Source organism: Lethenteron reissneri, chromosome 27 (genome assembly GCF_015708825.2).
Source record: "Lethenteron reissneri isolate LAM-NWPU_2019-01 chromosome 27, ASM1570882v1, whole genome shotgun sequence".
NCBI lineage: Eukaryota > Metazoa > Chordata > Hyperoartia > Petromyzontiformes > Petromyzontidae > Lethenteron > Lethenteron reissneri.
This window is the reverse complement of record NC_083805.1, coordinates 6,306,848-6,373,651: the sequence shown is the minus strand read 5'-3', so window position 1 is coordinate 6,373,651 and position 66,804 is coordinate 6,306,848. Positions and strand designations below refer to the sequence as shown.

The 66,804-nt window shown below is 45.2% G+C and overlaps 2 protein-coding genes across 3 annotated transcripts; both read left to right on the top strand.

Moving 5' to 3' along the window:
• The first annotated feature begins 11,374 nt into the window (after positions 1 to 11,374).
• BICDL1 (BICD family like cargo adaptor 1) lies at positions 11,375 to 51,769 on the top strand. Its single transcript, XM_061561261.1, is given in 11 exon segments — positions 11,375 to 12,118; positions 12,120 to 12,209; positions 18,229 to 18,444; positions 35,999 to 36,115; positions 38,018 to 38,164; positions 40,340 to 40,492; positions 43,475 to 43,807; positions 44,512 to 44,643; positions 45,732 to 45,862; positions 46,397 to 46,517; positions 49,002 to 51,769. Coding segments are annotated over 11 exon segments (1,752 nt in total). The 5' UTR covers positions 11,375 to 11,953; the 3' UTR covers positions 49,149 to 51,769.
• A 3,380-nt stretch (positions 51,770 to 55,149) lies between these two features.
• Positions 55,150 to 63,762, top strand: XBP1 (X-box binding protein 1). Of its 2 annotated transcripts, none has more exons than XM_061561259.1 (5): positions 55,150 to 55,838; positions 57,642 to 57,738; positions 59,049 to 59,162; positions 59,261 to 59,424; positions 61,206 to 63,762. In XM_061561259.1, exons 1-5 carry the CDS (start codon positions 55,393 to 55,395, stop codon positions 61,399 to 61,401), a joined length of 1,017 nt encoding a protein of 338 aa, XP_061417243.1. In that variant the 5' UTR covers positions 55,150 to 55,392; the 3' UTR covers positions 61,402 to 63,762. The 2 variants fall into 2 exon arrangements, with proteins under 2 accessions (XP_061417243.1, XP_061417244.1); XM_061561260.1 differs by having other exon boundaries at positions 55,154 to 55,724.
• The last annotated feature ends 3,042 nt before the right edge of the window (positions 63,763 to 66,804 follow it).

The window sequence follows — 66,804 nt, the reverse complement described above, 5'->3', positions numbered from 1 at the left end:
CACACGACCAGGGGAGAGAGAACACGCAAACTCCAATAATATAGGCGTCAGGGTCGAGGTCGAACCCACGACCTCCTGTATACCAGGCGAGGTAGTTAACATCTCGCCACCGTGGCGCCCAAATGATTGCCCGCATAGATTAAACACTTTTTTTTACAAATATGATAGGTGACGTGTCGAGCAAAGGACCTGTCTTTATAGCTCCTGTGCTATAAAGAAAGTGCAATTGCATAGATAATAGGCGACGTTTTGGGCAATGGACCTTCCTAGATCATGCCCTGTGGGATCCAGCATATATGTAAAGATATAAATGATTTACGATGTTTCGAGCAGTGGTTCTTCTTTATAGCACATTAGCTTATATTTTCATTTTAAGGCAGTGTGTATTTACGAATGTGTTGAATTGTCTATGCTATTTGTGCTTGTGCACAACTGCCAACGCAGCACCATATATTTGGCATGGAAGAATAAGGAGCTGTGAATCAATGCCTTGCCAAGCCATCGCATTGAAGTTGTGTACGGTATCGTATTGCAAACCATAGGTGTAAGTACAATGTAAGTGTATGTATTTTGTCTCATCTTTCCTCCTGGCAATCGGTGGACTAAATTTATAAGGTCACTTGCAAATAAGACTATCCTTGTCGATTGATTCTAAACCCAGTTAAACAAAGGAACGAAACTGCCTTGTGATCAAATCATCCAAAATGCGCCTCATTTCGTCAGATCTCGGAACAATGGGCGACCATTATGCATAACAATTGGTAATATTGTCTGTTCAGATAAATTGTACACCTTTTTCGATTTAAAGCTTTGGTGACTGCAGGGATTCATCTTCTTGGTTCTTTCGGTAAAGTCACGTAGAAGGGAAATAATAAAATAATAATAAAACATAATAAAATAATTCTCACGACGTTTCGGCCACAACGCAAGCAGCCGTCCTCAGGTGAAGAACAGGTCTGTCGAAAAGACAGCGTCTGAATGAACACCACCAGGCTTGGCAGCGTATATTTAAGCTGGGTTGGAGGGGGAAGAGCGCCTTGACAAAATAATTTGCATATCAAGAGGAATTTAGCATATTTATGGGAAATGCAGATATAGGATTAGTCACTACTTGTGGAATGCGTAGTCTTTCCGACAGACCTGTTCTTCACCTGAGGACGGCTGCTTGCGTTGTGGCCGAAACGTCGTGAGAATTATTTTATAATGTTTTATTATTAATATTTAATTATTTCCTTCTACATGACTTTACCGAAAGAACCAAGAAGATGAAATTGTACACCGTTGTGCAATACAGTGCTATGCTCGTACCCCCCCCTATGCACCCCACTTTCACAGCCCCCACTGACCAGCACGAACTGTCAACAAATAATGCGCCTCAAGCGGCGCGGCGTGGGGGTGACACTCATCCAGCAGTGGCACGACAATGGGCTACACATGTGCATGTTAACACGTTGAAAGAAGAGCAGTCCATCTGGTGGGACTCGTGGGAGCCACACAGAAATGCTGGCTTGGGGACGCAGGCACGCCCGGACCCCACCCGCCCTCACCAATCGTAACGTGACCCCAAGCTCTCCCCCACCCGAGCCCATCAACCTACTTACAGAGATACAATGGAGATGGCGTGCTTCGTGAACACAGAAGATACGGCTTGCACTCCGGGAGATCCTATTTCACAATTTAAATGTTCAAATATATACATTTTATATGGAGGCATTCGGCTATATAAAAAACAAGAAAAGCTTTAACTTTGATTTAAAAAAAAGTAATACCATGATATGCCTTCACTAATTCGTACTCACCAGCGTGAAGTGGTCTAAAAACCCCAATACGACAATATTGTGCCACATTTGAGTTTATACCACAGAAATACATCCAAAGTACGGTACTATGCATACTGTTCTGATCACAGACTCGTTTTCCGCTTCTCCCAACACAAACGTAAATTTTTGTTTAGTCCATAAACATTTGTGTTTCGCGTATAAAATGTAATTGCTGCCCAAATAATACTGTGTATTTGCAAAAGTCCTTCCCATATCAGTCATGGAGTTATATAAATATATTATAACCCGTCTCGTTACTTCCGATTAGCAAGGTTGGCTACATACAGTGCGAAATAAGTTAAACATACATACATTACATTTTCGACAGTAAACCTTTCCAATTGTACAAATTAATTTAGAGCTTACTTGACATCACCAAATCCAACTCCCCAAATGTATTCAACCCATAAAACGGTGACAGGTTGCCTTAAGCCGGCCCATAGTCTAGCACGCCGAGCTGTATTGATTGTTTAAATCTCTCTCATAATAATTATTTAATAGGTTTTTGCGCCCGTTGCCCAAAGCGACCCCGTCAGAATTTCCATGCGGTAAAACCCCAGCGATCGGCTGTACTCTTGTGAGTTGAGAAGCAATCAGTCCACACTCCTGTAAGGCAATTGAAGCACCCTGAACAATTGAGTCGGACGAGCCGGACGGATGAGACGCCCTGCCATCTGGTGGACATCTGGAAACGCCACGCCAAGCCACGCCACCACGCAACGCCGTGGCTGCGTTATTGCCGCAGAAACTCGTGGTTCTAACGCGCGCATTTAGATGATCAATGTATATGTGCTAATGCGCTATGAGAAGGGCCATCGCTCAAACGTCAGATATTATATGTTTGTTATATATCATGTTTCTTTGGACTTTCCGTGTAACACACATTTACTAATGAAGCGATTGTTACTCTTTGGTTCTTTCGGTAAAGTCACGTAGGTAGAAATAAAATAAAATAAATCACGACGTTTCGATCGCAAACCAAGCAATCATCACCAGGGGATTGCTTGGTGAGGATTGCTTGGGTTGCGATCGAAACGTCGTGAGTTGTTTAATTGTATTTCTACCCACGTGACTTTACCGAAAGAACCAAAGAGTATGGATTCCTGCAGTCACGAAAACTTCAAATTAAGATTGAAGGGAGTGTTATTTACGAATGTATTTTTTTAATGAACCACGACCAACACTATTAGATTAAAATTTAGCTCACTTATATCTACAGATGACTGAATATTGTGCAAGCAATAGCTTCGTGTCTTGCATAGGAGAGTGCTAAAATCTTAAATACGTGCATTGAGATTCATGGGAGACATGCAGAAGCTTTGAAATCAACCGCTTTGCTCTATAGCAGTGGTTCTTAACCTGGGGTGCAACGCACCCCCTGGAGGTGAGAGACGTGCCAGATTTTATTTTAGAATTTAAATCATCGAAACAAAAATGAAACCTATGTATTTATGAACATTATGAATGTTTACGATTAAGAACCAAAGGGGTGCAGGCTGCAGTTTAAGAACCATTGCTCTATCGACGTTCTGTCGATTACTTTAGAGGGGTATTTATAAACGGATCACCACAATAAAATAGTCTATGCATGGTATGATGCACCATTCAAGCTGTTAAGAAGAGTAAGTGGGCTTGAGCGGGACATGTTGCGAAGAAGGGCGATGTCCCACGGTCGAGAATAATCCAGGGAGTAGCAGCAACCAAGAGACGGAACACCTCCGTTTGGACGTCAATTGAGAAGCTGAAATGATGAGATCAGCTCGTTCTGCAAGGTATTCCGTGGATTATTACAGCACACGTTCGTGAGAAATTGACGACTTTGATACAGCTTGATACAAGAATATATTCACCATGGCTGACGATAATTTACAGGCCAAGGGGTCCGTTATTTATAAATAAACCCCTCTCTTTCTATGCGGCCAAATGTCGGTGCTGCGCGGCTGCTTATCAATCGCACCGGTGCTGTTCATATCACTCTGCAGTTGTGTGTAAGTGCTATGGGGGGAGCGGTGGCGTAGAGCGGTTAGCGCGCTGCGCTACGAACCCAGCGACCCGAGTTCGATTCCCGCTGACGGCCACTGAACACCAGTGACGATTATCTGAACCGGTCCTGGGCATCCCCTAGGTTGACTCAGCCTCAAGTGAATACCTGGTGCGGTGTGTAAACATCAGCACTGATGTTTACACACCGCACCAGGTACGGAACTCGTGTGCCTTGCCGGCCTTCATAGGTGCTCGCTAACAGTACTTGCCCCAAGAGTCTCTTACAGTCTACACGAGGGATCAAATTATAAAATCGCACCTTCACCACCGGATCCCCACCACCATACCTCGCCTTGCACTGAAGGCTCACGGTAGAACCCTACGCAGTAGCAGCAGCGTCACTAAAAATCTGCTTCTGACACCAAAGATCTCGGGACTGTTACAGCCTCACGTCGGGTTTTCTGCTGTCGCCCCCTCGGTGTGGAGTTCTGTCTCTGTGCACATCCGCAACATCAGATGCACTCTGACCTTTAAGAAACATCTAAAGGCTGTGTTGGGTCAGGGCTTTCGAGCAGCCCGGAGCTTGCCTCTGCGCCTCTGAGTTATTGACCTGTCGGCATAATCTTGCGCGTGATATCATTATTATTAATTTTATAGGTATGTGGCTGATTGCATAAACTGCCTTAAGTGAAAATGGCCCTTAAATTAACAATTAATTAGATTGGAAACTGTGGGGACATGTTAAGTTTAACATGTAGGCGTTCGTGACCAATATCCATAATACAGGGTTTTTTTGGGTTAAATCGTGTAAATATATCAATGTGGCTTGGCTCTCCAACACACCGGTGTGCTGTACTTTAAACGAATTACCATGTTCTGTTTACGTGATAACCCTTACTAATTGGCTGTGTCGGGTGGTGGCGGGTTTAACGACACATTTATATATTTACGCGATCTAACCCAAAACACCTAGATTATGGGGACATTTTAACTTAATTTTTTTATGCAAGACGGATCCGATTAGTCTCGACCACTGGCCACCGTCACTTGAAAGCGACATATCCTACACAAGCCCACGAACTTTATTTTTTTAAACATTCAACATATCTCTAATTTCCGTATGCTCTCCAATGTACAGCACGTGCCCATGGGCATTGACGAATAATTAACCCGTAAAAACAAAGTTTTTCACTATAAATCCTTTATATGCGTGGCATCGATTTTATTTTATTATAAATTTCTGTTTTTCTTGAGTAAGAGTTTCATTTTTATCACATTGGTATTTTAAATTAAATTAGAATTTTATTTTTCCCTAAAAAGTGGAAAATTTTGGAAAAAAATTTTCACGAAAATAAATTGTCACGCACAACGAGTCTGTGTGCAAAATGTCAGCTCGATTGGATCACGGGAAGTGGGTTAAAAAACGACCGAAAGATTTGCACGGTCGTAAGCGCGCAAGCAAGCAAACAAGCAAGTGAACTTAATATAAAGGATTTAAAAAGACGGAACGACGATCGTGTGGGGCTTGTTTAACCATACTTTACCACCAAGTTAAGTGTCGAGTTTCTGAATGATGTCACACTCCACTGATTTTAGCCATGCCCGGGAATCGAACTCAGGTTGCCGATTTAATCGTGCAACACGCCAACAACTGTGCCACCTCTTCACCCCATAACGTATTGAACTGAAGCCATCTTGGGCTTATGATCACGTCCTGAAACCCTTCGCAACGCCTTGCGCATGCCTATACTGCCTATATCAATAATTTATATACAGTTTCCCATGTGATAATCCGCTTGCCTTTAAGTAATGGACACATTTACTGGGATTCAGCTTGACTTCGTCTAAAGGAGTTTGCTTATCTATGCACGGTAGTTACTTTATGTACATTATCATGCTTATTTCGTGTTATCCATATATTAAAGAGGTATTTATTTTATATATATAACAGTCCTCCTGGAATAATGCACTCCCACAAGGTCTTGCTGCTGTTGGGCTGTGTAAAAAAAAAAACTTTTATTTTTCACGTGGAGAGACATAGATATGAAGGAGACATATTGTCTGCTTTTACCTATTTTGTTCACTACATGTGAGGTCCTCCAAATGCGGTTCGGCTGGTCATTCCGGATTATGCGATGACATTTCCACCGGTTCCCCAAATAACTGTCAGAAATTGCGACGTCATTTTCTAATAATGACGAACGCCTGCAGCAAAGACTTAAAAAAGCGGGTTGCGATGGACATAATCGTGCTATATATTAAATACAAATGTCATTTTTAAACAAGTTGTTGAAACTCGTAAAGATATAGGGCAATGAGATGCCGCTATCGTCTTGCAAAATACTTGGTTGCACGTCCCATATTATTACACGCGTTCTTTTTTAACTCACTCTGTCTGTTGTTGTCGTTGTTGTATCCTCAAATCTTGTAACTCAATTTGAACCCACTTTCCAATGTGGTATCGACTGCAAACTTGCTATACTTTTGTCATATTGATGACAATAGTATATTCTATCATAAAAAAGAAAGTTTGTATTTTTAAACATTCTTTTTTATATATTATGTTTCGGCTTGGGTCTAATTGTCCACGGTAAACTGGCGTTGGCTGTAATTGGCCACGGTCCCTTACGTTATGGAAAGCTTCGGGGCCACTTCCTGGAGTCGTGGAGTTCTGCCATTACTAGTAGGGTACATTTCATAAAAGCGTGTTTTTAAAAAAGTATTTTTAAATATTACTTATTTTAGTGTGGTCACAATTATCTTGTGTTTAGAGGTCGTCGGGAAGTGCGTGACAGCAGCCGCAGCGGCCATGATCAATCCACTCGTGGATGAAGACCTCAAACCCTCACCGTACACCACAGTCTTGCAATGTGGCAATTCATCTAGCACCTGCACACCATCTGAATCAATTGCGGCATCATTCTCTGCAGTGGACGGTCCCTCTCGGTTGCCTTTTCTCCTTTGGCAGCCACTCTCCGACGCCCGTCTTGACCATCGGTCGTTATCCATTCGAACGAGGTGTCCTGCCCAACCAATGCCACTTGTTTTTCTTAGCAGTCTACATGATGTCTTTAGCTTGCGTGTGTTCTCCTACCCACGTTATCACGGACGTCGACAAAGTAGGTGGAAGGAAAACTGATAAGTGCCCAAATAAAACTCAACACATTCGTCAATACCCCTGCCTTAAATTGAAAACAAATATATAACATGCGACGTTTCAGGCAATGAACCTTCGCAGCACATAGAGGCCAGAGAAGTAGCGTAGATGCATGGAAAGGTTAATGCTTGGAAATTACATGGAGAGAAAAATGAAGCACGCATATATACCCCCTGTTAAAGAAAATATCCAATGGACTCAACGAGAAAATGGAGTATCGGGATTTCTCATCCACCATGCAGTAAAGAGCTACACCTCACTTATACTCCTCTATTTAAGGAACGAAACAGGAGGACTTTTTCACAAATGAAGCTAGTTCTAATTACTGGCGAAACGTCGTACTCAGATTGGAAATGTTGTGGCTTTGCTCTCCAAACGGAATGGCATGTTCTGTTTACATGACAAACATTACTAATTGGCTGTGTCGGGTAGTGGCGGGTTTAATGACACATTTATATATTTACGCGATCTAACCCCCCCAAAAACTGTATTATGAATAATATTGGTCGCGAAAGCCAACATGTTAAACTGAGTAAATGAGCTTTTTAAGCACAATCTTAGTGCACTGGTACAGTGAGGGAAAAAAGTATTTGATCCCCTGCTGATTTTGTACGTTTGCCCACTGACAAAGAAATGATCAGTGTATAATTTTAATGGTAGGTTTATTTGAATAGTGAGAGACAGAATAACAACAACAAAATCCAGAAAAACGCATGTCAATAATGTTATAAATTGATTTGCATTTTAATGAGGGAAATACGTATTTGACCCCCTCTCAATCAGAAAGATTTCTGGCTCCCAGGTAACGAGCTGAGATTAGGATCACACTCTTAACAGCGATTGTACATGAAATGAGTGACGATGCACGGTGACCCGGATCTGTGGAAACAATAACGAGCTTCAACAGGGTGCACAGACGTCAACACCATCATTATAAACTGGGTACAAAAGTCCTTCCTCGAATCTCTACACTCGGCAAGGGACGTGTGCGAACTTCATTATGCACATTATACACCCACAACCCTACGTGCAAACAAGGCGATTAGGAAAATAACATAGAGCAAGAGAAGAAGAACAAATAGATGGGGCAAAGCTGCGAGGTGACGAGGACACGAGAGGGAAGTGATGAGGGTTATCCCCCCCCCCATTTCCCACCACCTTCGAATGAGTGCATGGTGGGACTTCACTTGCTTCCTCTCACGGGCAGCCCGATCGCTGATTTAATGGTGTTGGCCAAACTTCCCAACGTAGCCAGGATCCCTTCCAAAGAAGAGCTTTGAAACTCAGTGAGGGTTTTGTTTTTCTTCTTGGTTTTTTCGGTAAAGTCACGTGGAAGGGAAATAATAAAATAATAATAATTAAACAATTAAATATAATGTTTAATTTTTATTATCTATTATTATTTTATTATTTCCCTTCTACGTGACTTTACCGAAAAAAACCAAGAAGATGAATCCCTGCAGTCACGAAAGCTTTAAATCGAGGTTTTTGTTTTTAACAGGTAATCGGAGTTCATAGTACTGCGTTGGTTGATACGCGCCCGGTTTAAGCTGGTTATTAACTTGTTTCGATACTAGGAGAACCGGCAAACTTTAAAATCAGTCAACAAACGCAAGTGCGCACATTCTTATTTTATTTTTAGAAGTTTCTTTTTTTAGACGCACCGCGCGCAATATCACCTGTAGCGTGAGTTGGCACGCCGTTTTATTTCGGGTAAGTTCACAAGGAAGGTGTGATTTCAACATAGGTCACCTTCGCCATTTCAAGTTGGGTCTTGAGCAACTATTTTTAGTGCCTTGTTCTCAAAACCTTTAGACCTTACCTACCTGCAGACACGCCCACAGACACACACACACACACGATAAAGAGCCCCTGTATGACCCGAACAGGTTGTTGGAGGAAACAGCCATACACCTGTCAACCCATACGGTTTACCCCGTGTTCTTGTGCACGGAAATTGAGTTTTCAGGTCCATACGGCGTACAGCGTTTCAATACGGGCAAAACATGTTTTTTTGTCTATTTCTTTGTGTTTCTCCCTTGTGATGGGATTTCGTAGGATGAACGTTGAGATTTATAAGGACACGGGGTGACCAATAAGGTCTGAATTGGTCTGTAATAAGATAGGCACTGATAAGGGGTTGACAGGTATGAACAGCTGTTAGCGAGCACGTATGAAGGCCAGCACGACACATGATAGATTTGGTGGGCAACACCACGCCCGGCCGTCTTTGTCTCCCTACTGCTGATATTTAAACAACACCAGGTACTTATCTACTTAGAGGCTGAGTCGACCTAGGGGAGGCCCAGGACCGGTTCAAATATTCGCTGCTAAAATTTGTCGTGAGCAGAAATTGAACTCGGGTTATTAGCGCAGTGTGCAAACCACTGCGCCACCGCTCCCCACAACACAAACACAGATATCCCCGTATAACCTTAACATACTGTTGGGCAAGTGCTGTTAGCGAACACCTATGAAAGCCGTAACGGTACACTAGGGGGTTTGGTGGCCACCAACACCGTGCCCGACCGCCTTTGCCTCCCCAGTGGCGATGTTTATACACCGCACGAGGTACCCATTTGAGGCTGAGTCGACCTAGGGGAGGCCCAAGACCGCTAACATTGGGCGTGAGCGAAAGTGGGGGTCTCCGGTTTTTCTTGTTTGTTGGCGCAGAGTGCGGACCACCGCGCCACCGCTCGTACCACGTCCACAGACAACGCGGGGCGAAGTCGTTGCCATAACAAAACGACTGAACATTGCACGCGAAGCACCCCAGGAGGTGGGGGAGTTGTTGATCCCACGCACCTGGGCTCGGGTGCTTTGCCACGGGCCAATCACAGGGGCCGTTCATAAATGACGTCACGCACCTAGGGGAGAAGAGGGGGGTGCAGACATTTGTGACGATGTATGACGAGGGGGGAGGGGGAGTGTGACGTCACGTTAAAATGCGCAACTTTAAATAAATATAGACAACGCGTTCTACTTAATTAAATCGACTTTTTAATACATGTTTTCTCCTACAACATCAGAGTGCAGCGCCACATTAAATACGTACTACAATGACAATAGTTTAAAGCGATTGAAGCAGGTTTTCTTTAAAAAATGGAAATATGGTTTTGCGGGGGGAGGGGGGGGGGCAGAGCTTTGTGACGTCATATTTGACGGGGGTCTGACTTTTTGTGACGCCGTGTGACGAGGGGGGGGGGGGTAAAAAAATCGCGTAACGTCGTTTATGGGGGGGGGGGGGGGGGTCCGGATTGTGACGCCAGTAGCCGAGGGACAGACACGGTGTGTTGTGGTGCCCTGTGTCACTCACGGGTGACAGGGGGGGGGGGGGGGGGTTGGTGTATGGGGAGCGGTGGCGCAGTGGTTAGCGCGCTGCGCCACGAACCCCTGACCTGCACAGTTCGATTCCCGCTCACGGCCGACGCCGGCGACGAACAAGCTGCAGCCGCGGTCCCTGTGCCTCCCCTGCCCCCTAGGTCGACTCAGCCACAAATGAGTACCTGCTGGTGCGGTACACATCAGGAGCGGGGAGACAAGAGGAGGCCGGGCGTGGTGCTGGCCTCCCCCCCTCTCTCTCGCGTATCGAGCCGGCTTTCATATGTGCACCTCGTTAACAGCACTTGCCCCAACAGTCTCTCGCTTCAAGCTATACGGGGATGAGTGCGGCGGGGGGGGGGGGGGTCTTTGTGTGCGTGGAAGAGATGGCGTTGGCAGTGGCTCCAAGGGCCGAGTTCGGGGTTGTGGACGGCACGTGGCGTGCGTTTTGACGTTTCCGACAGCGTTCACCTCTCCCAGAGGCGAGATGACCATCGCGTCATCATTCGATTACTTTTTCTTAGGTTTTTTCGGTAAAGTCACGTAGGTAAAAAAATTTAAATTAATAAAAGTAAAATAAAAATAAAATAAAAATCACGTGACGTCGTTACTTTTATTAATTTTATTTTTTACCTACGTGACTTTACCGAAAAAACCTAAGAATATGAATCCTTGCAGTCACGAAAACTTCAAATCTAGAATCGATTACTTTTGTTTTAATAAACAAGACAAACCACGAAGAACACAAACACAGAATTGTAACGAGCGCGGCTCGAGACGTAACCCCCCAAATGCTGCCTTTTCGTAGCTCTGTCCCGTACGGTCTGTTCCTTTGATTTCGTCCTCCAAAAGCCGTTCAAAGGGGATGAGCGCCGCTCATTTGTAGGCAGGCACACTCGTGTTGCTGTCGTGGTTATTAGTGGGAGCAATACTCGTAGTCGGAGCAGCAGCAGCAGTAATTATTCACGCAGAACAAGTTTCCCTCTCCACCCTGCACCCCCCCCCCCCACCACCACCTTATCAGCCGGGGCTGGTGGGATCGTGACGCGCTCGGCTCTGCGCAATCATTGCCCAGCGACTGCGTACGGTGAGGGCTGAACTTGTCACCGCCAAATGATCCGCGGTCTTCCAACAGCAGCAGCAACAAACTCATCCTCCTACTCCTCCCCCGGGTGGTGTCCGGGTCCTCCTCCTCCAGCCTCTCTCTTTCTCTCTGTATCTTGGTCCGCGTATCATTCATTCATTTGTTATTCGACAACTGGGTAGGAGGAGGAGGAAGGAGTGAGTAGCAGCAGCAGCAGGAGACGCGTCCGGCTTTTCTGGTTCTTTCGCAGCTTTTAAATCGAACACAGGACTCGCTGCGTGGACACAGCGCAGATTTTGGTGGTGGTTCGTAGAGTTTGGAGGTTTCAAGAATTTTTTAAAATATTTTTTTTTGCCTTTCAACGATAGCCTGCGCACACGTGCACGTGTTCTCGCGTTATTGGAAGCGCATTGAAAGCGTTAAGAGGTTCGGAAGGCAGGTGTGCCGGGAACGACGCAAAGGCAGGTAGTGATAGGTGGGTAGGTGTAGCCGGTGCGCGTACACGTAGTCACCGCCGCTCTATATAGTAGCTGGGTAGGTGTATACTCATCCGTCTTGTGCTAAATAAACTCCACCGCTGAAGCCGAGATGGCAGAGACCACGGCTCCTCCGCGGCGAGACGAAGTGGGAGATGCGAAACACAACCACCAACACCACCATCAACAGCAGCAGCAGGAGGATCAGAAGGGCGACTGCAGCGAGCAGGAACTCCTTGAGCTGCTCCGCCAGAAAGAGTCGGAGCTGGTGATGGCTAGCCGAGCTGGGAAAGGCTTTGCTGGAGAACAACCAAGAACTTCGCAGGACAAAGGAGATCCAGCAGACCGAGCTGATCGAGAGGATGGAGGTAATTGTGTGTGTGTGTGTGCGACACAGCGCACCGTATGTTGTGTGTGTGTGTGTCCACGCAACAGACTCACAGCTGAGCGAGACCGCACGGTCAAGGTATTGATCGCACTTCACAATGCAGCTTCCGATGTGTGTTGGGATATTTGTGTATTTTTATATTAACGGTTTAATATATCGGTCGGTGACAAGTAGGGCTTGGCTATCTTGAGTGAGGCGCTACTGTCCATAACACAGGGAACCCTGTATTATAGCACTTTATACTTCGATGGCCCTATGCTTATGTTTACAGGGATATAGGGTAGAATGAGGACAAGATAAGGCAACACAGATTGTGCCGTGCCAAAATAACCCCAGTTCATGCTGAAATTAAGAACTGACCAAGACCAACACAAGCTCTTAAACGTCAAAATAGTTCCTGCAATTGGATCTTTGTAGTATTACTTCTTTTTAACTGTGCTCGATCTCCGACGTGTGTTTCGCGGGTTGTTGCTCGCCACAAATGTCCGACGTTTCACGCCACGGTACTGGGAGCTCATTCGGGTGCCAAATGGGGTAAGCGCGCATTCTCCCTCGCCGCTGGTGTTTGATGCAGGGTAGACAATTACGGTCCATTCACCTGCGCTCACAAGCTCGGTGTTCGTTCATCATTGTCTTGCTCTCTGAGGATACTTGGGTATGTGTACTGTAGCTGCATTGGAGAACACCCGTCGCGCATGCTAGGGTGAAGATTCGAAGCTCCACACAGTCCGGGTTCAATAACCCACTTCGTGCGCTGACATATGCTGGCCATATTTGGGCGCCATGGTGGCGAGATGGTAACTACCTCGCCTGGTTTGCAGGAGGTCATGGGTTCGATCCCGACCCTGACGCCTGTATGTTGAGAGTTTGCATGTCTCTTCACCCATGGTCGCGTGGCTTGTTCTCCATGTTCTCCGGTTTTTTTCCCCCTCCACGTTTAGAATTAACATGCGTTTCGAATATTTGGCTGCTATACAGTTCCGCATGATACGCTACTCCGTTGAGCTATCATTTCGGGGTAGGTCGTTTCTGAACAAGAGCCATACAGTATGGCTCAGTGGGCTTTACCTGGTAACATTTCTTCCTGACACACAAATCGGGCCATTGCCTGAAACGTCGCCTGTTATACTGTATAGAACCTGAAGATGGTTTTATTGACGAATTGTGAGCTTGTTTGTTGCTTTGTCAATGTTGCTTGTGCGCACTGCTGCCAACGCAGTATTTTCCAATCATTGGTGAAACCTGGTTTGTTGTTTATTAGAGTCGGGGGGAGATGGGGGGGGACAAGTAGCCATGGGAGCTCATGAGTGGCCAGCCATGGGAGAGCAGCAGATAGCTGACCTCTCTGTCAAAGGTCACGGGGGGGGGGGAAGCTGACCCCTCCCCCCGTCGTCCCCCCACTTGTGTTCCTACTGGCCATGACATTACCCACTTACATACCTGTAAACCCCTTGTCAGTGCCTACCTTTATTACAGACCAATTCAGACCTTATTGGTCACCCCGGTGCCCTTATGGATCTCAACGTCAATCCTACAAAGTCATATCATAAGGGAGAAACGCGAACAAATAGGCAAAGAAAAGCTTTTGCCCGTATTGAAACGGCTGTACGACGTATGTACCTGAAAACTCAATTTCCCTGTGTACAAGAATACGGCGTAAACCGTATGGATGAACAGGTATGCACTTAAAATTACCGAGTGATACCAACCAAATTCATCTGTTCACTCCTGTCGTGTTGTTGTATCGTCTTGTTCGTTGTAACTTTGTGACCCGCCCCGACTTGACATCCTGTGAAAAATATGCGTTATAGCTCATCGGATTCTTCCACTTTAAATGAAGATTCTGATCATCACCGTGAGCCACTGACTATCCACTGCTGGATGAAGGCCTGTAATGGCCATCCATCACAGTCAAGTGCTGCTGCCACCAGTCTCACTCCTTGCACATGAACTGATCTCATTCATCGCTCCATGCCCACGTTGGTCGTCCCTTTGGATGCGTGCTCTCGTTTGGCTGATTCCAGCAACATCAATACAGGAGTTCCAAACATTCATAATACTTCTAGATTGAATACGGTACTTCTACATGTGTTTATATGTGCTTTTTTAATATACAGAATTTTTATGCTTGGTTCTTTCGGTAAAGTCACGTAGATAGAAAATAAAATTAAAGATAATAACATTAAATGAAATAAAAATAATAAATTGATAATAATAAAAGCAAAAAATCCACGACGTTTCGATCGCAACACTTTACCGAAAGTAAAAAAAGACAGAATTTTGTTCGTGGTGAAAGTGACTTAATAGTGACCAACCTTAAATCTATTGGTGTTTTGAGCACGCTAAACTATTAGAATAGTTTTTATTTTATTTTACCAGGTAAGGCCCACTGAGCTGTAACGTATTGTCTAGAAGCGACCTGGCTATCAGAAATGAGAGCTCAACGAAATGGCTTATCACGTGTGGAGATGTATTGCAGCCAAATACTCTCAAACGCACGGTTCTGAACATGCTTCGTCGTTACGTTGCTACCTTTCTGCCTTGTGTATTTTGTATACAGTGCCTGTAATTTTAGACGGGCTACGCAGCACAACGTGCCTCTGTCAATAGTGTACACAGCTGTGTAGAACAGGGACCACTCGTTTTAGATGATGGTAACGCTTTACTGTAAATACATTTCACGGACATTTTAAAAAATTTAGATGGGATGTACACATTTTTATATATTGCACCTATATTCTCTACTGTGTACTCTGGCGACTGCTTGGAAATTCAACTGAGAGAAGGTTTAGAGAGCAATTACAAGTTAGAGAGACGTGACGTTGACTGTAAAGAAAGTATAAGGTTGGGTTTCGACAAAGAAAGACGCGTCGCTCGAATGGATGATGGGCGACGGTCAAGACTAAGGACAGAGTGGCAGCCACAGCAGGGCACAGGCCCCAGACGTTGTTTTTACCCACGAGATGAAGCAATGACTTCTGCTCGTGTGCCGCAGCTAGATGTGGGGGTTGGTAATATTCTTAGGTTTTTTCGGTAAAGTCACGTAGGTAAAAATTTAAAATTTAAATGAATAAAGTAAAATAAAAATAAAATAAAAATCACGACGTTTCGGAGGCAACGCAAGCTTCCGTCTTCAGGTGGAACCGTCACAGCACAACCCTAATTTACATTTTTTACCTACGTGACTTTACCGAAAAAACCTAAGAATATGAATCATTGCAGTCACGAAAGCTTCAAATCTGGGGTTGGTAATGTTGTGCGACTGAGTAATTGCAACGGCTTGGGGTGGCCGTCATCCTGCAGTGGATAATTCGTGGCCAATGAAGGTGGCCGTATCGTGTATTCTGGATGCATTACATTGTACACAAGTAATGTCGTCCACGTACATTCGCGGATGTACATTAACACAGTGTGACGTATTCTCCTAAAAGAAAGATGAACCTGCACGCATGTTCCCCGGTTTCTATAAAGTGTACTAATTTGGTCTCGCACACCAGATTTGTAAAGTACACCCCCAACGTTTTGCTTTCAAATTCAGTAAGGGGAGGGTAGAAATGTGGTCTTATGCAATGCGCTGTCCACATTAAAAGTGTTACATTGTGGGCACGTCGTGCGTGCCAGGGTACGAGTGTCGTTGAGTGTTGTGGTTAACATCCCAGTTGTGTCAGTCATACGTTGCCTCTGATAGGCTGTTGGCTTTGCAGGGAAATACGGTCTTCAAAATTCCTAATAACACTGAGATATGCACCTGCGGTTCACACAAGGAGTGCCTGTGAAGTTTCATGTTGCACAAGGGCGACTGACAACCTTGACAAGTAGATACGTGTGAATGTCTGGTTATTATTAAGCCGAGTGGAGCGGTGGCAACGTGGTTAACGCACTATACCTACGTGACTTTACCGAAAGAACCAAAGAGTACAGTAATACATATCACTAAATAACCTATTATGAAAAATGTTAACAGACTCATGAATAATGTTCCATACCCACAGCTGTACCCCCACTAGAAACTGGCTGACTCACTTTGGATAGATTTAGTGTGAGATGGAATGATTTGCTTTGCTGACACAATCTGTCATTAAGATGCATTATATTTCATGAATCTTTGCCAGTACAGTGAATTAACATTTTTTACAGTCCATCATTGTGTAAAGGCTTTGTGTTGCAAGGTATTCCCCCGGATCTTCTCAGATGCCATTATAAAAGCATTGCTTAAGTTCAATGGGCATTGCCTGAAATAAGTTGATCTACTTCCTAAAGTTGGGGTAATGTTTTACAAGTTGCCTTCGTCATCCAGATTGTTTTTCTTTATCTGAATCTTCCGTTATGACAGTTTAGGGAATGCATTATGTTAATATGATTAACTGAAATTTACGAACCAATGGGCAGCTTCTCTTAGTTTGTAATTAAATAACAGCGTTTGCCAATTGAAAATACTTTTAAAAAATGTTAATTCCTACTTTTTAACACAAATTGCAACTGGGTTAGTAAGCACTTAATTCCAGGGCAGAAACGTTAACTTACATCATAGATAACTCTTAAAAATACCACTGAACTGGAATAATGTTGAGCCCTTTGTCAATCGACTACAATACTGGATTATGACATCGTCATGCAGGGCTTCTTGTGGAAGTTGTTTGACCATACTTTACCACACTGGTCAGTGACGGTTAGCTAAGTTGGGGGCATGAGTGGGGGAGGTCCCAGGTAACATAACTTGACAACTCTTGAAAAAAACTAAAATCAACACGACACTTTTTGAATCTCTGATTGAATTTCAGATGAAACGAAAGCTAAAACCCACATCACCCCGTCTATGAACCAACGTAAATGATCTCATCAAATGTTTGGCATCCGTCGATGTGCATGCACAATGTGCTTACATTTCGTGTTTTGTTGCTAGTGTGTGTGACGTGTGTGTGTCAGATGGGCACTGGATGACACAATTTTGCTTGGTGCATTCAATCCTTCCTTTGACTAATGAGCTTGGGCGTCTTTGGATCAAAGCTGTGTACTTCCTCCTGTGTGTGGGTGTTTACCGTGTTAACAAATGCACCTCCTGAGGGATAGTCAGAAACGCTGAAAGAAGAGGTTAACAACTGGTTTCGAATCGAGGCAACATTGCCGTGTAAACATGACATCGTCACTGTAAATATGACTGAGACTTGTCACACAAATTAACATCCTCGGTCTCCTATATTGCAGCCCTCCGTGTTCGTCATAAAATTGTGGTTTAGCATGTACAGCACTTTGTGCGAGGGAATCTAGCCGAAGATGACAAGATAGTTTTACAGTTTGTTCACGATTGTAACGTCTGCAATTGAATATAAATCCATCACGTGTAACCTATTCAAATTAAAATGTATTCACTGCATCGATAATTAATATTTTTTGAAGTACAATATATAGCGGACGTACTTTTGTTCGTCTTATCAGGAGGATATGTTCTTGGAAGGACTTTTTTCATCTGTTTATTCAAATTCCTAAAAAAAACTTCTATTTGAATAAATTATCTAGTTTTTCTGATATTTAAAATTGGATGGTAAACCGGGGAAACGTTCTGTAATTGTAGCCTTCAGATGGATTTTCGGTTTTGTACCACGTGTTGTTCAGCACGATGTCTGACGCTTCGCTCCACGTAATGGGTGCTTTCTTGAGGAACTGAAGTCAGCTCCTTGCGAGAAGAATGCATGCAACGTGGGTGTTGCTGTTGGTTCTCTCCCTGCCTTGCTGATGCTTTGACGAGCACTGCTCATTGATCATCATAAACCCCCCACCCCCACATTTCTTCGAGAACTAAATTCCGCTTCCGACGAAGAAACTAACCAGCGTGTGGAGCCAAACGTCAGAGGCCACGCCGAACGACAACCTCGAAATACAACGGAAAGCTTCACAACGCAAACCGCGAAAACTCCTGCGGGGAGTTCTGAGATTGCCACGCGACTCCTGTGAGTAATTTTTGCAAACGCCCTCCCCCTGTATCCCGTCGACTTTCCCAGCGCCTGGAGCAAGAGCGTCATGGAGCAGTGAGGCGGCTGGAGGTGCGCGAGAGCGAGTGGGAGGGCCGCGTCGCCGAGCTGGAGGTGGAGCTGACCCACGTGCGCCAGGAGCTGGACAGGAAGCAGCAGGGCAGCCTGGAGACTGACCGTGAGAAGTCGCGGGCACTTCGCGAGCTCAGCGAGCAGAACCAACGGCTCCTGCAGCAGATCGTGGCGGTGAGGACCTTGGCACGGCTATCGGGCCCGCGGCCACTCTGGCTGCACTTGGGGAGCTCGCGCGGTCCCCTCCGGCTGCTCAATAATTTTGGAATAGGCGTGGAGAAGGCCTAATATTATTCCAAGCACCAGGGGCCCATGCCAAGCTTGTTTTGGCTGACCATCGAACAAAGATGGTCACTGCATCACGTGCTCTCAGGTGTGCTTCTACGGCCGTCTGGAATGCCCTTCCTTTCCGATATTAGGAAGCCACTGGAGCTATGCACTTTTAAATCTAGATTCAAAACTCATTTCTTTATAACTGCTTTTTGTGTTTAGTTTGTTGTTCTTCCCCCGCACCTCCGAATAGCACGGTTGGTTACGTATGGTGCGAAATAAGTTCATACATACAAGCTCGCCACACCAGTGCGTGAGATCATCCTGCCGTCTTTCTCTCCCTTGCTGCCACTTCTTCTGGCTGTCATTCCTTTGCTCCTTTCGTAGTTGCGGCGGTGCTTTCCTCCAGAGGGGGCCAGAATTGACGTGCCTCCAGTGTTTGTGTCAAAGAGAACGGGTGCAAGGTTTATGTAACCATGCTCCCCATAGAACCAAATCAACTATGCAGTAGAACTCGTCTTATTCGCCATGATGTAAGGGTGCAATTGACACATTCTGTTATCCACAAATACCCATGAAAATAAAGAAGTAGAGCACTCCGGTGCTGTGTAGATGTAGGGGTGTCAGAGGAAGGATTCCCACCAATAGAAGGGTTGGTGGGACGGTGACAGGAGAAGGGGGAGGAGCAGGTGAGGAGATATAAGGGAGAGAACGGGCGGGAAGAAGGGGTTGGTTGGCGGGAACGAGATTGGGACGGCTGGGGACAGGTGTGGATGGGAGAAAAGGATTAAAAGACGAACCCCCTGCAACCTTGCGTCGGCTCTTCTTTACATAGATGACGGCAAAAAGACAGTGCATCAATGTCCAATGTATTGTAACCTCCGTGCTCCCATCTCTATGCCCCTCTGGCATCCACTAACCCGCACCAAGGAGGGTGGTAAAGTATGCTCAACTTTACCGAAAGAACCAAGAAGATGAATCCCTGCAGTCACGAAAGCTTTAAATCGAAATATGCTCAACAACTGCACGACCTGCACATAGTGGGGAGGCCCTCATCCAGCAGCGGATTGACAAAGATGCTGTGCGTATACAAGTACATGAATTAACGTCTCGTACAACTTGCCTTCATTAGTTGCCGGGGCTAATTTAATCGGCAGTTGAAGTCTTTAATCTTCGCCTCGTCGATGGCAACCTGCGGAATTTGACTCCAAGTCTGTGGATTTCATTTCGTCAACATTTTTAAATTTTAATGACTAATTTAAATGCTGAGTTGACACTGGGCGCTCAAATTTTTGCGGGAATGTTTTTTTTTCATCTTCATGGCAAAGACTCGACCCAAATTCCGCTGGCCATCGTCATCATCGACGACGACAGACCAACCATAATAACACCGTGCCCTTTTGCGCCTCGCACCTGGACTCTTCTCCAAGGCACACTGGGTGCGGAAAAAATTTGGCGAATGCAGCAGCCCACCTTGGACGAGGGCTGAACGATTTGGGGAAAATATCTAATTGCGATTTTTCTTACAGATATTGCGATCGCAATTTGATTTGCGATTAAATTTTTTAAAGTCAAGCTTTAGTTCAAGATTCACTGTGATACAATCAAAATATGAACTGCTCTATATATGCTAATGCAAGGATAAAAGCTTAAAATATATTAATTGCTTCCAACATGTATTTATTAAAATATTTTAATTGAAATAGAACAATCAAACATAGAACAATTGTTAAGTTAAATAAATAAAGTTATAATAATAGAAAATAAAAAAGTCCCAACAAGAAAGTAACAGGACTTTTCAAATCGTAAAAAATCGCGGCCTTTGCGATTTGCTCACCGCATTGTTTTGAAATTGCCATTTCGATTTGAAATCGATTAATCGTTCAGCCCCACCTTGGATCCACTGTGCCACCACCATCTCTGTGGTTCGTCCCCCCCCACCCCCCGTGCAGTCGCCACGCAACCGAAGCCACTCACGTTTCCTGCCTGGCTTGGCAGCGATCCAACCACTCAAACCGGCATGTGACGGCTGCCTTGTGTAGTTTCGAAGGGAGAACGGTCAGCGAACCACGAAAAAAACTAGGGGGGCTCTAAGCACCTCAAGGTGGGCGGGGGGCATGGGGGGGGCGTGCGGATTGATGAAAAGAAAGGTGCACGAAATATAATCTCAAAATAAAGCCCTCGTGAACGTGAAGGGCACAAACTCCCCTCTGTCTGCATCTCTCTCCCCGCACCATTGTTTCTTGTTTGCGTTCCTCTTGTGTCACTCCATCTACCTCTCCTTTCATCTAGGATTTTAGAAATTGCAAGGGCACTGCCACCTCCCGATGGCCGCCCCCAATGAGCTGGCAAGCCTACTCGCTGCTCAATTGAGGACAATATGTAAAACTACTATTGATGCGCTTGTATTGAATCGGGTCCCGTCACGTAATGATTTCCTCTGAGTGCCGCAGACGTGCCCCCTGCAACGCTATACGTGCGCGCCTATGCATTATGCACCCGCTGTGCGAACTGTCACGTAACGCATTCTTGCGGACGTAATTACGGCATTACAACACTTTGCAGGCTAGGTAATGGCTTTTTACTTACTGCTCATGTGCAAACATATTCAGGGTTTGTATACGAGTCATTTATATTAAACGTGTGATGCGTCGGGCCCGCTTGAAAATCTGAGTGGTTGCGATTGAACTATATACACACATTTTTTTTACCTCATGGCTTACAGGGGTTATGTCAACCCATTCAATCCAAAGTACGTATACACAGACACATCGATTCTCACACGCGCGATTTGATTTATGTTTTCCGTGAGCTTAAACAATCAGGTCAATTGATTAATTGCTGCGTCGTTGCACCTTGGAGTACGGCATAGTGCCGCTCCCTGCTTGGGGTAGGGTGGTTGGGTAGTGTGAGTGGCATGAGTGTTCGCACACTGCGCTGTGAACCTGGCGATCCGCGTGCTCCAACATCGATCGGCGAGCGATGTTCGATCCGCTCCCGATTCCACCACCCCATGTAGCCAACCTGCGTAGACCCGTGCGGTGGAGTATGGACAACCAATACACCCCCCCCCCCCCCCCATAACCAGCAAGGGGTGTGCGGGAACGTCTTCGTCCATAACTCGTCCTTATGAGGCACGAAGGTCAAATACAGCTAGTTAATGGGAACATTCACGCAAATAACGATGCGTGGTGGTGGAGGGGGGATTAATTTAATGTTATTTGAAACTGGGCAAAAAGCACAGCACGCTTTATTGTTTGCTAAAAAGTATGGCTTGCCCCCCCAGCATGTGCTTGAAACTAAGGTTGACTATCTGTTGTTCAGCAGTGTTGGTGATCGCAACACCTGTCTTGAGGCGATAAAAGCGCGTTGTATTATTATTTTTACTTTCAGGGCCGTCTCCTATTAATCTCCCTCCACTTATTTTTTCGCCTCTTGGCAATCGTTCGCTCGTCAACGGATGGCCGCCGGTCGCTCCCTTCTGGTGTTGGTTACGGCCGAGTTGCTTCAGCTCGATGGCACTTTTATGCGAAGGCTTTTACGCACATTCCACCTTTCGAGCGTGTACCGTTGGCGCTGACTGAGAGATACGTTTTGATTTTGCATGCACGCCAGTGGATGTTCGACAACAATATATGTGTGACGATTTCCCCCACCTCCGATTAGCGCTGTTGGCTATGTCCGGTGAGAAAAAAGTTCAACATACATGCATACAATGTGTGACAATGCACCAATATTGTCCCCTATGTAATTATAATTTTCTTGGCGTCTGCAGAAATGTACGCACATTCAAATGTTATGATTGTCATCCTTGTGGCAATGGAGGGTCACGATTAAATTTGCTTGCCGATCCCACTATATTTAACAATATATAGCAGCATACAACTTATACGACCCTAAGCGGAGAGATTATCGTGGGTACGATTCAATGTTTTGTTGTTTGTGAGCTTAATATGATAATTTCCACATCGTTACAATCCATTGCATGGGCACAACGTGTCTTGCTGCCCGTGCATTGTGGTTCTGCGCCTCGCACATTTATTCATTATCGGTAGGGTATACCACTTTTTCCAGAACTATCGTTGTAATGTGTTGCTATGCTTCCACGTCTGTGCTCCTCGCATTGACCAGCGTGGTAAAGTATGGACAAATAACACTCGTGACCTGCACACGCTTAAGAAAGGCCCCCGTCCAGCAGCTAGTTTTCTCAACAATGACACAGGGTTCTCTTGGCAGATGGAACAGTACAGTTACGAGACGATGTGAGGAGCACGAAGAGTAGGAGCGGTGTGCTAAGATCCTCGCTCGTGCTAGATTAGCGTCATCTGCAATCCTCTTACGCATCAAGGGGAATGAGCTTCTCAGTAGATTCACTGACGGTAGCAGAATTAGTGTTATCCTTTGCACGCGTCTGTATACGCTGTTAGGGCTGTTTATCGCAGTAACCTAATGCACGTTGCTTTCTTTAAAGTTGATGACATAGCCACCGTTTTTCTGGTTATTGTCGTTTTTCGTGTTGTTATTGTTTGCATGGATGCAGGGTGACATGGGAAGTTCCATATCTATGGTACTTTTTTGCCGGTATAAAAACTGATAAAAAAAATAAAAACAGGCTACCCTTCCTGGCCATGAAACAGGTGTTAAGATTTTTCAAACACCACTTGGCTTCAGAACAATTGAAACGCGCTTAAAAGGCAAAATACGTTCCAAACATGTGTCTATGCTTAGTATTGGAAACAAAACCACGTGCATATTGAGCACTGTAGGTCCTCGTTGTTTTTCAGGAATGCACATAGTTTATCGTCATTATTGGCCAAGGTCAGCCCACTGCTGGATGAAGGCCTTCCCAAGCCACCGGAGGCACCAAACATTACAATTCTGAGATTTAATTGCTGCATCTCCGCGATGGACATCTTCTCAGATGCGCCTCATTCTTCGGCTGCCACTCCATCATTAGTCTTGACCGTCAGCCATTAACCTTTTTTTCGAGCGACGTATCCTGCCCAAGTCCCACTCGTTTTTCTTAACGGTTTGAATGAAGGCATTAACCTGCCTATTCGACACGTAGGCTTTCGTGACCAATATTATCCATTGTATTATCATCTGGCCTTCGTACCTGATTGGCTCGCAAGTGCCGACGTCACATTTATCCCTCGAAGACCGAAACAGGAGGATTTCTCCGCATCTGTGGCTATCGCCTGATGATGCAAGTTGTAATTACTGGCGAAACGTCGTACTCTAATTGTAAATGTTGTGGGTTTATTCTACAACACACCTGCGTGCTGTACTAGTAACGAATTGGCATGTTTTGTTTACACGACAAACCTTACTAATTGGCTGTGTCGGGTGGTGGCGGGTTTAACGACGCATTTATATTTACATGATCTAACCCCAAAAACCTCTTATGGATAACCTGCCTACATTCGCCAATCGATGCGCTCCTCTTTCTGCACAAGCCGTCTCCACAGTTCCGCTCTCTCTCATAAATTGGACATTACGTTCACAGTCTAGATGAGCAGCTTAAGACCGACGTACTAATTCTCAGCTGTGGAACGTGTCACCATATATATGCGCACTTTATTATATTATTCCCCTTTCTAACGGTTAGAAGCAAAAGTGACCACAATATGTGCAAGATGAGATGGCGGCGTTTGTGGAAATTATCCGTGCAAGGTGGCACAGTCGACGCAATGGCTGCAGGTTACGCGAGTGCTTTATCTCAGGGGAACTGTGCACCGGGTTAATGAAGACAACGTCCTTGCGATCATGGTGAGACCTCGTTATGGTAACAACCCCTTCAGGAGATGTTGACGCCACGTATGATGTCACACCTCTGTGCCACTCCCCAGCGGCCTTGTCGTGTGGCCCGAACTGCAAAGTCCACGTCCACACGAGAGGGCCGTTCGTTATCGCCAACGGCGTTCGCTCGGCCTCAGCACGGGCAGTCGCGTCTCTGGCACGAAACGTCCCATGACACAAATCTGTAACAAGGCAGAGAGATTGGAATTTTTGCTCTACGTGTTGGCACATTGCAGTTGTGGCAGAGTGCCCAGATATGAGAGTGAGCGAGGGCCCCTTTGTTTTGTGCTAACCTTGTCACCAGGCCCCCCGAGAAGACCGTGGTCTCCCTCCCTCTCTCTCTCAAGTGAGCATTCCTGTTGAGAGAGGACAAAGCCGTTTTTAATAAAGGAGGCAGCGTGGACATCGCTATGGCGGTGGCGCAGGGGTGAGCACACTGCGCTATGAAACCCGGTGACCTGAGTTCGATTCCCGGTCGTGGCTATCATCAAGTGACAAGTGTTTGTGAACCAGGGGGGGGTCCCCACCCAAGACCTCCACTCAGGCCCCCCACCCAGGAACCCCGCCCCCCCACCCCCCAGGTCCCCCCCCCACCATTACCAACCAACTTCACCAACCTGTCACTGATCAGCGCAGTGAATGTACGGTCAAGCGAGCACCAATCACGACTGATACTTGTGGGCACGAGTTAATCCATTTCATCCAGCAGTGGAGTGATCGATATCGTGACACCGCCCCGCGACTGGAGGATCATTATTTGCATCGCCATGACGTGCAGGGCCCCCGTACCTGCCAGGCAGGTTTTGTCCATCCGAGTTCCGGTTTGGCGACTTCTGCGAAGGTCAAACGCTTCCTCCCAAACATGTCTGCCGGGGCGTTTTATATTAAATATTAAGCAAATACAAAACGCGCAAAGTCGCAACAAGCAAAAGGTGCTGCTTGAGACTTGATTAATAAACGCTGGCACGCTCGCCTTGACCTTTGATCCACGCTGATGTCTGCGATCAGAGTGGTGGATGGGCTGGCTGATTGGCATTAACTCGCCTCGCTTTTTTTAATGGACTGGTCCGGATTGAATTGAGGATCTTTATACTGCACGAGCATATCCCCCCCTACACACCTGCTGGCATTGTATCTGTATGCAGGATTTATGACGAAGTAACGTACCTATTGTGTTTATATTTAGTTCAGTGGTGTCAGTGACGCCCGTACAATGTGGCGTCTGATCGAGACAATGGGTGTGTCAAGATTTGATGACAGGTGATGGTATGACACCTGACTCACTGTAACATTGGTTTTGCATGATGTATCAAAACAAACGCTGCCAGTAAAAACACCTGTCGTCTTGAACAACACGGCCTCCATACTTAGGTGTGTTTTGGTTCATACGCAGGACTTGCAGAAGGGCAGAAGATGATATTAAAAGTAATATTTAAACAAACTTTTATTTTTTAAACACGCTTTAATGAAATGTACCCTACTCGTAATGGCAGAACTCCACGACTCGATGAAGTGGCCCCGAAGCTTGCCATCACGTAAGGGGGCCATGGTGATTTACAGCCAACGTCAGTTGAGCGTGGACAATTATACCCAAGGCGAAAGGTAACATTTAAAAAATAATGTTTAAAAAAAACTTTCTTGATAGAATATAGTATTGTCATCAGTATGACATAAGTATACCAAGTTTGCAGTCGATACCACATTGGGAAGTGGGTAAAAATTGAGTTACAAGATTTGAGGATACGACGACAACAATTAGAACAGAGTGAGTTAGATAAAAGCGTGTAAAAAGGATTATTTATTGTAGCATGAAGGTTATTCAAGAGCTATGACAGTGTAATATTCAAACTTTAGGCAGCCGTGGCCACTTAGCTCTTCTATACAGTGTAAATGTCGTGTCCAGTAAACACTGTCAAGGTATTCACCATCAGTGTCGTCAGTGGACTCGCCATGCCTACTACATCTGCCCTCTCATCTCACCCCACTTTTCACACCTCCGATTAGCACGGTTGGCTACGTACCGTGTTAAAGAAGTGCAGCGTACATACATACATACTCCTTTTCACACTCCTACCTCTCCATTCTCATCTATGAACTAACAAGTATAACCCGTAAAAACAAAGTGTTTCACTATAAATCCTTTATATGCGTGGCGGCTAGAGTCCTCTCGTCCTCTGGCTTGAGATGGCTGCCACCTATGGGTCAGATGATTGCATGGCACCATTAAGCAATTGGTAATTAAATATAATATTTTTGTCCTAAAAATTGTAAAATTTTGGAATAAAAATTTCACGAACATTAATTGTCACGCACAACGAGTCTGTGTGGAAAATGTCAGCTCAATTAGATCACGGGAAGTGGGATAAGCAAGCAAGCGCGCAAGTGAACTTAATATAAACGATTTAAAAATGAATTTTTTTTTCCATTTTAACAGATAAGGCCCACTGACGTGTATAGCTCTTTTTCAGAAGTGACCTGCCCACAAATGAATGCTCAACGAAGTCACCAGTCGAATATTTCAAACTCATGTTTTTTTTATAAATGTGAAGAGAAAAACCTGGAGGAACCGGAGAGAAATCTTTGCGATCACGGGGAGAACACGCAAACTCCAAATATACAGGTGTCAGGGTCGGGATAAAACCCACGACCTCCTGGAAACCAGGCGAGGTAGTTAACATCTCGCCACCACGGCGCCATTCAACTTCCCTTCATTGTACTCTCCCGACCCCCAGACAATCTTCACTCAGTGGGAGGTCGCCCATTGTCTGGAATTCCCTTCCCATCGCCGTCTGTGCTGTCGACTCTCCTGCCCCTGTTCAAGACTTTCCCCTTCTCCTCCCCTTTGCCTATGACTGAGCGCCTCTCTGCAGTATTAAATAGACATGGGCTCGCCGCTTCTGCACGACGTCGTGAGATGCGGCCGCATTTAGATGCCATGTAAAATCCAAACCTGTATTGCATTCGTCAAATCGTGGCAGTGAGGATGTGAGACACATCCTGACCTGATGTGACCTTGCACAAGGTCTCAGTGTCTTGCTAAGGAGCTTGATGCTGGTCGGGTATTGTGCGGTTCTCGTTTGCGTGTGTCTCCCCCCCCACCGCCACCCCCGGTCCTTTTGTGCTGTGCTCAACAGAGAGACGGAGAGAGCACACGGGCAGGGCGATTGCCTTCACGTTTCTCCTGTAAAGCAGTTTTAACGCACACGCAAGCAAAAAAAAATTGCACCTTGACTGTATCGTTTCGGGCATGCACGGATAAGGCACTTCTAGAACCACGCTGTACTTGCGTGCCCTTTCGCTGAACGCGCACGATTCCATCGATTTGCCATGAAAAAATGTCATCTAATCTAAGACATTTAAAAAAAAATCTGTTTTCTTTTATATTTTCACTTTTTTTTTACATGTACAAGGCTCGCGTTTGTGTGGTTCTTGGAACACCACCACCCTGCCCCATCAATCGGCGTGCTCCATAAATCTTGCCCTTCACTTTTTTACCGTACTGTACTTAAACTTCTTCACAACGCATAATTGCCAACCCATACCTATTGCAGCGGTAGTCTGCTGACTATCTTGTTTTAAATACTGTTTACCGCAATTAGATTTTTCACAGAATCACATCGGCAATTTTTATTTACTACATTATAGTGGCACAATTAGCTTTGAAAGTCGGTACGTGGTAAAAAAAAATAGTTTCAAAACCGGCAGCTTGCTTCCTTAAAGCTGTACAGTTGACAAGTATTATGATAATGGATCTTTTTGTAGCTATTATCCATGACTATTGCATTTTTAAAGTTTCAACTTTACAGAATTGTAATGCGGTCTCGTATCTCTCAGCTGACAAGAGCGCAACTGCGTGACATTACAAGCTGACTGTGCCAACCTAAGGCTTAATTGTTATTTTTTTCCCATCATTGAAATTTTTTTTTTTTTTTTTCAAGCATTAATACGGTTATTGTTGTATTTATCGTTGAGATGCAGTAATATACAATGGTGAGCTGTGGAGGATGTTCCACGCGCAACTGATAAGAGAAACATTCAACATTCTCTGCCTGTGACTCAAGCCCAATTCCCCCATCAGCATTTCACACGGACTGTATCCAAATGGGTGAAGCTGATGGTTGAAGAAGAGGTCACATTCCGAAATTTGTATTTTTGACACAGATGAATGAAAGGTTTACAAAAACAGTCGGCTTATACTGGGCATCAACCTCTGAATGATGTGCTATCTAAAAAAGGCAAGCTATGCGCAATGCCAAATCCTGAAAAGATGTGCGGTGTTAATGGCCAAGTTAAACAAGTACACTGTAACAAACTTGACCTTTTTCATTGTATCAGATCTAGCATCAGATGATATTGCACTAAAGTAAACAATTTTTTTATTTTTAAGAAGCGACCTGGTCACAAATGATAGTTCAACGAAGTGGCTTATCATGTGGACATTTATAGCAGCCAAATACTCTAAACAAATGTTTCTAAATGTGGAGGGAAAAACCAGAGGACGCGGAGAGAAATCCATGCAACCACGGGGAGAGAGAACATTCAAACTCCAAATATACAGGCATCAAGGTCGGGATCGAACCCACAACCTCCTGTATACCGGACGAGGTATTAAACATCTCAAACATTGTGGTGCCCATTGCTGCTTATCCCACAGCAAAGCCACTATCCAGCCACAGCAGTGAATAGCATCGATGCAATGTTACTGCAGCCGAACCTGAGTCCCTACAGGAACGAGATGAATCTTGAGAATTTTCATCATCAACGTCGGCCATGACTAATCCGCTGCTAAATGAAGGCCCCTTCCCAAAGCCATCGCTGTCCCTCACGATCCTGCGCCGAAATGATAGATCTAGCGCCTGCACACGAGTTGATTTCTTCTCCACGTCTCTGTCATTTCATAAAGAAGAGACTGGGGGCAGAGAAACACAAGGAGGTTTGATACAGGGTGAGGGAATTGGCAGTAAAAATTATCACCCCGTTCTGCCCTCTGCCTTCTTTGCATTCTAATAACATTATTTTACAGCGATAGGAGTTGAAAGCAGAGCTGTTTTCCTGACATGCTGCTGCATTGTTTACCTTTGCTTTCGATTGCGTGATGAATTTGCACGTATTTGGTCAAGCGGTAAGGAGTTAACCGCCTCCATTCCACGCCTTTTAAATAGCATGAAAGGCTGCAGAATTTGATTTTGAGATAAGGGAATGTTTTACCCCCTTTAAAAACGGTCTCGATGACAAGAAAAAATACAACTCCCACAATCCCACAATCCCCCCACCCACCCCCTCGCATACCACATAGCACTAGTTGACGTTCCCTGTGATTATGTACGTCGTCGTCATTGATGGAAGTCATTTCATTATTGCAAATTCACGCTTCAGAACATTTAATAGATGTTGGAGTGATGCACGAGAACGGGGCTTGGCCAGTGGGAGTTCAAGTGAAATTAACATACTGTACTGGTGGTGTTGTATGTATGCATGTTGAACTTCTTTTGCACCATACGTAGCTGACCGTGCTGATCGGAGGTGGCATAAAATGGGGTGGAGAAGTGGCGACGCAGTGGTTAGTGCATTACAAAGTCAAGTAAACTAACCAATTTTTTAAACCATTTTACCAGGTAAGACCCACCTGAGCTATTAGCTGTTTTCTCAGAAGCAACCTGGCCACAAGTGATAGCTCAGTGTAGTGGCTTACCACGTGGAAATGTATAGCGGCCAAATGCTCTTAAATGCAAGTTTCTAACATGAACCTGTCAACCTGAGTTTAATTATTGTGCTACGGCTAACGTCAGTGGTGAGGCGATATCTGAGCCGGTCCTGCGCCGGCCCCCTCTTTCTTCCCCTCACCAGCTGACATTGACCACGGCGATGAATAATGGTATTGAAACAAACAAACAAATCCAACAATGGGTTAACAGAAGGACATTATCACGTGACCCAACCCAAAAAAATCTATTGTGCGTCGTAATAATGGGCTGTGGAAATATAAGCGGTAAGACTTGGTAGTATTTTTTTTATTACTTTGGAGAGAGTATTAACCTTTTTTTTCTTACCAAAAGGAAAATAGCCGAATTTTGTTGTCGACACATCACTAGATGACTGGCATTGAGCAAATTTCAAAATTTTTGTGTTTGGGCTGTAGTGGGTGAGGCTGCGGGCGTTTATGTGCCTAGGCAAGTGTGTACTTGTTAGCACTCAGACACACTTGTCCAAACATGCACGCATGCATGCCCAAGGTTTGTTTAAACGTATTGCATGATTTCCCAACAACTATTTTACTGCTCAGCTAATTATGTAAGTACTTGATTTGGCCTAGGCTGCGTTGGCAGTGGTGCACAAATTTAAAAAAATCAACACATTCGTCAATAACATGGTCGTAAAAATATATATTACACAATCTTTTACGTTTCGGTTAATGGCCCTTTCTTCATGGCCTTTCTTCAGCACATGTGCGATGAAGAAGGCCCACTGACCGAAACGTTGCCTGTTGTGTATTTTTTCCTTCTTTAGGGCAGCGTTATTGACCATTGCGGCCATTTTTTTTGTAATTGTGCAAGTGCTCTTTAAGCCACAGTGATTCACAATGTATTTTACGCCTTTTTAATTAGCAGATGGGGTAATGGAGCAGTGGGTGTCAAACCCGGTGACCTGAAGCTTTCATTCCTGGCCAACATTGGTGGCGAGTGATATCTGCCGAGGGTCTGGAGATCATACCTACCCCACAGGAGACGTTGTGAGGGAGACCTTCATCCAGCAGTGGATTGACAAAGGGCTGGACTTGTTTAATTAATTATATGCGAGGCCTTGCAAGTAACATTTCGTTGAAAACTGCTTCTATCAGCGCTTCTATTACCTGCAGTTCCTATCAACCACATCACCGGATCGATGCACTAACCTTTTTACTATCCGCGCATAAATGTCTCTCACCGTATAATCTGCACTTTGCACGGATAAGAGGAATAACATGGCAGTGTGTCAGAAAATGTATCCTATTATCCGCATTTGCCCACGCTTCTTCCTGATACAAGCGGATAATGCCCGCCCATAGTGTCCACACTCTTCGCCCGTATCATTACGGATGAGAGGAATTTCCCGTTACCAGGCATCTCTGGTAGGCACACTTCTCAAGCCTGATAGTGGGTAACGCGTGAGATTGGCCAGTGGTGGAGTGAGAGGCCAGTGAGGGATTTGGAGGGGAGCGGAAGGATCATCCATGTCGCTTGATAAAAATGACAGATTCTAATGTCTGAGATGCCACTCCAATTGCAGGAGACGTGTGAGGTCTGGGTACGTAGTGAAGAATCGAGCCATATACATAACATATACCAAACACTATATATCAGTGGGAATATTGTTCGCTATTAGTATAGTTTACAGCTCTTTGCTTGTAAAATGGAATTACGTATTATCTACCATCAGTTAGCTAACCATTGTACCTGCCCATTGAACCTGCCCATTGACGTAACGTCGATGGGTGTGACTTTCATTGGGCCAATAACCACACAAGTACAATACTGTCACCTTATTTAGGTTTTATTGTCTTGCCCAGTGTTGTGATGCAGCGTTCAGAAGTGTGGTCTCCTAAAGCTTAAACCACGACCGAGACCTATTACACAGAGTAATGCTTAAGAGGAAAAGGTAGCACGAGTGATTTGCATTTTCTTCCAGTTTGAGACTCTAAAAATTAACCCGTAAAAACTAAGTTTTTCACTATAAATCCTTTATATGCGTGGCGGCTAGAGTCATCTCGTCCTCTGGCTTGAGATGGCTGCCACCTATGGGTCAGATGATTGCCTGCCACCATTAAGCAATTGGTAATTAAATATAAAAAAAAATCCTAAAAAGTGTAATATTTTGCAAATTTTTTTTCACGAAAATTCTTTGTCACGCACAACGAGTCTGTGTGGAAAATGTCAGCTCGATTGGATTACGGGAAGTGGGTTAAAAAACGACGTAAAGATTTGCACGGTCGTAAGCGCGCAAGCAAGCAAGCGAACTTAATATAAAGGATTTAAAAATAGATGTACTGCACTGTAGGTGTTCGCCAAGAGTAGGCGTGTACCGAAACACACCCTTGATTCGAATGTCACGATTAAATTCAGGCGTAGATCGTAATAATTGTTTAACCATTCTGGGGTGGATGTAGAATCTTTGAAGTTGTAGTTTTCAACTCTTTGGCAAGCAAGGCTGATGCCAACTGTTCTCAAAAGTTGTACTTTTAAAGAATTTTTTTATCACGACAATGACATAAAAAATATTCTGGGCACCAATTATTTTCTTGCACACTTATTAGGCCAAGAGAGACAACTTGAGGAATGTGTAATAATTTAATCACATTTCCAAGGCAACATTTTCATGATGGCGTGAGGGATATGAGTTCGCATGGGTCACTGACCGGAAAATTCCTATCAACGCTTCCCCTCTTGGGCCACACGCATGGCTTACTAACCCAGCAGAAAACAACAGCAGTAGCAGCAGCAACAACAACAACTTTAATTTCCAGCAAAAAAACAACTTTGCTAGCCACAAAACCACAAACCCCCTGCTATTATTACGTGAGAGAGAAAAAAACCCAGCCAAGTGCGTTGGGCGCGGCGTTAAACTGCCCCGTGATTTAGTGCGATGATCTAGAATGGCACAGTCCGTCCGCTAAGTGAGCAAATTCACGTGGGAACCCTTGCCCGTGCCGCCTCTGATTGCCGCCTGCCCGTGCCCTGCCCTGCCCACCGTTGGCCGCTCAGCAGACTGCGGCGCTTAATTATTTCGCCGGCAGGCAAATGAAGCGTGGCCCGGTCGAAACTCCATGCCGAGTGGTTAATTAACGCGAGCGCTGCGCAAGAAGGGGAAACCGGAGGAGGCGATCGGCGCTCTGAAGAGGGGTGGCTCTTGTGGAATGACAAATTTCCACTGACAGGGGCATTGCGGGCAGGTTCGTGTGGTTTTGTATTATTATTTTCCTGTCATTTGCGGGTGAATTCATTTCGTCTCGAGTCTGTCGGTGAAACGCTCGCTGCGAAAACTCCCAGGGAATGGGTTGGGGTGTTTGTACGGTTTGAACAATATACACAACCCTACCACCGTTTAAACGAAATATATTTATTGGAAGTTAATTTGTATTGGGTGTAGAGAGACTATCGATGAAGGCCTGTCGAGTGACCACGAACTTACCGCTGCCCATTCATCGATACGTTCCAACTTAGCACATGTTGAAATATAATTAATGCCAACTTTACCCGTAACGAAATACCGTTGATTTCGAGCAAAAGCAATGTGCTCGCATAGGGGTTTGTTTTTTGTGGTTGTGCTGTAGAACTCCTTTCAGGTCAACACAAACAAGCCACGGCACAAACCCGAGAGCACGTCGGAGAGCTAAAAGTACGTGTTTGACTCCTATTAGTTGTTTCTGTCGGCCGTGGAGTAAGAGAGACACAAACCCATAGCGACATTCTCATCCTAGATTTAAAGTTTTCGTGACTGCAGGGATCCATACTCTTTGGTTCTTTCGGTAAAGTCACGTAGGTATAAAATAAAATAAATTAAATCACGACGTTTTGATTGCAACACACGCAATCATCATCAGGTGGGAAAACCAGAGCAATAATCTTTTTTCTCATTGTGTCCGTCGTGTCAGCTTGATGCGTCCTGGCCACTTCATTTGTACCAATATACTGAAAACCAACGTCGCTCTTCACGATTGGTGCACTCGTGAGCAACTGACCATTAAAATTGCACGACGAAGCTTTTTCGCATCCTTGGTGTCTGCTTTTTGATCATGAAAACCACGTATCCATCGTACTTTTATGCGTTGGCTGTGCTTGTGGTTCTAGATTTGAAGCTTTCGTGACTGCAAGGAATCATATTCTTAGGTTTTTTCGGTAAAGTCACGTAGGTAAAACATCAAAATTAATGAAAATAAAATAAAATAAAACAAAAAATCACGACGTTTCGGAGGCAACACAAGTCTCCGTCATCAGGTGGGACCGTCACAGCCGAATTAGCTGCATCAAGTGCTCATCAGAATGTTCTGATGAGCTCCCCCCCCCCTCTCCTCCCCCCTTCAACTTGCTTATAAGGGATTACATCTTGAATCATTGCCTCACTTGATGCAGCTAATTCGGCTGTGACGGTCCCACCTGATGACGGAGACTTGTGTTGCCTCCGAAACGTCGTGATTTTTTGTTATATTTTATTTTCATTAATTTTGATGTTTTACCTACGTGACTTTCCCGAAAAAACCTAAGAATGTGCTTGTGGTATTGTGTGTGTTATTGTTTGGTATAAAAAATTTAATGCACGAGGCAGGGAAATTCACTGTATTTAAGAACATCCCAAGAGTGTTCTGTAAGGGTAGTTGCTAAGCATCGCACTGTTGTGATGTGGTCAATCTTTGCACCGATCTCGTGGGGATTGCTGAACGTTGCAGATTCCATGCATGGCAGATTATCATCGCCGTTAATTGTCGTCATTTGCCTCCTTCAGCTTCGGTTTTTTGTGCCTCTATCAGAATATTTTAATGCGTAACAAAATGTAAAGGGTACAGAGTACGGTACTTCATAACTGAATGTAAAATGACCTTCCAAAAAGGGGGCAAAAAAAGACATTCTAATAATTTTTTTACATTTTACACATGTATATTTTATTTAGAATGCTTGGTGAGCACAGGCCCAGAACGCGAAGCATCCAGCAACAGACGGCACGATCCAACGTGTGTGTTTGGGTTGTGCCGCGAGTTGTTCGGCATGTTGTCCGACGTTCCGCTCCGCGTGCTTAGACACTTTTGCGCGAACTGCAATCGGAGAGCTATTGCAACACGACCACCGGAACCAGCTGCAGTCCACGAGTACAGTGGGCCCAACGGCACCGCTGGAGGTGTAACTGATAACGCGATGCTCGTTTCTGGAGGCCAGGGTCACTGTAGCCTTTGCGCCTTAAAGCAAAGTTAGAGCTATTTTTTTTGCAATAAGGGATCTATTGTTTAAACACAGTTTGCCGAGGACAGGCTTTTAAAGGCCCAAAACACCAGGTGGCTGAGCGACAAAGAGACCTGAAAGTTGTAGTAACTGTTTATGTATGTTGAACTTCTTTTGCACCGTACGTAGCCAACCGTGTTAATCGGAGGTGCCTAAAAAGGCACGGTTTTTAACTGTGCGGTATACAACATAAGTAGATTAGAATGAACACGTTTCGTGTGAATTTAGAAATGTTATAATAACCCATGGTGGGAGGGGGGGGGGGGTTTTGTGGGGGAATAGACGATGAGAGGGAATTCCAAAATTGAGCAGTGCGAGGAAGGAATCGTAAAAACGTGGTGCCTCAGTGGCGAGATGTTAACTACCTCGCCTGGTATACAGGAGGTCGTGGATTCGATCCCGACCCTGATGCCTGTATATTTTGAGTTTGCATGTTCTCCAAGTGGTTGCGGGGATTTTTCTCCGGGTCCTCCGGTTTTCCCCTCCACTTTTAGAAACGTGCATTTCGAATATTTGGCTGCTATAAACTTTCACGCAATAAGGCCCCTTCGTTGACCAGGTGGCTCCTGAAAAAGAGCTGTGGAGCTCAGTGGGCCTTACCTGGCGAATAATCAATTAAAAAAAGGGTTGTGTTTTTGGCCTCGTAGTGCGGTGGCGGTTGATCGAAGTGTGCCCGCGTGTGTGTTCGCCAGGCGGGAGAAACAGAAACGCGGCTGTCGGCCGAGCTGACCAAACTGCGGGAGGAATTCCGCGAGAGGACCCGCGCCGCCGGGGTGCACGCGCTCAAAGAGACGTCCCTTCATTCAGAGGTGAGAACAGGCACAGACACAAAGACGAAGACCCCCCCCCCCCCTGCCGTATCACTTGAACAGACTGCTGGGGCAAGTGCTGTTCGCGAGTAACGCCTATGAAGCCCGGCACGGCATACGAGGGGGTGGGTGGCCAGCACCACGCCCGGCCGCCTTTGTCTCCCTAGTGGCGATGTTTACACACCACACCAGGTACTCATTTGAGGCGGAGTCGCCCTAGGGGGAGGACCAGGACCAGTTCAGATAATCGTCGCTGGTGTTGGCCGTGAGCGGGAATCGAACTCTGGTCGCCGGGTTCGTAGCGCAGTGCGCTAACCGCTACACCACCATGCCCCAAAGCACGCACACAGACGTGCGCGCACACACAACAGCAGCAGCCGCCATTCCCCACTAACTGAAGGTGATGTCACCACAGCACTTGTGCCAGGCCATGTGCACTTGCAGAATATCGCGTGAAATGTGGAAGGCTCGCCGTTGGCAGGGGGTCACGGGGCAGAATCAAAATCTTTATTTAGAGTAGAGGAATCCGATGAGCTATGAAGCTCTTTTTCACAGATGTCCAGTATAGCGGGTCAGATGTTACGGGTTAAACGACTAAGATCACTGCCAAGATGCAACGCCTGTGCTGCCTGCTGTGCCGACGTGCCAACACACTGCGATGCACACACCTGCTACCTCGTGCTGTCCTCACAGCTCAAGATGAGCCTTGCGTATCACGAGACTGAAAACCCATCGCAGGCACCGCTCAAACCCGTGTTATAAGCATGCGCACTTACGCCTCAACGAAGGCACGTTTTTCAAATATGTGGTCTACAACTTTAGCCCACGTAATACCATTAATATTCTATATGTTGAAATTGCATGTGCTACAATGCTTTAGCTGTGATTTCACACGCAAACACAAGTACCGTGGCATCTGTTATCAATTGCATGTAATTTCCATCATAACCTGTATTCTCCGCCTTGGCTCGGAGCTCATCCTTGTGCCAGTGTTTTTCAAGTTGAAGCCAAAACCGTGGATGAATAGCTGCCGACAAAGCTGCTGTGACCCACTTTTGGGTTTGGCCCAAGATTCCTACCTTGCAAAAATAATTCGCTGTCCCCAGACTGTGACCCAAGTTTTCTGTTGGTCAATACCTCGTCTGCATTGTTACCTACTTATCCGCGTTGACGTAGATAGTCTGTAAGAGTACACGTTTCTTGCAACAAATGGCCAATTCAATGTATCGGTGCACAACAGCCCTTTTCCAGAATTAGTCGCAAGAAAAGCTATCGACCTTTGTTGTTTTGTATTTAATAATAATAATTGACATTTGTAAGGTGTATTTCACCAATAGATCCCAATGCGCTGTGCATTCATAAACTGTCACGATTCATTAATTGGTCCGCAATTGTTCTCGATTATGTCTGCTCGACTGAGAAAGAGGATACGCCATTAAATAAGATATTTAATACTTGAATAGTAGTCAAATGGGAGAACAAATCGTCATGTCACTGTGCTCTCGAATAAGAATCTTGCAAACCCGGTTGGTATTTGGACATTCGATCGTAAGCCTTCCATTATTGATGACAGCCCCCCCCCCTCCCTCTGTCAAAGAATCTTTGAGAATATCAACAATGGCTTTGAGTGAGCCACATTGCCCGGTGCTGGCACAACTCTACAACCGTGCGAATCATTGACCCTCGAACGGGAATAGTTCCGCTTGACGTCGCACCCGTTGCTCTATCGCTCCCTCCACACAATAACCCCCTCCTCGTTCACTCACCGTCCACCCCCCCCACCCCCACCGCACCTCTCCTTCCGCATGGCCCATGTCCACCATTCCCCCCCCCCCCCACCCCGTCGCTTCACCTGCCCCTCCGCCACCGCCCCCCCCCCCCCGACCCCAACTCCGTGTCCAGCTGCGAGTGCTTCTGGAGCGGCGGCGTGAGCTGGAGTGCAGGGTGTCTGCCCTGCAGGAGGAGAACGCCGCCACGCAGGGAGAGCTGGACGAGGCGCTCGCCCGCTCGGCCATGCTCGAGCGCCAGGCTCACGGCGCGCAGGTGCAGGTGAGGCGGCCGCCAGCGCCCCTTCCCCCCCCCCCCCCACCGAGCGGTTAGCGTGTCCAAACTAAAACTCAACGGTTTTTTTTCTTCTTGGTTCTTTCGGTAAAGTCACGTAGAATGGAAGTAATAAAATAATAAAATATTAATAATAAAATAATTCTCACGACGTTTCGGCCACAACGCAAGCAGCCGTCCTCAGGTGAAGACCAGGTCTGTCGGGGAGACAGCCCATTCAGACGCTGTCTCCCCGACAGACCTGGTCTTCACAGCCCATTCAGACGCTGTCTCCCCGACAGACCTGGTCTTCACCTGAGGACGGCTGCTTGCGTTGTGGCCAAAACGTCGTGAGAATTATTTTATTATGTTTTATTTTATTATTTTATTATTTCCATTCTACGTGACTTTACCGAAAGAACCAAGAAGATGAATCCCTGCAGTCACGAAAGCTTTAATCGAAACTCAACGGTTTTGTTTTATTTCACCAGGTAAGGCCCACTGAGCTACGTAGCTCTTGTTTAGAAGCGACCTGGCCACAAATGATAGCTCAACGAAGTGGCTTATCACGTGGAGATTTATCTCAGCGAAATACTCTAAACGTGTTATGTTGATTCTAAATGTGGAGAAAAATCCACGTGACCATGGGGAGAGAGACACGCAAACTCCAAATATACAGGCATCAGGGTCGGGATCGAACCCATGATACTCCTGAATGCCAGGCCAGGTAGTCAACATCTCGCCACCGTGACGCCCGTCTGCCACCTGTTACGGAGGTTCGTAGGCCGAAGGCCTGTGGCCGCCCTGGTTATTACCGCGGGTGACATAGTCATAGAGTGCTATGCGTCGTCTGCTTCACGATGCACGTTGAAGGCCCTGTGACGTGGTGAGCATGCCAAGCGTGCTGGTGCCACGGTTCAACACTTCCACATTTGAAGATTGTTCGCAATTTACCTAATTAGGCAAGGCCACGTAGCAACATCACCCCCTACTGCCAAACGACTGCAGACTATACCCGTCTGTAAAGCGTATGAATGGCGCAATTCCCATATAAACACTATTGCCTTTAATCCGAGTGATACGAACACCCATTCACCTCACCGATTATTAATGTTATTTACTTTTTGCCCTGCATATAACAGGTAAATGCTCAAACAAATAATTGTATTAAACAACGACATCGACAATTGACAAATGAATAAACACCTGATAATAATACTATCTCCCTGCACTATATTCCGCTTAATTGAAGATTAGCAGAAACTTCGAGAAAGTTGCTGTGCCCGTGCCACAGTGCACCCCAGACTCTACTTTGCATAAACACAACGTCTCCACTCTCTGTGTGACACCTCATAGTTGGCATGTAACCATTCCCCTATCGCCATTTGATGTATTGTCATGAATCTCGGGGGGGTCTTGATTTGATGTCAGAATCAATTTTGTCACCTAGTTTGTATTGCCTTCTCGCGTCTATGTTGTGTCTCGTTTGTTCTGTTAGCTTTTGTGCTAATCTGTACGGCAGATTAGTGGTTAAATCATAAATAACCGATTCTTACGCAGATTAGGTGAAAGTCGGGTTTACTTGTTTAACCGGCTAAGAACTCGAAGAGACCAGGAGACGTGTCATTCCCCTCCCCTCTGATTACCGCAGTTGGCTATGTAGGTTGCGAAAGAAGTTCTACATACAGTAAAACCTTGGATTGCGAGTAACTTGGTCTGCGAGTGTTTTGCAAACGAGCAAATTTAAAATTAATATTAATTTGATAAACGAGCGAGGTCTTGCAATACGAGTAGTACGAGTATATGCTTTGTCTGCCGAGCGTCACGTGATCGCAGCTGATATACGAGTGCTTTGGATTACCAACACGTTTCCGGAACCGAATTATGCTCGCAATCCAAGGTTTTACTGTACATACATTTGCAAGTGACCTGATCGCACGATTCTGTAAACGCGCCATCGGCGTAATCGTCGTTTTTAATCGACGAATTGTCACGCGCCCACTCCCGTGGCTCACCGCCGCCTCGGCCGGTGTTCCCCGTGCAATCCTTTCGGTGCCCTTCTTATAGGGTCGCGTGCCGATAGTCGTTTTTCGCGTGTGCGCGGCGCGCACTCGCGCGTGTTTCGCGCGCGGTGGCGGCTGGCGTGCTCACCCTTGACCCCGTGGTCCTCCCTTCCCCTCCCAGCTGTCCCAGCTGCAGGCGGAGCGCCGGGAAACCAGCGACTCGCCCCGGTGTCCTGCACGCAGGAGAGGGAGCGTGTCCGAGAGGGACCAGGGTGGGGACGTCAACAACATGTCCCTACTCTCGGAGATCGAGCACAGCATAGAGAGGGAACAGGTACTGGATGGGGGAGCGCGTCAAGCGGCTTGGCTGGCTGGGCTATGGATGGGTCAGGTCAACACCAACACTGTGTAGGTTTCCGCGGTTGTTGGGCACGGCAATGTCCGGCGTTAGCACTCCGCTTGCTGTGGGAGCTTCTTCAGAAACGAAATTGTTGGCGGCGGCTTGAAGCGCGATGTAGTTGAGGGAAGAAGTGAACCTCTCGATCCAGTTACTGAAGAAGCTGCAACGTTGTTGTGAGCGTCTCTGCTCCGCCTTCTGTTGCTGATGGAGATTGAGGGGGGGCAGGTGGGAGGGGGCGGCTGTCTCCAAAAACCCAGTAACATCGTCGTTCACAAACATCCTCCGCAGAGGCCAATATTGACACCATGGCGACGACTCCTTGTGTGACTCATTGTAAAGGGGAGGTAAATGGCATGGAAAATGATTCATCGTTCTATTTTTTTTAAAGTGTTACCTTAGTTTTCGGGAAAATTTGCGAGGTCTCAATTTTTCCAGGTAAAATATTTTTCATTGAGGGTACAGTACTTTCAACTCTTCAAAACGACTAATTTAAATCAACAATGATTTTTTTTCTTGTTGCTAAATATGTTTTACTTTTGCACAATCCCATTAATACTTTTAAAGTGATATATTCCAAATGATCCATTATTTGTTTACTACTAATCTAGTCCGAATACGTTAATTAAATACAATTAACTTAATCAAATTATTTTCACAATTTTATCTTGCGTAACTAACAAACAGGCCATTGCACGATGGATGGAAATGGGGTGAGCATTAGATTGACCGACAGTTTTATTCGAACACATGCTGGGGAAAGTGGGATTTAACAACTCCACACTGGCTCAGCGGTAGAGCAAGCAGCTCATAATCGGAAGCTTGCGAGTTCAAAGCCTTTTGGTGTCGGTAAAATGAGTACAATTTTTGTCAGAAAGTCAACCAGTCGGTTGGCCTATGAAGAGACTCTTCCCGTCATAGTAATGTGGAATTTCCACCACTGGCTCAGGGTGGTAAGTCATGAAATGAGCACCGTCTCAATGCTCATTTGAGCAAGAAATATTTTTTTTTTACGTTCAAATATAAGGCTGTTGTTTTTATAATGCAGACCATTATTGGTACCGACCTTCTTCTTCATGTGTCCTAATACATTAAAATAAAAACAAATGTATTTTTTGGGAAACGATTTTTACTGCGTTGTTTAAAAGCATTCATCAGGGAGTGGGAGCGTGGAATGTGAGAGGGAGTTGGTCATGTCAATCGGCTCCACATAAATTCTCTGGTGAAAGCCGGTCAGCAATTCATTCATTGCTGCAGGTTCGGAAACAACCCAGTGAAAGCACCCACAGTCGCGGGCTATTATTAACTTTCATGGCTGTGGTATTTTGGGAGAATTGAGTTTCGTAATAGTTCTGCGCAAAAACACAAAGTAGTTCGACCGGCACCAGCCGTTTGGTGACATAGATATGTTCCATAATTGTTCCGACTCCCTGTTTAGCCCAGGGGGGGGGGTGGACAAACGTTGTGAGAGAATGTCCAGTTCTTTGTGTTAGCCCCAACAGAATCTTGCAATCCAATACGTCTTTCAGAAAGATGGTAGGATCTGGATATAAGGACACCACCTAGGAGCAAGGCCAGCTTGCTTCTACCACAGCAGTGTGCTTGTATCAGAAGTTGCCCTTTGATTCCCTCGCTCAAGTCAAATACAAGGATGTGTTGCTTACATCAAGGATGTGTTGCTAAACTGCACTCAAGCATAAAAACAAAGGTAAAAGCGCAGCCCTGTGATTCATCAGTCACGCCATTACTGTTGGAAATCTAAGAAGTGGTGTGCTGATTCTAGCTTTGAAGTTTTCGTGACTGCAAGGATCCATACTCTTTGGTTCTTTCGGTAAAGTCACGTACCCTTATATCGAGCTTCTACTCCACCGTGTAGACCTTTTTGTCGGCGAGGGACGGTGCGTTTGGCATTCAGCTTGTCGTTGCGTGCGCTGTGCGTGTGATTGCGTTTCACCGCGGGCCGCGGTTGTTGTGCAGCCCGTGCGTTGGCTGTGCTCGAGGCACGAACTCTCCGAGCTCTGTCTGCTGCTGGGGGTAGGCCCGCACGCCGTCGCGCACGGCTTGTGCCGCTGGTTTGTGCCGTGTGCATGTGCTCTCCGGTTCGTTCAAACGAATCGCACTATATATCCCTTTCACCAGCACACACCAACGTAAACTGTGTGTGGCGTGTTTCAATTTTTTTTTACGAAGCCCGAGTTTGTTGTTTTACCAATGTTTCTAGCGCGATAGTTTGCCGTGTTGTTTTGGAGGCAAAATGTTGTTTTTGCTGCATGTTGATGCGATTGTAATTGCAGTGAATTGCATGCTTTTCAAAATATATCTTAATCGTTCAAATGTATCCCCTGTATTTTGAGGTGCTGGAAATAACTCAAAAGGTTGACACACATCCACGATACAAAACATACATTTACCAGTTCCATATTCAGATGATGTAAAATATTATTAGAGTGTAATCAATGTAAAAATACATTTCTAAATGAACTTTGAATCCGGCGTCCAGGGTTCAGTTCAGAGCCACAGCTAGCATCAGTGGCACGAGTGATATCCAAACTAGTCCTTTTAACAAAAACAGTTATAATAACAGTTATCTTTGTGCAAGCTTGTAACTTAAAGTGTTCACAAATCACCTACTTTTTAATTGAAAACTGTTTGCATTGTGATTTGTAAAGAGGAACAACAAAAACCGATAATACAAGCACTTACTTTATTTACGGCCATGCCGCTTAGCTATCCGATGCGTTTTTCTGCCTGTTGCCACTCTGCTATCTGGCACGATGTTTGACGTTTCACTCCACGCCCCAACCAACGTTGCTAGAAACCTCACGAGCTGCAATCGGAAGTGGAGTTTAGAAACACAACTCAAACCAGACATTGTTTTTCCTCCCCCCCGCCACCCCCCCCGCCCCCCCCAACGTTCAGTTCCAGCAGGACATCCAGAGCGTCTACGGCCAGCTGCAGTTCCTGTGCGAGCAGCTCAAGGGGGGCGACCCGAGGCTCAAGCTGGAGAGTAAAACGAGCGGCGAGGTGGCGGCCGCGGGGCAAGCGGCGCCCGAGCGCTGGACGGGCAGCGACGTGGCGGCGTGGGCGGAGAGCGAGCGATGGCCGGCGAGCGACGCGGTCGACTCGGGCGTGGAGACGGACGTCTCGGTGGCCGAGAGCACCGGCAGCGAGGCCACCCCCGAGGGGCTGCACGCCGCGCTCGACGAACTCAAGGCGCTCATCCGCAACCTGTGCGACAGCGACCTGCAGCTGGTACGGGAGAGGGGGGACCGGCGGCAGCGCGCGTTGAACGCTTCCTCCGACCTAATCCGCCCGCATGGCGTCGCGGTCTAAACCGTGGATGCCACCCCTCCCTCGTCGCCCGACGCTTTCTGACCCTCTGCCGGAATCCTCCAGCTGCTGCACAGTGGGGGCGCCACGGTGGCGAGATGTTAACTGCCTCGCCTGGGATACAGGAGGTCGTGGGTTCGATCCCGACCCTGATGCCTGTATATTTGGAGTTCGCTTGGCTGTGTGGATTTTTCTTCAGGTCCTCCGGTTTTTCTGTCCACGTTTAGAAACATGCGATTTAGAGTATTTGGCTGCTTTAAATGTCCACATGATAAGCCACTTTGTTGAGCTGTGTCATTTGTGGCCAGATCGCTTCTGAAAAAGAGCTACATAGCTCAGTAGGCATTACCTGGTGAAATAACAAAAAATAAAGAGGCCTATAACCTCCAAGATCTGCAATACAGATCCCACCATTTGGTCCAAAGGTCTTCCCTTGAGGCATGCTTAGGTCTTCCCATCAACCACTTACCCACTATTATTATATAGCGAGCCTCAAGAGAGGATGCTCTTGAGCTTTGACGTAACCCCTGCTTCATCGTCACCAAGCCCGTGGCAAGGCTGGTTGTGTTTTTTTGGCCGTGTTGATTAACCGAGGGTGTCTTGTGATCCGTTGTGGCTTTGCGCAGGTACGGGAGCAGAACCTTCAAGTTCAGCTGCGGAGTGCCTTCTCAGAGCTGGACACTCTCCGTCAAGAAAGGGAGCATGACGGCGAGGAGCTGCGCGTCTACAAAGAAAAAGCAGAGCACCTGCAGAGCGAGGTTTCCACCAATTGCTTATTAGAATAATTATACTACTATAACACTTGCGTTTATATTGTGCCCATAATGAACAAAGTATCAGAGTACAGCATAGTCCATGAACAACAGGCATAATTTGGCCAGGCCCAGATAGCCTCTGCTTTAGATGAAACAAGTTATGTGGTCAGAGGTAGAAAGTGTCCAGTGAATTGTACGATACATTAAAATTTGTATTCGTACGGCGTCTCAATGAAACTGCATCTCAAGATGCTGCACTGTAAACCATTGGCCACATTTATTTGGTATGTACAGGCTGTCGGTCTGAGGCAGAGGACAAAATATTTGAAGAAGCAGATAAACAACACGAATGATGATACCATAAATACCACTAATTGTAGCTAATGTGGAACTTAAAAGTGAGATACTGAAGACCCCAAACAAAAATGTGGAAGCGAAATTGTGTAACTCGTTAAATGTATGGTTGGTTTTACACTTCACGCTCCACAAAATAATATTATCCCATACATCAATTGCACAACGGTGATAACTTTCACAACTTTGTATCCTTACAAAACCAACCAAATGAGAATAATTTCAAACAATAGCTGCAAATATGGCAATTGTGCCGTTCATGTGTTGCTACTGAAATAACCCACGGGTACGTGGCTGAGTAGGTCACGTGGCGGGTAAGCAGATATATTTATGTTACTGTTGCTTTGCCTGCAATGATCGTAAATATTAACTTTCACTGTAAGTGTTCCTACTTGCTCACCGGCGTCTCTGAACTACAATTCATCAAAATTCCTACTTCTTGTATCCACACATTCTGCTAAAAATGTACAAAGTTCGACCTTCCGTGTGCGCGGCATCCAGTAGTAGCTTGCATTTTGTACACCGCGTTCGCCATGCGGGGGATTAACCTGAAGTCCACCGCGATTATTCAACGGCTTAGAGATTCGTGAGACCCCCGTGGCGCTTTACAGCCGACACAGATGAACTTAACCGCAAATTGGCGTGGGTAAGTCATTAACGTTGACTCGCAATGTTACGCTGGCATCCCAATGCGTACCCCTTGCGTGACCCCCATACGCTCTCGTATCTCCCTTCAGCTGGAGGCCCAAGCAGAAGAGCTACGAGAGGTTCGGGAGGAGTGCAAGGGGCTGCATACCGTGCTGGCGGGGCTTCCCTGGGACGACGGCTTGAGGAAGGCCTTAAGAGAGCGTGACGAGGCCATTGCAAAGTGAGTCTTCCCTCTTTCCCTTCCTACGCTTGACCCTTTCCCCTTCGGAGACGACTGCAAGTTGCAGGGTGGGGTTCCTTTCACCGCTGAATCTCGGAACGCGCAAGCGGTTCGGCATTGATTCTGTTTAGAGGCATGGCACCGTTGTTTTTAAAGACATTGTACTCACCGCAAGGAACTGTAGCGACACGACCGCACTCTGATAGCTCGCACCAAACTGTGGCACACTGTACTAATCATCAGAGGTGCGGGGAAGGACCACAAACAAAACACACAAAGCAGTTATAAAGAAGTTGGTTTTCAATCTCGATTTAAAATTGCATATCTCCAGTGGCTTTCTAATATCGGAAGGAAGAGCATTCCAGATGGCCACAGAAGCGCATCTGAAAGCGCTGCGAAGCAGTGACCGTCTTTGTTCAATGGCCATCCAAAACCGCTGCGAGGGATGATCACAGTTGGCATGGTTGGGGCATGCTTGTGAAAAAAAGTTGCGTCACTGATGAGGTTGTCTCTGTTGTCTCGGTGTGATGACAGGAAACAGGGGGTCGAGGTGGAGCTGGAGAGATGTCGAGAGGACATGGTGACATTGAGTAACCAGCTTCTGGAGGCCATTCAGCAGAAGGTTGACCTGTCACAGCAGCTCGAGGCTTGGCAGGTGTGTATGCCGTTATTACATTTCACAGCACACATAACGTACAGGATACGGGGCTTCCTGTACATTTACGTACCTGCACCACACGTGCTCGTTATTGCAGTACTTGCTTTTTATTTTAATGTCAAGAACACGATCCCTGAAGTTTATTTCATGCGACAGGCATGCTTAATTTGTTTTAAATGCGGGAGCAAGTTTGTTCATTTTGTAATTTGATTTGCGTCGCAAATTGTCGGCATGAAATAATATTTCGTGTATGCTCCTATAATATTCCAGCAATGATTAAGCAATCTAATTCGAGTAGGGGGTGTATGGGCTTGCATTGGAAAGGTTGCGAGTTAAAATCCTGCCTCAGGGGTGGACTCAACCCTGCATCCCTTAAGTCAATAGAATGAGTGCCATGTTGTGGGCAAGCCCACGGTGGCCACCATAATGGCAAGGCTTCACATAGGAATGTGGAATTTTTATCGCTGGCCCACAGCTGTAAACAACAGATTGGCAGCACCCTGAAATTGAATGGGAAACCACTTTTTTTTGTCAGGCATTCCATTATCGAAAATTAATTTGGGCTAACACCCACAGTCGGTGAATTATGTTGCTGTTGTTGTTTTGCTTAGGCGATGTAATTTCCCTTGCCTAATTAAGTGAACCATACCTCAAATTGTAGGGAGGGATAATAAATTAGTTATACAGACTCAATTTACAGGCAGCATTTCCATCTGGTGTTTTGGTTGTGTTTTTTTTACCCACAATTACTGGTTTCCTCTCACCCTTCCCAATGATCTGCTGTCACCCTCCCTCTGGTGGCGGTGGTGGAGATAGCTCCCTTCTCTTGGGGTACTCACAGCCTGGCTTCTCTGGCTGACAATCTAGACAAGCTTGAGGTTCCTGCTTGTCACTTTGCCTCTTAACGCCCGCCTATAATCCATCACCTTGAGTGGGCACAGGTATTATATCGGTTGTGGTGTTTTAGTGGGTAGATGTTCCACATCCCATGCTCAAATACGTTCATTAATAACCGCCAAGGTGTCTCACCGTACTTGTGAAATTCCCCACGTGCATTTCCATGGTATTTTTCTTGCAATCGTGGGCACAGTATTTATAATAGGTCGGTTGAGTCAACCCGTAACCTCCTCTATCGCATGGGGGCGTCATCACCGCAGACGCATGGAGACAACGTTTACTCGACTTATTTTGGTTACTTGACGACATTGGTAAAGGGAAATAACATTATCATCCAATCTATGATGGCATCTATCCATTGTATTCGGGGTCATCCTCTTAACTGAACTGTTATACTCGACAATGGATCTAAATAATTGTGAATCATATTAAATTGGTTAACAAAAAATAAATATTTCCAACTGCTACACCAAACTTCCGTAGCTCTTTTCATTGCACTCCCTGGGTCTGCTCTTGGCGTCACCGCACACGTTGCTCAGTGTTTGGCATCGTTTGTGACTCCGTACCAGCTGTTACCTTTACCCCATTGTAACACCCTGTCACGTCACCATCAGCCACATTCCAAGTCATGGGCCAAAGACGATTTAAAAAAAAACAAGCCTTGCCCTGTTGGAGATGACCAACCAATAGTGCAGTTGCCATACCACGCCTGGTTTGGTTGGCCGTTGAAGGACATCTGTGGGAAAGAGCTTTCTAGCTCATCGGATTCCTCCGGTATAAAGACAGTTTCAGATTCTAATGTTTATTATCCGCTTTGGTGGAATGTTGCAACATGTAATGTAAATCTGTAATACAGTACTCTATTCAAATGTGCAGCCGTCGTGCAGGTTTGCACTGGGCAGGGCCCATGGCAGCCACGTGCGTGGCCACGCGCTCATGTCATGTTCATGTCACAAACATCGTGAGTCAGGTGACGTCATTCACGTGCAGTGTTCCATACTGGTCTGCGTGTCCATAGGTGTGGTAATGGTCCTCGAAGGGCAGATGACACCGGTGTGTCTTATTGACAAGTTAATATTGCATTTGCAGCCGTAACATTGTACGTCTAGATGTGTACAGCCCTTCTGTCAATATGCTGCTGGAGTTATTTGACAATCATTGCGGTCTTCTTGGTTCTTTCGGTAAAGTCACGTAGAAGGGAAATAATAAAGTAATACAAATAAAACATAATAAAACACAATTCTCACGACGTTTCTTTCCGACAGCCCTGTTCTTCACCTGAGGACGGCTGCTTGCGTTGTGGCCGAAACGTCGTGAGAATAGTATTTTATTATGTTTTATTTGTATTTTTTCCTTTTACGTGACTTTACCGAAAGAACAAAGAAGATGAATCCCTGCAGTCACAAAAGCTTTAAATCGAAATTTAATCATTGCGACGTTTTGCGAAGGCACACGGGGAGCGTAAGTGCCAATGCAACAGCCACGGGTGCTGCCATCTGATGCTGCTGCTGCACTGCCATCTGCTGGCGAAGTAGCCGTACTGGGATAATCGCGATTTGTTCTGTGTTGTTGCGCCCTCTGCAGGATGACATGCAGATGGTCATCGGTGAGCAGCTCAAGGAGCAACACCGCAAAGACAAGTCTCGTCAAGTGTCTGCTGGATCTCTCCGAACGAGAAGTGTTCCTCAGGACACCAAGGGCTTCTTCCTCTCCTTCCTGAAGAACATTTGAGCCCAGACTTTTTGGGCTGCTGTGTGATGCGTAGGGCTTCAAGTGCAATTGCTGGAACACGACCGTTTGTCTTCGTCAATGTGTTTTTTTTTCTTCTAACGATGCCGTTGCATCGAAAAAAGTCACACTATGGGAAATGTATATTTTTTTACTATTCCAGGACTCAAAACGCATTTCATAAACAACAAAATAAAAAAAGATGGGTGCAGTGGCTGATGCAGGTCTCTGAAAATCCTGCATGTGCTGGTTTCCAGAATCAGAATCCCTCTTTAATTTAGACTGGAAGAATCCGATGAGCTATGAAGCTCTTTTTCACAGGTGTCCAGAAGATGTCCAGTTCGCAAATGCTTAGCCTTTCATCTAAGGTACGGTGCGAAAGAAGTTCAACATACATACACCTTGGAAGCATGGAATATGGCGCTGTCTATGGAGTTATTTTCGAAGTATGCACTTAAAAGTGGAACACTGTGTACATGAATAATAATATTTTGCTAACCAATGTTATAAGCTATACAATTTGATCATTTTGTTAACAAAAACAACAATACGAAATCCCTACCTTTGATATGCTCAACAATATTTATTTGTCTTGTGCTACACCTGACATTATTCTGTGCTTGCAATATTACATGTTTAGATGATATAATATTTATGTTACTTACACTGCAGGTTTCAAGGTCATGTTTATAATATGTATATACAATGAGTATGTGGCATTGTGCATTTGTTTGTGTACATTGGAGTTCAATACTGAACGGCTAACCCCGTGGATCCTAGATCAATTGAAACAAGTGACCTATTCATTTAAGGAAAGGTTTTTGGTCAAATAAAACAAGATGAAAATAACACACGGTGCATTTTTTAAAAGATCACATTTGATGTAAAGATCTCTGGCTGCTGAGCAATAATTTGGCAAAAATTGTAATGTGTATGACCTATACTCCTTGGTTCTTTCTGTAAAGTCACGTAGGTAGAAAAATAATAGATCGACGTTTCGATCGCAACACAAGCAACCGTCATCAGGTGTGTTGCGATCGAAACGTCGTGATCTATTATTTTTCTACCTACGTGACTTTACCGAAAGAACCAAATAGTATGGATTGCTGCAGTCACGAAAGCTTCAAATCAAGATTGTTTATGACCTGTGTGGTTGGTACTGTGTGATAAGTATGACAAGCTTAGTTTTTTCCATTCCCGAGTTGTGTGTGCGTGCCTGAGGTTGCAGAGATGTGATGCTATGAATCTGTGCATTAGGACCTTGGTGGTGGAGATTATTCAACGTGATGAATGGTTTTTCAGGCCACCTGCTACCAACTGGCCGAGTGTGGCTTCACAGATGAGCAATTCCAAATCTTAGACTTACCCTGTCACTGGAGAAAAAACCCCTTTTTCATTTGGTGTGATTGTGCATACAATGCAAATGTTATATTTATTTACGTTTATTTTCAATTTTTGCGATATCCGCCATTAAGATGTTGCATAATTAGTCTTTCAGAGAAAAAATAACATGTGATTTTGGATCTTAATACAGAAAACTCACTGCAGTGTACTGCCGGTAATGGTTCAATACCCGTGCCAAAGATTCACAAAACCTGTCCTGAAACCGTAACCTCTGGACGTACACAAAATCATTCGCGCTCAATGCTGTAGTCATATCATGGTGTGGGTTGCGTCTAAAATGAGTATCGTGCCTGGAAAAATCGAGTGACCAAATGTAAACTGGGGGCAGGAATGTTCAAGTCGGTTTTGGATTTGAAAGTAATCCTGATAACCATTTGATAGTTTAAGAAATGGTACAAGAAAGCTGTTTTGTAAAGAATTAAAGGTCTACTTTTAGTTTATTGTTAAATGAAAGTGATATAAATGTGCAGTATAATATAAAACGTATACTTGTGTGTTTGATGAAACAAAAGTGTTAAACTCGAGCACTGCACATGAACTGGGTTTCTCCCTCCATGGGAACTCTCTTTTACCCTGCTGTCAAGCTATTGACACAAAAATAACACGTCCGTTATGAGCAATAAATAGTACTTGGCTTTTGTTAACTTGTGTGTCTCTTAACACAGCTCCATTCTGGTTACTAAAATCGCTACTCGTCTGAGCAGAAAACGTTACAGTAGTGGTCGTCGTTTGTGCTACAAATGACAATTACCTCTGCTATGGAAGTTCTCGCCTTTGCAAGTGCTGAGCTGTCCCAGGAGTTTGTGTCCGACAGCACACCTCCCACCGTCCTGTCTACCCATAGAAAGCAGATTTTAAATCATCGTTTGATAAGGACCGTAATGTTAGATGCTGCTACTACAGTAACGCCAAAAAACCGTGATTGCAGAATGTGTGAAGATGCTTTCATTGAGTTCATAACCATTCTACCGCTTCTATAAAATCCGGCATCAAAGTGCAATGCAGTTCAGTATTGACATGCAAGGAAAATAACAAGCATAAGGCAAATGCCGACGTGGAAATTAGGTGGTTCAATTGCTTAACTGGAATGCAAATATTAAATGTCATTTCTTGGCGAACTACTCTTTGTAATAGCACTCGGGCCGTCTTTGTAGATGTTTAATGTTGGGATGACTTTGACATGCTTGTTATAACACGTGTACATAAATAAAGTTACAAATATTTCCCGCACAGTTTTCAAAAGCTTCAAACATCATTTGCGATGTTATGTTTTGCACCAGTGTTGGTGGAAGCGCCTCTCTGCTTAGAGGGAGCTCTTAGAATCCATCTGGAGCCGACACTTCAACTCTGGCCACGCATCTTGTAAGAGGTAGGAGTACCCACACTTTACCCTACCAAGATACACCCTACCAACTTGGCTGTTGGTGTATCTATTACTGGTCGGAACCTCCTGGTTACACCAGCCCACAGGGGATTATTGTGTCCGTCCATCGTGCAGGGAGGGGAGGGTGGGGAGGGGCTAGGTGGGGAAGATGGGGCTGGGTAGGGGGTGGGAGGGGTGGGGCAGGTTGGGAAGGGGCTGGTCACCCCGTAGTGCCCTTATAAAACTCAACGTTTAACCTACTCACGCCGGCTTGTGCCCGCCCTCACAGTCGGGCATATTTGCGGAATACACCACGCCGCCGTTGACCCTGCAGGCCATTGACCGAGCAACCCGGACGTTCCTACCAGCTCCCTCCGCAGGACAATGTGTTACTACTGGGTAGACGAGAGGTCCAGGGATTTAAGAAACTATCCCCGTTATTTCAGTTGCCGCGCCAGGAGATCGAACCGGCTACCTCTGGATTGCACAATTGCAGTGTGCTAATCTTTGCAACTTTTTATGGTTTATCAGTCGATGGATGATGACCCTGGCAAGCTAGTTATAGCAGGAGAGCTCCATTCAGGGAATTTTATCACCATATCCTCATGGATCATGTCCATTGTGGTGGACTGCAATTATTGCACAAAGTAATGATGAGCGTCATTGTGGTAAAAAAATATGCTAATTATTCATTGACTTTGGGCCCATATCCAATGCAGAAGGTCTTTGCCTATGAACACTGGAAATTTGCCATCATTGGTTTTAGCAAGCCTGACGAGACTTTGAACTTCAAAAAGGTCTGGAGTTTGAATTGTATTTGAATTAATGCTGCTGAAAATGTCACTCCCAGAAGGCCGTTTGACTAATGGGATGTGCAAAAAAAGAAATGTATGTGGCGTGACAGATATAAGATAGGAGGCGTATCGCCCGCTTGTTTATTGTGTTACAATTTATTGCCATGATAGCCACGGGGCCAGGGGCGGTTTCTTCATTAGGGCGATTGGGCGACGCACCACCAATGTCATTCAACCACAGAGTCACGCTAGCCGTCACTGCAGCCTCTGGATATAGTCCAATCAGCGTCATATCACGTTCTGTGGAGTACCGCCTCTTTTTGGGCGATTTCACTCCGGCTGAGAATCGCCCCGAGTGGCCCCATAGACTAACATTCAAAGATGTTTTTTTTCGAACGGCGGGCGCTCCAATGCATTCTCTATGGCTTCCGGGAGGGCTCGCACTAACGTGCTTACGTCATCATACGTGCTAACGTCATCATACGTAAGCACGTTTCATCCAACAATATAATTTATCGCGACCTAGTGGAATCTTTAATAAAATAAACTTGAGTGGTTTGTTTTAATAGTGAGTATAGAAACAAACAAGATGTATTGTAAGAGTCACTTTATTTTTCATTAATATTAAATAAGTGAAGTTGCCTTTACATGCTTAAGCTGTTAATTTATCCATTGCATGGGTGGACCTTATCCTTATCAATCATCCAGACATTTGCCCCCCCTGAGAGATTTTGCAGGAGCCGCCACTGCACGGGGCACATGGCTCCATATAATGATACAATTGTACGTAAGATGACGGTGGTTAAAATACGGAGTGAGGTTATTAGGAGTGGTGGTGTATAGTTGTGGTGATGGGGGGGTTGGGGTAAGCCCGGTCGAAGCTCGGGAGGGCATGGGAGAAAAGATGATTTTTTAACATAACAATTTTTTAATTGGTTTAACACGTAGGCTTTCGCGACCAATATCATCCATAATAGAGGTTTTTGGGTTAAATCTTGTAAATATCTAAATGTGTCGTTTAAACCCGACACCACCAGACACAGCCAACTATTATTTTACCAGGCAAGCCCCACTGAGCTGTAGGACTCTTTTACAGGTATAGGAACAACAGGTTCCACACTGCCCACCAGGGATTATTTGTCTGTCTGTCGTGCACGAATGCGCTGTCCAACCAAGTTCCTACCTGCCCACTCCGAAGGAAAGTGTTTTTCAGAAGTGACCTGGCCACAAATGATGGCTCAACGAAGTGGCTTATCACGTGGACATGTATAGCAGCCAGATACTCTAAACGCGTGATGTTGATTCTAAATGTGGAGTGGGAAAACCCCCGGAGAAGCCTGAGAAGAAATGCACGGGGGAGAAAGAGAGAGAGAAAGACACACAAACTCCAAATCGACGGGAGGCGTTCTAAGGGAGGAACTGAAACAGGTCCTGTGGAGATGATTGTTTTATATGCGGTGGGAGTTTGTTCAAGTTGAAGGGGAGCAAGAATGGGAAAAGGGAACGACAGCGAGACTGGGCGCAGGGCGAGGGGGACACAGGGAGAGAGACCGTCGAGATTGGGAGCGTAAGAGGGCGGTGTGGGACAGAGAGAAGTGAGGCGAGGCAAGACCACGGCACTTCGCCTATTCAGTGTGGCCAGCGGTAAAGCCCAAAGAATATCAGAATAGTTTTTTACACTGGAAAAATCCGAGGAGCTGTAAAGCTCTTTTTTTCACGGAGGGTCCTTGCTATTAACGTCTTCGGGTGGTTCGTCCGCCTTGATCCAAGCAAGACTTTGAATGTGCAAACCGGCCTCGGGTTTGCTTGACCTGAACCAGTGCTGCTGAATAATTAGGGACATTTAAGGGGGAAAATCATCTGCTTATTTATTTTGGCAGTGGTGGGGAGATCGGATTCCTACGGACAACCCCACGTTGGGCCGACTAGACATCTGTGAAACGACTGCACGTCTGTGACAAAGAGCTTTACAGCCCATCGGATTCCTCTAGAAAATAAAAAAAATATTCCGAATCTGGGTCCTGCAAAGTAGAGAATCGATTACTGAATCCAGAAGCAACAGGGAATCGTGCGAATCGAGAGAATCGCCAGCGTGGGGGTGGGTGGGGGTGATGATGGGGGGGAAAGGGGGCGGGGTGGAGTTTGTCAACGCCCCACTTTGGTCACCCCCCCCCCCCACCTTCGCTGTCAATCACCGCCGCGTCCACCAATAGGAGGAGAGGGCCGAGTTGGCGATCCACCAATAGGAGGAGAGGGCCGAGTTGGCGATCCACCAATAGGAGAGTGTCGAGTTGGCGATCCGCCATCGATCGTCAAACACCCCCGCGGTTCTCAAAGCGAAAGTCGCCCTGGGGGCACCAAACAACGCAGCTCGCGCAGCTGAGCGCCTCGCGCCAGCACTCACGTTGCGCCCCCGGGGCAGAATTTAAATTGATAACAAAACAAAAAGTGTGACCTCCCACCACCACCACTGCCCTCTCCCACGGCCGATGCATCTCCGGTTGGGCTCGGCTCGCTGGGTCTGAAGGGGGCCCGAACCTCGGTCTCGATGTCGTCGTGCTCGAGATGTTTGCGAGCCCGCGCGTGCGTGTGCGTGCGGCCTTTGCCGTTTAGAACGCTGCGGTCGATGAAGTTCTAATCGGCTGCGTTGGTGTCTCTCGCTTCTCCTCGGGCCCCGCCGCGCGCGATGGCCTCAATACCCGCGGACCCCGAGGGCGGACGGGGGTCTCGGTGCGGGGCCCCGGGGTCAACGTCCCAGGGCCGCCTCCTCCTCCCTCCCGAGGCCGCCACCCCGTCGCAGGTCGTCCCATCACGGGCCCTTCCACCATCGCAGGTGTCCGCGTCTTCCCACGCCGACGTATCCCGGGTGCCACCGTGGCAGAATCTTCCTTGCCACACGACAACGCCGCCGCCACCGCCGTCGTCGTCGTCTCTGGCTGCTGGAGGGCCACGGACGTCTCCGCCGAGGAAGCGGCAACGCCTCGTGCACCTTTCTACCGAGGAGAAAGTGTCGAGAAGGTATGGCGAGTGGGGGGTCCCCTGGCACCTCTTCCACGGAGGAGAAAGTGTCGAGAAGGTATGGAGAGAGGGGGGTCCCCTGGCACCTTTTTGCGGGGAGAAAGTGTCGAGAAGGTATGGAGAGAGGGGGGTCCCCTGGCACCTCTTCCACGCAGCTTGTGCGTGCCACGGTGTGGGCAGGAGGTGGTGTTGTGTGGTGGACGGGGGGTAGAGGGCATTTAAGATGTTCTCGTTGGTTCTTTCGGTAAAGTCACGTAGAAGGGAAATAATAAAATGATAAAAATAAAACGATAAAATTCTCACGACGTGTCGATTGCAACACAAGCAATCATCACCAGGTGTGAAAACCACAGCAAAAAACAGCAAGAAAATGTTCTTGCTGTGGTTTTCACACCTGATGATGATTGCTTGTGTTGCCATCGACACGTCGTGATAATTTTATTGTTTTATATTTGTATTTTATTATTTCCCTTCTACGTGACTACCGAAAGAACCAAGAATATGAATCCCTGCAGTCACGAAAGCTTTAAATCGAAATGTTATAGTTGGTTCGCTTTTTTGTTTCGCGTCTGGCAGTGGCTGCATTGGTATTTTAATATATGTCATAGAAGGCGCCTTTAATTTTGTCTTGTACCTCCTAGAATCACCCAGGAATGTCCTTAACGCTCGTGGCGTCACTCCACGGCGACCAGCCCCCTCATTAATATTCATGAGCACGTGACGTCCTTCAATTCATAATAATTAGCGGGTGACGTCACTCCACATGGGGGGTGAGGCGCCTCCTCCCCCCTCCTCGGCGTCAACTCACAACCCTCACTACAAAGGCAGAACCCTCACGTCACGTGATCTCCGTCACGCTGTTGAGACATCGAAGTAAAAAGGACGTCATGATGAACAAGTGATTATAACCTTAAAATGAAATAGGTCTATGTCACCGCGCCCTTACAAATTGCACACGAATTGATGCAATGAATATATCACGTGGTGGTCTGCTTGGCGCTTGCAAGTTTCAGATTTACTGCAATACAACCCGTCCTTGAACGGGCAAAAGGCGAGTTCTATAGAAGCAAGACTGGGATTGCGTAAGGTTCGACGTTCAATTAAACTGCGTTTCTGTGCCTTCAGTGACGTGTTGTGCGAAAGAAGTTCAACATACACGATTGATGAAATGGGCTGTGAAATCGTCAGACTAAGCTTCACAGGCGAAACAGGTTTTCAGGTGGCGGAAATCTGGGATTTCTATACTTTCGGCTCGTGATAGAGATGTAATGATGATCCCTGGGAAGTAGCTTATTGGGCCACCTGACAATTCAACAATGTTTGTAACCATTTTGGTCACAAATATTTAGTGCAACCGTTTACTAATGTCACGACTCAGCCTCTTTCCCAGAGCCCCATTAACTTCAGCTTCAATCAATGGAAACTAACTTGTCTTGAATGTATAACGCTGAATTGTTAAGATGGAATCTGTAAATAATGTTGAGAGAGAGAAAAAAACCGCTTCCGAACAGGATCCTGTAGTGGGATTGGTAGCAAATGTGCTGATGTGCTTTGGTGTGTGTGTGACTGCCTCCGTGTTGGTGAGCGGTAGTGTAGCGGTAAGCGCGCTGCGCTACGAACCTGGTATGGTAACCCGAGTTTGATTCCAGCTCACGACCAACACCAGTGACGATTATCTGAACCTGTTCTGGGTCTCCTCCTCCCCTAGATCGCCTCAGCCTCCAATTGAGTACCTGGTGCGGTGTGTAAACATCACCACTGGGGAGACAAAGGCGGCCGGGCGTGATACTGGTCACCCCACCCCCCTCGTGTGCCGTGCCGGCCTTCATAGGTGGTTACTCGCTAACAGCACTTGCCCCAACAGTCTGGTCAAGCTATACGGGGGGGGATCTTTGTCTTTCTTTTTGTGCTTGATAGGAAGCTGAAGAATCGTGTGGCAGCACAGTCTGCCCGGGATCGCAAGATGGCACTCATGTGCGACCTCGAGAAGAAAGCCGAGGAGTTGCGCGCAAAGGTACAAATTTTACAATCATTTTAACACGTTAGGCTTTCGCGACCAATATCATCCATAATAGAGATTTTAGAGTTAGATCGCGTAAATTTACGTTACAATTATCACTATTCGTGGGCAGATGCCCACTGCACATTTCCGCATTTGTAAATGTTGCAAGCTCAAGATAATAGTTTTATAAACCATAACAATAATTTATTATGCACAAACTATCACGCTAAGTGTGTTGTTGCTTTGATGCAACCTTTGGGGCTTGAAACATGTTATTGTGTAGCGTTAAATCGGCTCGTGAAGACTTGTTAGAATTCCTATTGAAATCATCGCCCCATACTGGCTTTGGACATGTAACCTTGTCTGCTTACATTTTGGTAACTGAGTCACCCCATATCAGTTTAATATTTTTTTAGTAACTGTACTGTACTCTGATCAGTTTAAAAATAATCTGCCCGAGCCGACTTTCGTTACGTGAAATGCATTTTTTATGTTGACTTATTTTTGTGCGTTATTTTCGATTTGTCATGTGACCGTTGTTTTTCCTTTGTTTTATATTCGCATCATTTACTTTAATTCATTTGTTTTTCCTTTGTCGTTTTGGTGACCCAGGAGGGCCACACTTGCGAATCAGACTTTCTTCATGTTCAATCTTGATTTGAAGCTTTCGTGACTGCAGAAATCCATACTCTTTGGTTCTTTGGGTAAAGTCACGTAGGTCGAAAAAATAATAGATCACGACGTTTCGATCGCAACGCAAGCAATCGTCATTTTTCTTCCGCCTGATGACGATTGTTTGCGTTGCGATCGAAACGTCGTGATCTATTCTTTTTTCTACCTGTGACTTAACCGAAAGAACCAAAGAGTATATTTCTTCATGTTCTCGCCTTAGGTTAACAAATCGAACTTGCCTGGCAGAATAATGTACCACTTGCAGGCTAAGTGCTCCCGCCTTGTACCGCACAAGTGATAGCTTCCACGAGGTGGGGTGCCCTAGACGTAAAGCACTCTTTGAGTTGCCGAGGCATTTTAAGTGCCATATCAAGGTTATTGCCAAGGTTTTAAACACGAAACCAGACTTTCAAGTATATATCATCAGCCACAGCCAATCCACTGCTGGATGAAGAAGGCCTCTCCAAGCACTTGCACCGACACGCCTGTTCCATGTCCTCGGTGAACGCCCACTTGATTGCACTTCATTCTGTTTGGCTGCCACTGTTGCAATTCTTGACTGTCCATCCTTCTATGTAGATAATTTTATTATTTTCTGCCTTTGGAAAATGAGACCGTATCCTTAACGATGAAATATCTTTTTTTTTCAGAATCGGTTATTGGTGGAGAAAAACCGGGCTCTGAAAGCGCAATCTCTGAACCTTGCCCATCAGAACCTGGAACTCCGGCGTAGACTCTCCAAGGACGTCTTCCAGGAACAGGAGGTGTGAATTTGTTCACGCTCCACACGGCAGTGTATTTGACACTTTAAAGGATTATTTAAAAAACATACATTTCCCTGCATTTTTGTTTGTTGCATCAGGCAGCGCAAGACAAGTGTTTGGACGACCACAGTGTGGTGGCCGGGTCCTCCGAGTCAGCAGTGCTCAGGGGAGCTGTACCTCAGCAGTGGGTGCTGACCCGGCCACCATCACAACTCGTCGTCCTCACTTTTGCGGTGCTGTCGACAGCTCTGCGCACCCCAAGGTAAAGCTCGTTGATTTATGTGGAGGTTCGCATAAATGTCCTCAAGCGGTTGTGTACCTTTGACAGTGTCAGTCTACTGTTGCATGAGGACCTCCCCGTGCAGTGCAGGCTATTTGACCATCATACAACAACAACCACCATTCGCCACTAAGTGGCGGTGACGTCACCATGACGCTTGTGCCAGGCCATGTGCACCTTGAGGTCACGTGAAGTGTCGAACGCCCGCTGGCAGGAGGTCACGGGGCAGACCCAGGTGCCACGGGTCGACTGACTGAGATGACCGAGATGACTGGCTGATGCACCACCTCTGCCCCCTACTGTGCCAACTTGCTGTGCTTTAGCCACCCGGGTGACCATCATACATACACATACGTACATGCATCACACTGCACCACGTGGGTATGGTCCATGTCCGTTGATGAAGGTGTGGAGCATACATGTGCTGCCTACCAAGTAGCTCTCCATCTTTATCCGTATAAATTTGTCTCGGCAGACATCCTTATTTAACAGCCCAATGCCTTTAAAAGGAGTTCAAATATTTTTCGTAAATACAGTGGTACCCAGGAGATCGAACTTAATTCGTTCCAGAAGGCCATTCGAACACCGATTTGTTCGAACACCGAATAAATTTTCCCAATAAGAATTGATGTAAATTATATTAATTGGTTCCAGACACAAGAAATCTCTCATAAAGCATTTTTACACGAAGTTTACAGTAATTACATGCATAAAAGCATACAAAAAAACAAGAAACAATAAATAAATGGAATCAATGAATAAATATATGAAATAAATGAACCGTGAACTTCACTTTACCTGTAGTAAGGAGAGTTGATGGCTTGAGTGGACGGTGGTGAGGAGGAGGATGTGGTGGTGGTGTTATTGTTTGGAAGGGGAGTCCCCTTCCATAACGTCCGGTAACTGCCCTTCTGGGGTTCTTTCTCTTTTGTGCCTCTCTTCTGCCACTAACTGTGAGTCACTTGAGCTCTTTCTGACTAAAAACGTATCTAAAGAGGTTTGTTTTTGCCTCTGTTTTAGGCTATTTCGAAAATGACACATTGCATTATCATTGGCTTATCACTACCACTAACCTTCTTAGGAGACATTGTGTATGGATGAACACCAAAAAACACTAAAATAAAGGAAATTAACGAAAAAGTTAAGGAATGATGTTTTGCGGGTCTGCACTGGGTGACAGCTACGTGTTAACTGAGCCTCTCACATGGCAAAACCTTTGTCTGGGCAAGCGTCATGCATGCTGGCCATACGCGTCTCAGCCGTACAGGTTCTTTCAAGTCGCGATTGCCCGTTCGACCTCCGAATTTCGTTCGGTTTCCGGGGCAACAAATGTTTGGAAATGTCATTCGAACACCGATTTGTTCGAGTTCTGGTGCGTTCGATCTCCGAGGTTCTACTGTATAATTTAATGTATTGAAAGAAACACTTTTTTCATAAATTGTTGCTTTTAAATTTGCTACAGTTATGTACACATTATTTTTACATTTCGTGTAGATTTTATATTGTCATGCAAAGTCACGTAGTTAAAAAATCAAATTAAAATTAATAAAAGTAATAATAGAAATAAAATAATAAAAAATAATAATGATTTACTTTTTTATTTCTATTACTTTTATTCATTTTAATTTTCTTTTTTACCTATGTGACTTTACCGAAAAAACCTAAGAGTATGAATCCTTGCAGTCACGAAAGCTTCAAATCTAGAATTGTCATGCAAGTTTATTCTTTGGAACACCCTAAACCGTGCTTAATCTCCTTTCCAGTGCGGTGATCTGTTTGGTCTCCTGGATGAGCTGGATATGGATCTGTTTGGAGATGTTGATACGTCTTTGGGCCAAGACACTGAAGATAACGCAAGAGGTTCATCTGGTAAAACAGAAGAAGAAGATTCCATACCGACCACCTCATCTCCAGATATGGGGAGCACATCAGTTGAGCTGGACACCGATAATGATATGACATTGAACAATCTGCAAGTTGATGGTTTCATTCAATATCTTGAAGGCGTGTCAAATCTCCAAGACCAATACTCAAGCCCGCATGCACTTGTGGGCTCTGAGGCCAAGCATTGTGTGAACTATGAGGGATCTTTAAAACAATTACAAGGGTCAAATTCTTTCCAACTTGGAGACCAAGAACTGCATTCCCATTTAATGGACAGTTTCTGTGGCTGTTTTGTGGCCAAAGAGAAAAATACGTCGAGTCTAACAAGACAAAATTGCTTCATCCAAGTAAATAGTTCTCAAATGTTCATTCATGATGACTATGACCTTGCTTTGGCCAAGCAAAATGTCAACATGCAGACCATGCTGCACACATTTTCTCCAAATAGCCCTGACTATGATGACAAACCAACTTGGAGTTCCGATTGTGGCTCCCAAGACACAGAGCTGATTCCTAAAGTTTTGCTTAAAGACCCCAAGGTGCTTTTTGAGGTATTACTCGATGAATCATCCTCAGAAACATCACCTGACCATTTATTTTCTGAATCATTTAAATGCAACTCCGATGCCACTGGCTTTACTAAAATACCTTCCCAGCAGTACGAAGAAAATCTAATTGAAGACGTTCTTGAGGAGCTAGGGTTATCCAGTCCAGAACGTGGGCTTTCTGCTTCAATCGGGCCTGCATCTAAACTTCAAAAGTCGAATATTTCTTTAAGCAGAGGAACACTGTTTCCTCAGTCCACTGATATCGGCGGATACTCTTTTCATGATTCAATATCTCTCTCAACGGAGAGCTTCAATTCCTGGGAAAAATATTTCGATTCTCTTCACGTGATTTAAATTGTGCAGAGATGGTAGGCGACAGTGTTGACATTGAACTGTTGTGGTTTGCAGCAAATTACTCTGGTGACATGTTAGCGTAGCTCCGATGTGTTTTCGGGTTGTACCGTGTTGCCCGACGTTTCGCTCCGCATGCTGGCAGTGTCTGCAGGAGTGGAATGGGGAGCAGCAGCAGCTTATGTTTCTCCCTCGATTACGCTGGTCAACACACTTTTTCTGGCAAAAGGTATTCCAATGGTTTTAAGGTAATTTTGGGGTGCTGATTCTAAATCTGGCATCAGTTTTTTGTCTATCACATCAGGTTTTTGAGATCTCTAATATTGCATTTTCAATAAAAACTACAGAAGAAAAATATTAAATAAATGTGGATATCTACATAAAATTATATTATAAACACACTATCCTAAAAATACAGCACCATATTTTAACTCGCAACAACTTGCAATCATAAGTGACAGAGTTAATTTCGGGGAAAATCAATGAAAATGGGGTATGCCGATAGCATAAAAATGATGTGATAGAGCAAATCTGAATTCAGATTTAGAATCAGCACCCTGAAATTAGTCTAAAACAGCTGCAAAAGTCCAGACCAGAAAAAAATGTTTTTTTTGTTGACCAGTGTTATTCTATCTTCTCGCTGGACAGGACCGCTGCCTGAAAGGAATGTTTAATAAACACCAAGCTTGTGTTCCTGCCGCAGTTTTTATTGACTGTAATATTCACCTGGAAGTAAGATTCATGAAATGCTTATATTCTTTGTCAGATGTAATTATTTCAACAAGAACACCTTGACATTATTAACATGTTATATTGTTTTAAAGCTTTCGTGGCTGCAGGGATTCATATTCTTGGTTCTTTCGGTAAAGTCACGTAGAAGGGAAACAATAAAATAATAATAAAAATATTGTTTTATATTTTTATTATTTTATTGTTTCGCTTCTACGTGACTACCGAAAGAACCAAGAATATGTTATATTGTGTCTTTTTAGGAGCTTAGTAGCCAATGTGTTGCCTTGTTGGCACTTAAGTAAAAAATTGGAGAAAACTAATTTGGCTACTTTATTTTTTATCAAAATATTGACTCTTTATAACCCCTTGAAATAGAACATCCTAAATTGCAAGAGGTCTCCAGGGTAAAACAAAATAAAATAAAAAGTTTGTATTTTATTAAAATGTGCCAGGGTTTTCGTTTTAAAGATGCATCGAATGTTCGCAGTTCTGCTGTGTAGCTCACCGATGTGCTTTCAGGCAACACAATCCGTGTTCGCCAGAGTGACCGATGTTTTGCACCTCGTGTTTGGGAGCTTCTCCAGGATCTGCAGTTCCCACGTGATGGTAAACGTATGACTTTCGGATACCATGCCGAACAACAACGCAATAAAGTATAGGAGCGCACATTAAGTCCGCTTTACCTTCGCAAACCCTTTTATTGTGAAAGTCATACAATGTATGTTTCTTCGTACATGAATTGGTTTTGCATGGTGTGCACGTGTTTCTGTTCAATGAAATGTGATATTAAAGTGTAAAAACGGAATGCTTGGTGTGTGCTCTGCTTCATTCTTTCCCATTTTTGTCCCCATGGGACACGTTTGTCAGATCATCAAACTGACAGTTGCGATAAATAATTAATAAAGCCATTAGCTATTTCCCGTTGGGGATTTCCATTTCAGGCGAATTTGCATTCGCCAAGGTTAAGATTGTTGACAATCGTTAATTTTTTTTCTTTTTTGTTCTGAATCCTGCCTCAAACTAGCCCAACTTGTAAAACTGGAATGTGTTGCACAAAAGCTGTACAAACACTCGTGTCTCTACATGCTCGCATTCAGCAAACGTTTCCATCTGTATTTCCCCACTCATTTGAATATTTTTTACGTGATTGTGGATACGTGTGTAACGGCGTAACCTCTACACGTGCAAGGAGATATGCAGAATACAAAAAAAGACCGAAATGTAATACAGCACTGCAGACATTTGTTTTTTTTATATTTGCAGTGTGTGAATAGAATCCAGTTTTTGTTCTTGCAGCACGGTTTGCCTTCGGCTCATGCATTCACACGGATTGTTTTTATTCTTTGAGCTTCACGAGGATTTCCACATGCTGAGAACTTAAATGTAAAAAAAATAAAGCGTGCGCGGTGTATTGCTGGCAAATTCAAAACAGCTCCACGGTTCAGACAAGAACCCTTTCAAGTTTTAACACACGTGAACTTTGTTTTGTTGCTAACGTTTCTGTTCCAATTCTTTACGATGCAACTGGCAGTAGGCGTAGTCGTTAGTGCGCTGCTGTAAAGCCGATCACCCGAGGTTCGTAATGTTGTGAGCGAGTGACCTCAATCGCTCCTGGTTCCTGCTCCACCAACCAGTGTTGACAATCCCCCATCACCGGATTGTCACGAGCCACGAGGCAGGGCTTTGTCCAGCTCTGAAATTAGAACAAGGCTGTGCAATATTTAATTTACACTATGATCAATTCGCATGATGATCGTGTAAATATTTGCATATCATTCCAAATTGATTAACGACCTTGAGCTTTACAACACTCACTTAGTGATTGCTATCATGTTGTTAATTGGTTCTTTACCCTTCTATCTGGCAACAAAACTGACACCTTTTTGCAAGGAGTCATGTTTGCATAGACCGCAATACCTGCAGTCATAAATACAAACAAAAGACATAACTCTGATAATGTGCACTGTCCTTGAAGTTGATTGGTCCACACCCGAGACAGCTTTCCTTCGAGCCTAGTCGCCAAAAGGCAGGGACAGTGCACATTATCAGAGTTATGTTCTTTTGTTTGTATTATGACTGCAGGTATTGCGGTCTATGCAAACATGACTCCTTGCAAAAAGGTGTCAGTTTTGTTGCCAGATAGAAGGGTAAAGAACCAATTATCATATTTTTACTGGCAAATGAGGTCCCCATAGTGCTATCATGTTGATACGTCTACGGACCTGGTGTTTGAAGCATGATGAGATGCCTGCCGTACACACTCTGTTACGCTCTGATAAAACTGTTCTCCAATCTTTAGATATGAGACCATATGGATACAAACTGGATCTATACAATTCTGATGTCTCGAGTCAAGTTCACTTTGTCGAGATGGTAACTCCGTTGCTTGGTATGCATAAGGTTGTGGGTTCGATCCCGACCCTGATGCCTGTGTATTTGGAGTTTGCGTTCCTCTCTCCCCCCGTGGCCGTGTAGGTTTTTCTCAAGGTCCTCCGGTTTTCTTCCTCCACATTTAGAATCAACATCACGCGTTTAGAGTATATGGCTGCTATGAATTGCCACGTGATAAGCCCAACTTCGTTGAGCTATCATTTGTGATAGCCAGGTCGAAAACGAGCGATATCGCTCACTGGGCCTTACCTGGTAAAATAAAAAGTTTAGTTTCTCTGTCATAGCCATGCATTTAATCATTACAAAATCCATCCGCCCTTTATATATATATAAAAAAATTGTATTGTTACAAATATCGAGCAATTAAAGAACTGTATTCAATTAAAATAGTGAAAAATTAGACGGTACCTGCTGGTTCCAATATCGTATGGCACGTTTGGATGATTCCAACACAAGATCAGGTATTTGTAAATCATAGTCACACCTTTGTTCAAGTACATTGTATCCACCCATTCAGTTCACTTATCAAAAAAACTGTTTTCATACCTTTGACGTTCGTTTCTGAAATTACACTACATACAGAGGGCTATTTAATATGATGCTGTAAAGTTCTGACCTGCCCCAAGTTGTAACGTTCTGACCCGCCCCTACTGGACATCTTCAAACAAGAGCTTCATAGCTCATCGGATTCCTCCAGTGTAAATATTCAGATTCGAATGTGCTGCGTCTGCCCACTTGCTGATGAGACACTGTTATAACTGCTCCATACTTTGCTTGTACTGCATTAATGCTGCTGAAATGATCCCTACCAAAAGCAATGGGATTAATGAAGTGTCATAATGAACACTTTGTTTATATATTCTGTTGTTTATATATAACGACGCTGATTATTCTCTTCATTCACAGTGAAATTAATCACTCCCGGGAAAAGCTGTGGGAGCAATGTATTGTGTAAAGATGTATTGTGTAAAGATGTATTGTGTAAGATGTATTGTGTAAAGATGTATTGTGTAAAGATGACCGTTTTTAAAAGTCAAGAAACATTTATGAGAGAGACATTTTTTTTAAATATCTGCTGTTAGTTGGGGTTGTACGTGTATTGCTTTGTAAATACCGTAATGGGTCAATTACTGCTTGTTCAGACTCACGAAGGGAGTGCTTCTTCCTGACAAGAACCAAAGAAGCTGAGAGACATTTCTTTCTCCGTAGTTACGCACTCGTGTGACACATGGCAAGACGACTGAAAGGGCAATCCTTGGGCGTCGCTTGTGTTCAACCATGCATCAATGACATACAGACATTTCGATCATCGCCTGCAGAAGTGGAATGTGACAAATACAGTCATGGCATACATAATGCATAAAGACCCACGGCGCTTTTGTTTGTACGAGGTTTTCTAATTACTGTAAATATGTGGGGTTTTTTTCCCATGAAGCGGTCACTTGCTCAGATTACA

Excerpts from the sequence above, each read along its gene's own strand:
- XBP1 (XM_061561259.1), top strand. The coding sequence starts at position 55,393 with ATGGCCTCAATACCCGCGGACCCCGAGGGCGGACGGGGGTCTCGGTGC. Across the intron at positions 57,739-59,048 it reads CCGAGGAGTTGCGCGCAAAG|AATCGGTTATTGGTGGAGAA; the intron begins GTACAAATTTTA and ends TTTTTTTTTCAG. Across the intron at positions 59,163-59,260 it reads ACGTCTTCCAGGAACAGGAG|GCAGCGCAAGACAAGTGTTT; the intron begins GTGTGAATTTGT and ends TTGTTGCATCAG.